Consider the following 72,089-nt stretch of genomic DNA (forward strand, 5'->3'; position numbering starts at 1 on the left):
ATTTAAATATGAAGGATTGGAGTGCAATGGTTTGATCTTCACTCACCGCAACCTCGGCCGATCAGGCTGAAGTGATCCTACCGCCTTACCTTCCCTAGTAACTGGGACAACAAGCGTGTGCCACCAGTCCCAACTAATTTTTCTTTTTCTTTTTTCTTTTTTGTATTTCCAAAAATAAAAACGGGTTTCATCGTGTTGACCAGGCTGGTCTTGAACTCCTGAGCTCAGGTGATCCACCCACCTTGGCCTCCCAAAGTGCTGGGATTATAGGTGTGAACCGCTGTGCCCAGCCAAAAGTTACTTATTTTTAATGTTGTCTTTTTTTATGACTCAATAAATGCTTCCAGTAAAAAGTTTATACAACATTTAGGGAATAAAATTAGGGATCCAGTTGACCTCTGGTTTCTAGTTTAATTCCATAAAAGTTTCGAATATACGGAAGCTGAGAATATCTTTAGAAAGGCATATCCCAAAGGAATCTTGAAAACATTGAAAATCATGATCATGTCCCATTTATTGTACCCTGGATCTGTATATAAGAAGGAAGTTTCAATTAAACATTTTTTTGCTGTTTCCTTTAATAGCAAGATTATGAGTTCTGTTAAGATTTGCTCTAATAACCTATCTTATACTTTTTCTTAAGAAAATATTTTTTTCCTTTATTAAGCCATGCTAATCAGATCTGTTTTACTCCACCTGAGTATACAACAGCAATGTTGCCTTCATTCAGTAAGCTCTGATCTGTAGGGTCTACTTGAATCCCCTTCAAATGAGTCATCAGTTTCCTCTCTTACCATGTCATAGATTTACTAAATGTTTTGTCTTCATATGTGTCATTGGTTTAAGCAACTTCATTTCATTGACTTCTTGTCTGACTTTTCTGTCTTTCGTGAGCTAGTACAGAATGTCTTCCTAGGCTGAGAAACACTGAGAACTTAGTCAACAACAAACAAAGGCTGTGATTAAGCCCTGACTGAGTGGTGTTTTGCATTCATGAACAACATTGCTAGTATCTTGAAGAACATGAGCTCTGAAAAATACTGTATCAGAAATACTGCACCAGAAGTACTGCATTAGAGTCTTCCTTGTATATGCTCTTTAGCTCCTCCCAATTCTCTTTCTTGTTATGATTTTTCTCCCGTAATTTTGCTTGATGTGGTCTAAAATGTTCTTAGAGTTTTGTATGACTAAACTAAGAAATTCATGGACATGCTTGAGCCTTATGATAGATGGAGATGGTTTAGAGGTCACAGGAATTTTTTACTCATTTAGAGAAACAAAAGAGTTCTTTAGACAATGATCCATCAAGTCATGGTGTGATTCTCTTGAAAATCGTTCATGTTAAAGATTTCTTTAGCAGTTACTACATATCAAATGGGTGCTAATAAAATGTCCCCTGTCTAGTGAACAGCTGTTATTATTGGTTAAGCTGATTGAAACAAGAGAGAATTATAGCCAGCTGCAAAACATTCAGGAGTGGTGAGAGAAACTGGCAGCTGTTTTTCCACCTGCTATAAATATTTTTAATTAAAATTTGTCTCCTGGTTTTTAATTTGCGTAATAGCAGGAATTTTTAGTTAGTTACTTCGGCATAAAGGTATGTCTCTCTCTTCAAAAAGAGCTTTTTAATTCTTCCATTAACAATGACTTAACAACAATGGCAGCACCCTGCTGACTGATAGAAAAATGAGCTGCGTGATAAAACTCTCATTCTTTTCTAGAGCCATATTTACCCACTGGCGTTTTGCATTCATGAACAAGATTGCTAGTAGCTTGAGGAATTTTCTCTCTTAAGAAACACCAGAAATACTGCATCAAAGTTATCCTTGTGTATACTCTTTAGCTCCTCCCTACTCCTTTTCCTGTTATGTTTTTGAATTTCAGTATTGTTTACTTTTAATAGTTGCATTTTCATATAAAAGTTTCTGCTATGGATGGTGAATTCTTATAAAGAGTGAAGATAGTAAATAGAATTACCTTCGAAGTATGTAAATGGGACCACCATTAGCAATAAAACACACACACACACACACACACACACACACACACACACACGCACACACGCAGCTCCATACATTTTCATACTGAAATTCTGCCCTTTTGGCTTATAGGACTCTCCTTCCACTCTTGACAGTCCACTTTAATCTCATCATCCATTTGCTCCTCAAGCACAGATGCTATCTAGAGTTTATACTTAACCATGATCTATATATTAATGATGCAAAAAAAAATCTCATTCTCTACTTCTACCTGCTCACCTAAGCACTGTGCTTGTGTATCTTGTTCCCAAATGCACTTAAAACTCATTAATTTCCTCATGTCTGCTTCTCCTTTCATCTTCCTCATCTCAGTTAATTGCACCACGATCCACTACATCACTGAAGCCAGAAGTCTTGGAGTCACCTGAAACTTCTTTTTTCCTATCAAATTCTTTACTAAATGTTATGATCTCTAAGCCCTAATGATTTACTTCCCAAATATTTCTCAGTTATGTTTCCTACATCTCCAATTCTATTGTGACAACCCTTTATCTGTACTGATTCTTCTTAGAATATTAAAATAGCCTCCTAACTAGTATTCCTATCCCTATATTCAACCCTTCAAATTTATCATCCACCTAAAATGATCTGACTATATCATAACTTTCTTGCTTAAAATTCTTTGATGGCTGTCAATCATCTTCCAAATAAAGTTTGAAATTGTTAGCATGGAGTATAAGGCCCTGGCCTCATACTATTTCTTTTGCCGCTCCCTACTTCATAGGCTGAATGATACTGAATTGTGGTAATTTGTCACACATCATCCTTTGGAAATGCAGCTCAAACATCTATCAGAATCTAATATTCTGTTTACATGTTTGTGCAATTCTTTGATCAAGGACAGTTCTTGTTTCCTGTAGCAACTGGCCTGCAGACACTTAAGTGATTCATAATATAAAAGGAATTTTGAATAATAAAATTAGATCAGTATTCTTGGGAGTTTTATTAGACAATTGTGGAAATGAGAATTTTAAAAAGCACCCATTCGTTTTATTTTGATGAGATGGACACTTTGTTAATGAAAGTGGGAGAAGATTTTACCTTTTATTTAAAAATGATATTCAGCCAAAACCATTTATTCTCCTGTAAAATAATGACATGTTGGAATTACTCCTTATTGATTTAATTAATTTCCCTCCAGTGACCTAAGACTTATGCTTTAGATATCTTCATAAAATGAATAGCTATTATTATGCATCATCAGTATGTCTATTGTTACAATTGAAATACTCTTTAAAACACCATTCTTATGAAGAAGCTTGATTTGAGCCTTTCTTAGTTGAGAAACCAGAAACTAGAGATGAATCCAAGGATCTAGATACAGTAATAAGCATGTGGATGAAAATTTGTTTGATTATATAAGTTGACTGAACACTATAGGAAAAATACAAAAAGCTTCCCAAAAAGGAATGTTCCATGTAATCTAAGTTTTTCTGTATTCATGAATTAATCAAACTTCTTAGTTCTGTCAATTATGTGGCCCAACTTACTATGGAACACCTCTTATCACAAATGGGTAGAAATGCTGTATAAAATATAACCTAATACACAGACAAGTCTGGGTGTGTGCACAGCTCTCCCTACACCCACCCCTCACATGTAAATAGCTGATTTAAAAAAATTAAAAGGGAAATCTTAAATAATCATCAGAAGGAAAAACAAAAAACAAAACCCTACTGCCAGTGTAACAGCCTTGTAATCTGATATCTCATTGGATCCTTCATTGGCAGTTAGGACTCCGTAATACCCATGTTATGACAGCAAGTTTGGTTTTGGGTTGTGAACTGAAATACTGTAACTGAGATGCCTGTATACACATATGGAACATTGTTAAGGCTGTGAGATGAATCACAAGAAAGCTTATCTTAGCCTAAGCTGAGTGAAAAAAGTTCCACTGGATAATCTATGTATAGATATGGAATCCGAATGTGTATTACTAGTTTTGTGTAGGATTCCTTAATTGAAAAATAACCAACAGTGTGATTCTGGACATTCTTAAACAATAAGTACTTTTAGGTAACCAGCAGAAACAAATGTAAAAATGCTTTGTACTAATAGTTCAAAAAATAGAATTGCTTTGGAATCCCACACTAGAAAAATAATCTTCAGCTAAAAATTAGCTCACAATTTACAAAAAGTTACTAACTACACAAAGAAAATTTATTAGGTAAAGTTAGTAGAGACAACCATTTGGAGGATTAATACTCTATAAGAGCTTGGCTAATAGAACAATCTGAAAAAGACTATAAAATAAATATATTTAATGTATTAAAGAGATAAAAGAACTAGAAACCAAGAAGAATAAGATCCTGAAAATAGGACAGACAAATGTGAGCAAGAATCAAATAAAACTGATAGAAATGATATAGCTAAAAAGGGAAATAGTAAATTAAAAGAAACCTCTAAGGAAATGGCTTAAAATAAAGCATAAAAACATATAAAAACAGCAAATATTGAAAAATGGTTAAGAGAAATGGAGTACAGAATAAGATAAACAAAACCCTAATGAGAATTTCAAAGGGAGAAAAGAAAGAGTGGGGAAGAGACAATATGTAAGGAGACAACTGATGAAGATTTTCAGTACTAATGGAAATACATGAGTTTACAGACTGAAGACACACAGGTGCTAAGTAGAATAAGGAAAACAAAATCCACATATAGACACATTGTAGCAAAACTACAAAATGTCAAAGACAGAGAACATTTTAAAAGCCACAAGAGGAAAAATCAAAAAGATTACCTACAGAGGAAGAATTATTAAATCAGTAGCCATGTTGTAATCAGCAATGATAAAGGAAGGAAGGCAAGTGAATACTATCCATAGCATGCTGAAAAAATATGAACCTAGAATTTTATACACAAAAAATTTCTTTGAGTGAGAATAAAATAAAAACAAGTATATTTCAGTAGGTAATGATTTGGATCCATAGCGGAAGAGTGGCAGTAGTGAGCAAAGAAATTTACAAACATGTAATTAGAACTAAATAGGCGCTGACATAAAAATAAACAAATATGTATGTATTCATGCATGTGTTTTATTAATTTGTGGATATTTAAAAACAATCATATTTCTTTTTTTTTTTTTTTTTTAAAAGTATCCTTCTGTCACCCAGGCTGGAGTGCAGTGGCGCAATCTTGGCTCACTGCAACCTCCACCTCCTGGGTTCAAGTGATTCTCCTGCCTCTCGAGTAGCTGAGATTACAGACATGTGCCACCATGCCCTGCTAATTGTTTTGTATTTTTAGTATAGACGGGGTTTCACCATGTTATCCAGGATGGTCTTGATCACCTGACCTTGTGATCCACCTGCCTTGGCTTCCCAAAGTGCTGGGATTACAAGCGTGAGCCACCATGCCTGGCCTGATATTTCTATTCAACATTATATTCAGTCTTCAGGACGGCATGACAAGAAAAGGTAATAAAAGGTTAAGGACCTGGAAGAAAGAAAAAACTATAGTGATACAGAAACTCTGTAATTACATAAAAACCTCATGAAAATCTATAGACAAATTAATAAAATTGAATGTCCTGAATGCTTGCTACATATAATATATATATATGTACATATATATGTATGTCAATTACATTCCTAACTACGATAACAGAAAATGTACAATACACACTTAATATAAGAAAAAAGTTGTTAGGGTTCTAGGAGTACATCTATTAATAAAAATGGGCAGAAGTGTATGAAACATAATGGAAAGAAGGCTTAAATAAGTAGAAAGATGACATGTTTATAGATAGAAAAACTCAGTATCATGTCAATTCTTGCCAAATTAATGTTAAATTCACTGTGATCACACAAATCCCAACACCAAATCTCAATCCCAACATCCCAAAGACGTGTGTATATGTGTATAACTTCAGAACTGATTTTAAACATTTAATTAAGAATCAAAGGAGCAAGAATTTCTTATGCAATTTTTAAAAAGACAAGATGTAGAAAATCTCACTACTAGATTTCGGTATGTATTATTTTTAAAAAGCATAGTGTTAGTATGGAAATAGATAAGTAAACCAGTGAAACAGACTAGATAGCCCATATATGGAAACTTAATCTATGACTGAGGAAGCATTGCAAAACCATGGGAAAGGACAATTTAATCAATAGTCCTGATACAATTGTTTTTTTAATTTGGAAATAATACAGTTTGATTCCTACTTTACACCATGCACAAAAATCAGTTTGAAGTGAATTAAGACAAAATGTAAAAATAAAATCTTGATAGCCTTAGGAAAAATAAGAATATTTTATGATCATACTTTGTGAAGAGAAAAAATAATTAAACAAGATACATAAACCTTGAATCATAAAAAAGATATTTACAACTTAGATTTATGAAAATTTTAAATGTCTATTCATCAAAGGAAACTATAAAAAATAAAAACTACATACTAGAAGTTATTTGCAATACAATGTGATACCATTCTGTGATTATCAGATTGATAGAATTCGAAGGCTAAAAACTGAATGTTGGTGAGGATATGGAGAAAAGAGAATACTTATCTACAGCAAAAAATTGACAATGTTTATAAAAGATGAATATTCAACTGTGACCCAGTCACTTAATTTCTAAGTATATTTTCCAGAGAAATTCTTACACATTGCAGAATACATATACAGAAGAGTTCATTGCTTTCATTACAGTAGCAAAAACAATAATTAAAAGTATCTATAACAATACAACATAAGTGTACATTTATATAATGTTAGAAGTTAAATGAGTGAGAGTTGTGTGTACCAAGATGTATAAATTTCAACAATATAAAGTACAAAGCATGTTAAAAAATATGCTCAATATACCACATTTATCAATTAAAACCAACATAAAACAATACTGTATGATATTGGGGGCATGCATATGTAATAAAAGTTTAAAAGTATGCATGGGAAAGATACTCTTCACTCTCAAGATAGTGATAGTAATTTGGCCTGAAAGGTTAGAAATTCTGGAAAAAAAAAATGTTATTGTAGATGCTGGGTACTAAGTGACTTTTGTTTCTATAGTTTTCCATATGCTTAAAATATTTCTTTTTTTTTTTTTTTTTTTTTTGAGACGGAGTTTCACTCATGTTACCCAGGCTGGAGTGCAATGGTGCGATCTCGACTCACTGCAAATCTAAATAGGCATTCAATTTAAAATAAATATATGCATGTGCATATGATTAATTGGAGGATTTTTAAAAACAATGCACGATACCTTCTAGTCAACATTATATTGGATTATTTTTTTTAAGAAAAGAATGGAAAAATTATTCTTAAAAAAAAGCCTTATGCCTTAATCTGGTCACCCAAATGTTAAGACTATACTTGGCAAATAACTTTGATCCCTAGAAGGATGAAACAAATTCTGTTTTCAGCTCTGGCACACACCTGTATCTTTATGTAGTGGTCTCTCTAAAATGATTTGGGTACCAAAGATGAACTGGATAGAACTGAAAATTGGCAGTGGGTAAATCTGGTCACCTAATAAATTGAATTACTGAAAACGTTGAAGAATATAGACGTAACTAATTGATATCAGCAAATTCGGCAAAAAGCCCAGGGCTGTGGATGGCTGAGTGAAATTTATGTTTGGATAGATTTCAGTTTACATTTTTTGTTTTAATGAGAATGCAGAAGAGGACCTAAACAGGGTCAGTGCAGTGATTTTTGTCTCTCTGGGTCACACCTTGGTGCCCTTGTTTGACATTCAGACCAGCAGTGTGAATGCATATGAAAGAGCCTGCCTACTAAACACTGATAGCTTTTCCTATTCATTCCCCTAAGCCAGGTTTAGGAGCTTCTTTTTATGGAGGTGGCAGAACTGCTTCAAGAGTCCTAATGAGGCTGAAATGGTTCTCTGCTATGTAGCACAAGACTCTCAGGCCCTGTAGATCTCCTACTGTGCAGCCCATGTCTCTCTCACACCACCTGGCAAAGAAAGTTCCAAGCCACCTGGTTTTCCTTACTCCCTCCTCTCTTCTCAGGTTTACTTCTGTGATCATACCTACCACCCAGAACATAGTATGTATCTTTGGAGTTCTATATTTATGGATTTGAGGCTCTATTAGGGCAAGAACTATGTCTCCAACAATATGCAGGTGATTTGCACATTGTACACCTACAATGTGTAAACCCAAAAGTATCTGAGACAGGTTTCAATCAATTTAGAAGTTTACTTTGCCAAGGTTAAGGACATACCTGGAAGAATAAAACATGGAATTACAGAAACAATTTGTGGTCTGTGTCTTTCTCCAAAGATGAATTTGAGGGATTCAATATTTAAAGGGGTAAAAGTGGGCTGGAGAGAAATGAGGATATAGTTACCCATATGTTCCAAGAAAATAGGAGCAGGTAGGGGAATAGTCAATTATGTATTCATCTTGTGGCACTTTACATAAGATAAGGTGAACATAGAGGGCCTACCTGTGGAGTTATTTAACCTTTTTTCTGTAGCTGTTTGCTTAGGATCAAAAGGAAAGGCAGCTTCTTGCATGACTGTTTAATATTTCCTTTCAATTTAATTTAATTTAATTTGATTTAATTTTCCTTTTAATTTAATTTTTTCTCTTTGGCATAGTGAATTGAGGTCCTGAGTTTTAATTTTCTTTTCACAAATGTTTGTGGGAAAATGTATCTGCTTCTTGGATACTATTTGGATACACTAACAAAGAAATTTTGGGATTGTTGGCAGCAATGAATTCATACAGGTCTGCAGCAACCTCACTTCTTGCCCCATCAGAAGAAACAATTCGTCTAAGGGGCATAGGCAGAGGGAGAGACTGAGGCAAGCTTTAAAGCAAGTGTGAAAGTTCATTAAAAAGTTTTAGAGCAGGAACGAAAGGAAGTAAAATCCACTTGGAGGAGGGTCAAGCAGGCAACTTGAGAGATTCAAGCGCCCAGTTTTACCTTTGACTTGATGTTTTATAAGTTGGCATTCCACATGTGCAGTGGCCTGCCAGCATTTTGGAGGGGCTGCACGCAGTGTGTTTACTGAAATTGTATGCATGCTCACTTGAGGCATTTTTTTCCTTACCCGTCAAGTGTTCCTAGAGAAAGGTTATATATGAGTTAAACTCTGCCATTTTGCCTCTTACTGTGCATGCTTGAACCCACTTGCCCAGCTTCTGAGATCTTACTGGGAAGCTGCTGACCACCAGCTTTGGGTGTTTTTCATCTCTTGGGAGACTGTCTTTCCCTGGCACCAGGTGTGACCAATTATTATTTTAGACAGTTTAACAACTACCAAACCATCACCTGATGGTCACCTGACATTCCTGGATGGTGAGGGTACCCTTTCCTGCCCTGTCCATGTCTGCCTAACTACCTACCCTAACAGGATTACATATTAAATAGTCTTTGTCAATTCCAATTTCGTGATCCTGGGATGCGCACATGCGCGCGTGCACACACACACACACACACACGCACGTGAACACATTTTTAAACTATTTTTTAAATATATTGATGTTCTATTTGTCTCTAAATCAATGTAGCATTCTATATTGCTTTGTAAAAATATTCTAGGCCAGGTATAGTGGCTCACGCCTGTAATCCCAACACTTTGGGAGGCCAAGGTGGGTGGATCATCTGAGGTCGACAGTTTGAAACTAGCCTGACCAACATGTAGAAACCCCATCTCTACTAAAAATATAAAATTAGCCTGGCATGGTGGTGCATGCCTGTAATCCCAGCTATTCAGGAGGCTGAGGCAGGAGAATCACTTGAACCCGGGAGGCAGAGGTTGCAGTGAGCTGAGATTGTGCCATTGCACTCCAGTCTGGGAAACAAGAGTGAAACTCCAGATCAAAAAAAAAGAAAATCTAAATTGTGATAATGCTTCTTTATTTAAGGGGAAAAATAAATTTTGGAATTAGCTAAGAGTTCATTTTAATCAAAACGTAGCAACACCATCACATGGAATCTCTCAAGTCTGCCAAATTTCTAGTTAAAGTGCACAAGTAGGAGAAGACATTTAAGAATATTTGATATGTTTATACCAATCTAGGATTGCTTATCTCTGGACTACTTTACGTGAAAGAAAATAATCTTCTAGGTAGTTTAAGCTGCAGCTCTTTTAGATTGTTTTGTTATTTGTAACCAGACAAAACTAATGAAATGAATAACAGATATAGTACCTAAGAATGTGTCAAATATCAACAAGGTGGCAGACATCAACTTTTTATCTAACTTGAAGTTTAGAAAATTGCAGTTCAGTGTCTTCAGGAATTTCTTGATTCTACCTGTTCAGTAGTGACAGAACCTGAAATCATTGTTTTATTGTCTCTATTTGCAAGAGTTTCTGTATCCCCAAGCCTGCCTAAGGGAAATCAGGGACATATGTTGAGTTCCCTTCTCTGATGAGTTTACATTTTTATTTATAGTTATGTTTTTGTGTTTAAGGGCAATATATGCCAGTCAACTACAGCTTGTAAGTGCTGTGGAATGGCTATTGTTGATCAAATCACTCTGTAGAAGACAAAAACATTAATCTACTATTAATACAGTGCCTAGATTCTATCTGTGGGGTCTGCAGAAACACAAAACTGGCTTCTTGAGACTTGAAATTTGTTTCTTGTCTGGTTCTGCTTTTCCCTGCTTGAACATGTTAGATTTTAGCACATAGTTCATATGGTTTAAATTTAATTCCCACACCATTGTTATACTACTTGAACAAAACAAACAAAATGAATAACCCACAAAGAGAACCCAGGAAATTGAGGTCTTTTCAAAATGCTAGTTACACTGTAGATAAAAACGAGTTCTAGGAGTTCAGAAGTTAGTATACAGAGACGTTGGGTACTTTATGCTCTGAATATAGCTCTTATATTGGCCCCTAATAAATGTAAAGTAATAAAGAGTTGCCTAAGGGATTTTATTTATCTCCTTTCATAGCATTCGCTTACTTGTTTATTTAACAAATGTTTGTTAAGCACCTATATGTGCCAAACACTGTGCTTGACACTGGACAAAAATATTTCTTGCCTTCAAGGTGCCTCAAGGACTCTAAGAAGTCTAGTAAACTTACATATCATCTGTTAGAATACACTACTGATGACTTTTTATCCATAAAGACCCACATAAGTTAAACACAGGTAAAGAAATGTAATACCAACCAAAAATGAAACATAAACAAACCTTCAAGGTAAAGCTTCTGCCACAAAAATTGTAACCAATAACATTTACTGCAAATAACTGTATCTAATAGATACAGGTTTAGGAGGTAATTCTTGTTATTAGTTCTTTTTACAAAGGAGGAAACTGAACATTACTGAAGTTCCATAACTTGTCAAAATTGTGCTGCCAGTAAGGGTTTAAAAAGTGTAGCCAGTTAGTCTGACTCTAGAGCCTAGAGCGGTGGTATTTTCTGTTTGTTTAATAAGACACGATGAACCTCTCACATTCCAAAAACATTTAAATATTGGAGGAATGTTTTCTTCAGAGTGGGAACTTTTATTTAATATGCTCCATGATAAATAGCTTGAGATAGCCTTGCATTTTTTAAAACAAATATTTTCGTCTTAGACTCTATCCCTCTGAATGAGGTACAGCACCTCACCTTTGAATTCAGAGTGGTCGCAACACTGAGCTTCTCAAAATTAAAAGCATTTTAATTTTGTCAATACAGGTAGGGGCTGGCAGCTTTGTTTCCATTACTTTGAATATTCTAATATTTATTGACCAAAATCTTATGCCTAGGAGATAAAATACTATGAAATAACAAGGATGATCTCATACAACCCAAAGAAGTATGATGACATTCTGATCAATTTTAGGCTACTTCCAAGTACACCAAGATCACCCTGAAGTTTCTGTATATGAGCTTCTTGTATACAATCCGTATTATTACTGCAAGTTGATCAGTTAGAATTAAATTCATTGTGACAAACAAAAACCCAGTAAATATTTAAATATCAGTTTTAATGAAGATTGCTCAAGGCTGAGGCAGCTTCTCTAATAGGTCATCAAAGAACCAAGTTCATTTTCTTTCTGTTCCATGAACTTCACCAATGACTTTCCTCCTCACAGTTTCATGATGGCTGCTATATTCCCAGCCATCACATGCCTGTTCCAAACAGGGAGAATGAGAAAAGCAAAGCAACAGTATGCCCTTTGAGTTCCTAGGGACTTCTGCTACATCTGATAGGCCAGAACGGAGCTATCATGACCTGAAAGAGAGGCTGAGAATTAAGCACTTCCATTTTCTGGCCACAATAGAAGAGGAAAACAAGAAAGGAGTTGGAAAATATATTGAAAGAGCCATACTACAGCATCTACTACAGAAGTCATTTGCATCTTTACTTCAGAAACCATGGAAAACATAGGCAGGTTTCTATTTCTCTGTTTATGTGATTCATCCCCTTATTTTGGTAATGAAAGGCTAACAAGAATCCTTTGGGGTTCTTGTCCATCTACATTATTACTTAAGGGAGAAAACTGAGAGGATACAACATTCTGAGGCAGCACCTTTAGGGCACATGACAGCTCACTGTGAATCAGGAGAGAATAGTACTCCTACCCAGCTTGATACACACACGGAAAAGGAGCCTTTGGGAAATAGACAAAGACTCTATGGGAGGGCCAGGCGGTGGCTCACACCTGTAATCCCAGCACTTTGGGAGGCCAAGGTGGGTGGATCACGAGGTCAAGAGATCGAGACCATCCTGGTCAACATGGCGAAACTCTGTCTCTACTAAAAATACAAAAAATTAGCTAGACATGGTGGCACGTGCCTGTAATCCCAGCTACTCAGGAGGCTGAGGCAGGAGAATTGCCTCAACCCTGGAGGCAGAGGTTGCGGTGAGCCGAGATCGCGCCATTGCACTCCAGCCTGGATAACAAGAGCAAAACTCCATCTCAAAAAAAAAAAAAAAAAAAAAAGACCGTATGGGATTCCACAAGGACTTTCTTCCTAGTGTATTTCCAGTAGAGGTGAGTGAGCATCTCAGGTTCTGAAATCCAGCCTCACTGCTGGCACTCTAGGGATAGTCAAAGACATAGCTATTGTCTGCACTTCGTCATTAACAAGCCATCAAATTATTCTTGCAGAGAACATGCCATTGGAATATGCTTTTAGGATTGGGAAGATTGGAAAGGATTCTAGCCCCTTGTCACTGAAAGGGACTTTGGAACTCATTTATTTCCATTCCTTTTACTTCTATCCAAGGAAACCAAAGCCCTGGAAATTAAGTCATTTGCAGTGGGTTACAAAGATGAGGATCTCTTTGGTGTCCTTTTCTACCAGTTGGAAGAAGTAGGAACATTCCTATAACATGTTTCCGTAGCACTATGTGCTTCCCATATGTAACACTTGACTGCAAACATCTGTTTAGCTCTGCTTTTAGTTTATTGTAGTTTAGTATCTCCCTCCATCTCTATATTGCAAGTTCATATGCAGGTTATGAACAATGTCTGTCTCATTAAATGCAGTATTTGTAGGGCCCAGCACACTTTGGGGAACAGAGAAGGCACTCGATATATTTTTATGGAACAAATAAATAAAAGACTAGATGGCTTAAGAGATGCTAGCCAACATCTGATAGAGATGGTAATTTTTGTTTCAAATTACCAGCATCTCTAAGGCAATTGTTATTTAGGTCATCTGCAGAAATTGGGTGAAGAGCCAATACTACATTCCACTAAGAGAACATTTTTCTACCTGTACTATTCCTGACCCCCTCATTACACACTTTCTGAGGACTAAGAATCATTTAAGCCCCTCCTGTGTGTAAATCTGTGAGTGAAGGGAAATAAAGATATTTTCAGTAACATGTTCCACTATCTGGGAAGACATTGGTTACGTGACATTGATATAAACCCAGTAATTCTAGGTGGGGATTGAACCAAACACATGCTTTTAAGTTGAGAGCTAAAGAAATTGTAACAGTATCTGTCATAATAAATCCCAAGGAATCTTCACTGAGCTGTTTAGAGTGATATGGAATGTGTAACCTGTTCATATTCCCCATTTCGTACCGTATATCCCACCGGAGTTCAATGATAAAAACGCCGTGTTTAATTTTTGGTATATCTTTAGGATCATTGTTTATCTTATGTTTTTTACCAGCTTACTTCTGTGGGATAGTCTCAGTGTTTGTAAGGTTATGGTGATAATGTTCTCTCTAATTTTATTCCAAGCAAAGTTGCTATTTGGATGACCGAGGGCTAGAGAATGCCCTCAGATTGCCTGGTTAGAAGGGCATGCAAGTAGTTGAAAATCTTTCAGTTATTTGTTAGCCAAGGTAAGAATGCATTTTAGAAAGAGGAATCATTTGTTGTCACTATTTATAAATCTATTTACAAACTTTTAGGTTCACTGAAGGATGAGGCACCCTAGAATTAGGACTGATACATATTTTGAAAGATCAGATGGTTATTTTAAGACCTTTTGAGAGCAGATAAAGCTCTCCCTAGAAGTTAAAAAAAAAGAGGTTGAAATCTTCTTAAAGGCTATAATTTCTACCACTTAAAGGGATTATTCTATAAACTGAATATTAGCATTATATTTCCTGTGAAATTATAGTCTAAGCAAATGGCTCTTGATGTTAAGCCGATAGTCCTAACTAAAATACTATCTCATTATCATTCATTTTTAAACACTGGTGCATCCAGCCCCTATGTGTTCTCATCTTGCCAAATAAATGCTATGCTCTAAAATTAATTATAATATCACTCAATTTTGTTTAATTCTGTATCAATAATTTCTCATCTACTTAGTCCACAAATATGTGACCGACATAAAAAATGGCAAAAACTTTTAATTTATATGATTTATTTCCTTTCTCTACCCTATTACCTTTAATTGAAGACAAATTTATTATAAAATTTCTACTGGGGTTCTTTGCAGGCAAGGACATTTAACTTATCTCATTAGTATCATTTGGACTTTTCAATGAGTTTTTCATGAATAGACATTGTAAGAGTAGGTCATCTGGTATTAGACCTTTAGGTTGTAAAATAAGTCAAGTTTGCTGTTTCTTTCCTCTGTCCTTCTGCTGCTTTTCCACTAATAAACTTCAACTACCACATAATTATTTTAAAATTAATATTATTAAGTTTTTAAAGTGGTGGCTTTAGGTAAATTATAATAGATACATAGGCATTGCAAGTTAATGTTGGCCAAATAAGAAATTTGTCTTAGAAGAAAGCAAAGTTTAAAAAGTCAGTATTTAAATAAAAATACATTCAAATTGAATTCTAACAGTAATGATCTTCACTTTTCTCAGATTTTATCTAAAGGCAAATAACCTCTATGAGGAAACGATTACAGTTGCAGGCACAAATATATGTGTGTGTGTGTGTGTGTGTGCGCGCATATGTGTATGTTTGTATACTTGCGTATATATATATATACACACACACACATACACACACGTATATATATACGTGTATATATATATGCTTGTATATATATGTGTATATATATACATATATATATCATCTGTAGGCATACAAATGTATGTATATATGTATATATATATATATGCCTACAAATGATTGAAATTAAAATATATAATACAAATACAACTAATATATACATGTATATATATATAGGCATTACACACACACACACACACACACACAGTGTTGCCAGCATTAACTAGCAATGGCTAAGTGTCTATTCTAATTTATCCAGAGTCCCCATTTTGAAAACTTAATATTCATTTTAAAGTAACAATGTAGTGGTTGAGAGTAATTAAGTAACTTGACCAAGGTCACACTGCTAGTAGGTTGCTGAGCTGGGTTTTGAATGCAGACACTGGTCTCTTTATCTGACATTCACTTATTTAACAAATATTTATTAAGCATGTACTTTGGGCAGGATATTATGTGAGAGGATAAAAAAGCAAAGAAATTAAGACAGAATTTCCTCTTTTTTTTTTTTTTTTACTTTAAGTTCTGGGATACATGTGCAGAATGTACAGGTTTTTTACATAGATATACACGTGCCATGGTGGTTTGCTGCACCCATCAACCCATCATCTCCCCAGCCCTCCACCCCCTGACAAGCCCCAGTGTGTGATGCTCCCCTCCCTGTGTCCATGTGTTCTCATTGTTCAACTCCTACTTATGAGTGAGAACATGTGGTGATTGGTTTTCTGTTCCTGTGTTAGTTTGCTGAGAATGATGGTTTCCAGCTTCATCCATGTCCCTGCAAAAGACATGAACTCATCCTTTTTTATGGCTGCATACTATTTCATGGTGTATATGTGCCACATTTTCTTTACCAGTCTATCACTGATGGGCATTTGGGTTGGTTCCAAGTCTTTGCTATTGTGAATAGTGCTGCAATAAACATACATGTGCAAATTTCTTTATAGTGGAATGATTTATAATCCTCTAAGTATATACCCTCTTTCAAGGAAGTCATTGCTAACTTCAAAAGAATGTGGAAGAGTCTCAACAGAAGATTCATGGGATATCACAGAGAACCATGCTATGTTTGTGAAAGAAGAGTGGTTTTTCCAATTCTCTTATGAAAAATACTCTTTCTTCAGAAGAAAATAAGTAACTGAAGCCTTGCAGAAATACAGGACTGTAAAATATCTAGTTCCTTGATTCTCTCTCTCAATTCAAACTTATTTTCATTTTGAGAAATATTTTCAACTTCTATTTTAAATTCAGGAGCTACATGTACAGGTTTGTTAGATGGATGTATTTTTTGATGCTGAGGTTTGGAATATGATTGATCCCATCACCTAGGTACTGAAAATAGTATCCAGTAGTTAGTTTTTCAACCTCTTTGTCCTTCTAGCAGTCTCGAGTGTCTATTGTTGCCATCTTATGTCCATTAGTACCTAGTGTTTAGCTCCTACTGGTAAGTGAGAACATGTGCTATTTGTTTTTCTTTTCCTTCATTAATTTGCTTGGGATAATGGCCTCCAGCTGCATCTGTGTTGCTGCAAAGGACATAATTTTGTTCTGTTTTATGACTGAGTAGTATTCCATAGCATATATGTACCACATTTTATTATTTAATCTACCTTCGCAACTAAAACAAAAATTGACAAGTAAGACCTGATTAAACTAAAGAGCTCTGTACAGCAAAAGAAACTATTAACAGATTAAACCTACAGAATGGGATAACATATTCACAAACTATTCACAAAGGTCTAATATCCAGAATCTATGAAGAACTTAAACAATTCAACAAGCAAAAACAAAAGAGGCCCCATTCAAAAGAGACCGAAAGACATGAACAGACACTTCTTAAAAGAAGATATGCAAGCGGCCAACAAACATACAAAAAAATGCTCAACATCACTAATCATCAGAGAAATGCAAATCAAGGCCACAATGAGATACCATCTCACACCAGTGAGACTGGCTATTATTAAAAAGTCAATAAACAACTGATGCTGGTGAGGCTGTGGAGAAAAGGGGACACTTATACACTGCTGGTGGGAATGTCAATTAGTTCAGCCACTGTGAAAAGCAGTTTGGCGATTTCTCAAAGGACCTGAAACAGGACTGCCATTTGACCCAGCAATTCCATTACTCAAAGGAAAACAAATTGTCCTACCAAAAAGGCATATGCACTTATATGTGCATCACAGCACTATTCACAATAGTGAAGTCATGGAATCAACCAACATGCCCATCAAACTTATTTTCTTTGAGCACATCAATGGCTCTGTCTTAGGTACTGCATTAATAGACAACCTGTGGGCCAGTAAAGTACCTGTACCTCCAGTGCTAGCTCGTGCCATTTTTACCTCCCTAAAAGCTAATAAGGTAGGAGAAAAAGAACCTGCCCCACCAGATCAGTTTCAGTGTTAACAAAGCTGAGACTCAAAGTAAGACTCAAAATGGGAAAGCCCCGCCCACACCATGAATTGTGTTTACTCAAAGCAAGAAACTGTGAATTAGGTTACAGATAAACTGTATTACAATCTCAGGGTGAGCATTTTCTTTCTTTCTTTTTCTTTTTCTGTTGTTTATTGCTGATGCATTGTGGGGAACCCTTAGAGAGACTCTGATAAAGCTATCACATTACCTTTCCCCAGATTAATTGCATTATCACCAACTGAAATTGTCTTTTTGCTTTGGTTCTTGTTATTTGTCTTCCCAAATTAGGATATAAGCACTATGAGATCAGGGACCTTATCTATCTCATTTAGCCCTACAGATGTTCCTCAAGTTATGATGGGATTGTGTCCTGATAAACCCATCATAAGTCAGAAAATATATTCTCAATTGAAAAAGTACTTAATATACCTAGCCTATGGAATATCAGAACTTAGCCTAGCCTATCTTAAATGTGCTGACACTTCTATTGGCTTGCAGCTGGGAAAAGTCACCTAACACAAAGCCTATATTATAATAAAGTGTTTGATGTCTCATGCAGTTTATTGGCTACTGTACTGGAAGTGAGAAACAGAATGACTCTCCAATTTATGATGGTTAGAATTAAATTTTTTGACTTTCTGCGTACCATCAGAAAATCTAATCATCACAGTTTGGAGATTTTCTATGTATAGTAAGCAATACATTTATTCAAAAAATATTTGCGCATGAATGCATGAGTGAACAAAGAAAGGTTAACTGCTCTATATTAATAGGACTTTTATAAAACTAAAATTTGCATCCTCTGAAAAGGAATTACCCTCTCCATTGTATCAAATTCTTACTGTTTTCCGCTTATTTCCTTTCTCTGAAGAAATGCTCTACTTCATTTAGCAAAGAGAGGAGATCAAGAGATATATGACCCTATTTTAAATGTTGACAGGTGTTTCAAATATCTGTTACTGTATATGAAACATGCCAGAACATAACGGCTTAAAAACAATCTGGACTGAACAGGTCTTTTGCTCCACGTGGTATCTACTGAAGCTGAAATGTGTAAAATTGCTTCTTCACTCACTCATGTCCAGAACCTCAGTTGGGGTGACTGGAATATCCAAGAGCTGGTCAGGCATGTTTCTGTCCCTCTTTTTACATGGCTAGCTTGGGCTGTCTCATAGTGAGATGGGCTCAGAGTATTTGAACTGCTTATCCTGCTGCTTTCTTCCAAGATAGAGGAAGCAGAAGCTGCCAGTCTTTCTAAAAGCTTGACCTAGAATTAGCAGAGTCATAGCCACAGTATTCTATTGATCTAAACAACTCACAGGGCCAGGCCAGATTCAAGGGGGTAGACTCACTCTCCCAGTGTGAGGAGTAACATGCATATCAAGGAAGGAAGCTATCAATGGTGGCTGTCTTTGGAGATTATATGTGATAATAATGAGATGGTTATTCTCAAACTGCCTATCTGTCTTGGAAATGCTGTAACTCTGTCCCAGTCTGTGCCAGGCAGGGATGATTAACAAAGCAGTGTGTGAAGTAAGCTGCTATTGCACCCTTCTTGTGCCTAACTTGATGTGACTGACACATTGACATTACTTTATTGCTTTGGTGTGGCAACAGCTCCAGCTAAGCCACCACTGCCAGACACTTGCCCATCTGTCCTAAAATATGACTAATTATCATTATAATGATTCTTCAGCCTTATTAAACTCCTGTCTTCTGCAAAATCAAATGAGATTGGTGAAGATTTTTTTCATTAATTATCACAGCATCCCTGCTGTGAGCTTAAAAGAGGTAGGTGTATTCTTATTTTAGAAATGAAGAAGGTGCAACAAAATGAAGCTCTAGGAAGGCTAACCAGTATCACACAGCTGGTCCTCTAGAATGAAGAAAAGAGGCTGTGTGAGTGTGTGTGTGTGTGTGTGTGTGTGTGTGTGTGTGTGTGTCAGAGAGAGAAAAAAATATTTCAGGGAATAAAGGAAGGAGAGTCATCAAAATTTTTTATTTTCTCTTCCAATGTTATATGCAATCATTTAAATGTTTCAACATACTAAAGATTTCCAGAAGCAACAAACTTCTGATATAATCAAAGGCTATGAGTTGTCCCCTAAGAAAAATATTGCAAAGAGATTTAACTTCTATCAGAATTAATTTCTTTTTCCCTTCTTTCTAGCTATGTGTCCTTGGACAAGACACTGACCCTCATGCATTGGTAGTCATAAGTTTCAAAGCTTCATTATATAGATTAGGTAAAAAGGCATGTAGCACATATGTATAATAAGTTATTCATAATAGGTACCCAATAAATAGGAATAGTTGTTATAATAAGTTTTGTGGTCTTAGGAATGTTAACATGCTAGTTGAAATGAAAAACATAAAAAAGAGCTTTCTTTATTTGTACCTAGTGACTTTCAGAAATAGCAGCATTAATTAATAGCTGCTTGGCACCATAGGGTGACTAGAGTCAATAATAACTTAATTGTGCATTTTTAAATAACATAAATAGTGTAATTGGATTGTTTGTAACTCAAATGGTAAGTGCTCAAGGGAATGGAAACCCCATTCTCCATGATGTGCTTATTTCACATTGCATGCCTGTATCAAAACATCTCATGTACCCCCATAAATATATACACCTATGTACTCACAAAAATTAAAAAAAATAAAAATAACTAATTTGTATGTTATTAACTGCAGCTGCGTTTGTACGGTAAGACCTAGCCTGTGTGAGCTTGAACAAGTAAGCTAATGCCTATGGGCATTTGTATACTTATCTCAGGCAACAGGGCAAATGTTCTCTAAGAATTTTTGCATCGTTGTAGAGAAATAGAAAAAGCCATCCATCATTTGTGACCATTTGCCCTCTAGTGGCAGGAATCAGAGAAAACTATTCCTACTGAGAAAAAGTTTCCTGTCTATATCCCCACCAAAGCATATATTTTGATAAATGCTTACATTTGTTTCAATATTGTGTTAGTTATGTCTATGTAAAAATTATCCCCCAAATTAGCAACTTAAACATTTGTGCAGTTTCTGAGGGTCAGGAATTTGTGAGCAGCTCAGCTGGGAGATTGCAGCTTGAGGTCTCTCAGGAGGCTGCAAATTAGGTAGGGCTGCAGTCATCAGACAGCTTGACTGAACTACATGAGCTGCTTCCAAACTCTCTCACGTGGCTGTTGACAGGTTTCAGTTCCTTACCACGGGGCTGCTCACAACACGACAGCTGGCTTTCCCCAGAATGAGTGATCCCAGAGGGAGAGAGAGAGAGAGAGAGAGAGAGAGAGAGAGAATGCAACAAAGATGGAAGCTACAATGTCTTTTATAAACTAATTTAAAAAGTTATTTACCATGGATGAATGAACTAGCATTACATGGATTCAAGATGAATATATCTAAAAACAAAATATTCCACATAAAAAGCAAGTTTCATAAGTATATGAAGCATAATATATATAATTTTGTATATATAATATATATGTATTTTATGAATGTTAACTAATATAAAATAGTTATATAATAATTATATACATGTTTATTAATGTATAAGGTACAATATGTCATCTAAAATATGTAAAGCCTACTTTATCTTGTTTAAAGATTGTATGTGTGTATGTGTGTGTGTAGTAGCCATAAAAACAAAAATATGCATGGAGTTGATAAATATCAAACTAAACATAAGTGATCACCTGGGACTTTTGATGTAACTCTTCAGAAAAAGAAACTCTTCTTCTGTTGAGAATGTGTATCCTACAACTGCTGATAAATGCAGAAGGGGGACAGAGAGAGAGAGAGAGAGAGAGAGAGAGAGAGAGAGAGATGTCAGTGACTGAAAGAGAGCATGACTGTCTTTATGACACAATTGAGTTCCTAGATGCAGTATTTAGGTTATAGGACTATAAATCCTCTTTTTTACTTAAGTTACTTTCAGTTTCTGTGACTTGCAGTCAAAGGAGTCTTGAGAAGTATAGTTCCATGCAACTACTTAATCATACTGAAATTGTAACCGCAGAAGAAGGTATATGCATATTTATTGAAGGTAAAGAGTCCTTCCATCCCCTCTGTTTTCCCTGGGGAACTCTAAGAGCAGGGCACTCTGGTGCTTATAACATCAGATTCAGGCTTCTGAGACGCTCCTCTCACGTTGCTTTAAGGAAAGATCCCCTAAACTGGTAGCCTGGTCCTCTAGGGATTCTATGGAAGAGTGCTATTATGTATACACAAAAATGTGCTCTTCTGGGGAAAGAGTCCATATTTCATCACATAGTAAAGGGAATGGTAAACAAAAAGAGGTTAAAATCACTGTTGGATGATGAAGTATTATCTTAAAGCCTGCATTTACATACCTCCCAGTGTCAGGTAGCTAGATCTTTTAATTAGCCTATTTGAAACAATGAAGAAGCAATGCCACCATCTTATTAACATCATGAAATCACTTTTAAAAATATAAATCTATTAAATGTTTAAAATACTTTACTCAAAATGTTCATTTTATTACGGGCCATCTGTAGTTACTGCCATCTAAAAGATGAGAAAGGCGTATAGCTTCAACAAATGACTAAAGATTTGCTTTCCAGAAAAGTTCAGATGTTCTTCCAGTGTTATGTTTACAAATAAAATACTGTAATTTGTTTTTCTATTAGCATAAAATAATAAGTTTCAGCAGTATCAATACATTTCACATGCCACTAATTAAATCCTGAATATTCATGCATGCATTAAAGAGCCTTCTGTTGCTATGGTGGAACCTCATATCATGAAATGTATTTCAGCTTTCCTTTAGGGGGAAGAGTGTTGTAACTGAAAATTATATCAAAGCTAGTCTTTATCAATGAGAATAATCACAAAGAGAAAGAGGGAAGATTGCCTGTAAGTTGTAGGGCAGGCTAGATTCCCAATGAAAATATGAATGTTTTATTGGCTTGGGGCTAGAAGAGACTAATATTCAGGCAGTAATGAGTGTCTTTCGACCCAAAGTGTCCACTCTATGTACAAATCCCAATGTTTGTTCAGGTTATGAGGCAACAGAATTCCACAATGATATGGTGGAGGAAAATGGAGATCTGTCCGCAGAGGAGCCCAGCATAATAATGAACAGCCATCTGGAAACTTTGGCTTTTCATACCAATCTTGTTTTGCCCTAAATAGGCTGAATTTTTTTTAAAGTGGAAAATAACGTTGCTTTCATGGCATGCTTGGTTAAGCACTTACTGGTTCTTTAAAGCAGAATAACAGCCACTCAGAACACCTTTAGGCCAGAGTGTCTCAACCTTGGCACTATTGATACTTTGGGTTTGATGATTCTTTGTTGTTGGGGGGGCTGCAAATTCTCAGGGCCTACTAGACTATCATAAAGTGAGAGTGGGGCCACCTCTCCATGTGATTGTGAGGCTGGTTAAAGTTTGAGGAACAGTAATCTAACCCAACTCTCATTTTACCATAAAAGAAACCAGTTGCTTAAGTCTTATCTAAGATTGAATGTCTGGATAGCAGCCAAAACAGTACATTATATCTTATTCTTCACAGAATTTGCTAAGTGTGGCCTTGGCAAAAGAGGTGGGTATCCTGTAAAGATATTTCATCCAGGCGCTGACTACAGGAAACACCCTGCTGCACAGCAGAAAACATTTCAAGACTTACTCTGAATGTGTCTTAAGTCTGGTCTCTCTCTAGATTCCAAGGGTTCTTGGGTTTCATGAAGAACAATTCACTTTTATCAACAAATTATTTTTCTAAAGATAGGCTAATAATATAATAATTTTATGACTGATTATATATAATTAGTTTACAGCTAGACTACATTATTTGTGTGTGTGTGCTTGACTAGATACCTATTTCATTATGAAATCACTTGGAGTTAGAAGAGGGCTTACTTTTACAGCGACAGGTATTATTACTGTTATTGATGTTGTTAGATATATTAATTTAGAATTTCAAACTTTTCCATGAAGATGTCTGGATAAAAAGCAACTAATGTATATTAGAAAATAAAAATGTGGCTATGTAACCATAAAAAAGAATGAGATTATGATTTTTGAGAGAACATAAACGGAGCTGGAGACTCCATACTCCAGCTCCATCCATTTTCTGTTGCTGCATTAGCAATATTTTTTTTTTCCATAGAAAGGAAAAGAATATTTATTCCAAAAGATGGCAGAAATAAGAAATTCATCCTGAAAATAGAATCTGGTGTGATTCTGTCGAGATGGCTCTTCCCTCTGAACGTGCTCTCCTACTGATCACCCACTGGAGGCTTGTTTGTCTTGCAGCAGTTTCTAAACACTTCACTGACTCCCATGTGAGAAGGCAGGAGCCATCTAATCCCGTTAGCAATCTAATGCAGCAACAGAAAACCAAATACCACATCTTCTCACTTATAAGTGGGAGCTAAATAATGAGAACTCATGAATACAAAGAAGGGAACATCAGACACTGGGGCCTACTTGAGGGTGGAGGGGGAGAGGAGAGGAGCAGGAAAAATAACTATTGGGTACTAGGTTTAGCATCTGGGTGATGAAATAATCTGTACAACAAACCCCCATGACACGCGTTTATCCATATAACAAACTGGCATATGTACCCCTGAACCTAAAATAAAATTTAAAAAAAGAAAATAAAAATGTGTCAACCCTACGTATTTGAAAAATCCTATCTAGATTATTTAAAAAACAAAACAAAGTTTGCAAGAAAGTAGATCACTGTGCAAAATTACTTTTTGTCTGTGATAAGTGAGTGTAGAAATGTTAAAAATAAACCACATTTATTTGCCATTTGCCTGTTTGCTTTAATAAGAGATAATACATTCTCCAAGGACATTGTTAAATCTCATCCGTACTCTTTCTTTCCCCTCTACCCTCTGGTTACTGTGAGAATTAAGGTCTCTAATTCCAAAGGAGAGTTGTGTGAGGCTAATTTGTGCTTTCCACGGGAAAATGAATAAGCAGGCTAAGAACAGGTGGAGCACATTTCCTACAGGAAGATGATGGCTGCATGTGGGTCTAGATTGCTTAAGAGGATAAAGAGGCCAGGTGCAGTGGCTCACGCCTGTAATCCCAGCATTTTGGGAGGCTGAGGCGAGTGGATCATGAGGTCAGGAGTTCAAGACCAGCCTGGTCAAGATGGTGAAACCCCGTCTCTACTAAAAATACAAAAATTAGTGGGCATGGTGGCAGGCGCCTGTAATCCCAGCTACTTGGGAGTCTGAGGCAGAGAATTGCTTGAACTGGGAGGCAGAGATTGCAGTGAGCTGAGATTGTGCCACTGCACTCCAGCCTGGATGACAGAGCAAGACTCTGCCTCCAAAAAAAAAAAAAGGTCAAAATAGGGAGAAGTCACAATCAAAAAGGGCCTAAAAGGGCCTGCCTGTAATCCCAGCACTTTGGAATGCTGAGGTGAGTAGCTCACCTGAGATCAAGAGTTCAAGACCAGCATGGCCAGTATAGCAAAACCTCATCTCTACTAAAAATACAAAAATTAGCTGGGCATGATGGTGGGCACCTGCAGTCCAGCTGCTCGGGAGGCTGAGGCAGGAGAATTGCTTGAACCCGGGATGCAGAGATTGCAGTGAGCTGAGATCACGCCACTGCCCTCCAGCAATGTCAATAGAGCGAGACTCCGTCTTGAAAAATGAAAAATAAAAAATAAAAAAGGGCTGAGACCCAAGGACTTTCCCAATCTAGTCTAGATTTGTGTCAAGAAACCCTTTAGAGATGTCAATTTTTCTTTTCCCTTTTAGTGTTATTTGAGTACATATTCTATTTATTTACATATTTATGTTCAGATTTCCAAAGATGTTAAAGAAAAATGATATATATTGTAATTGACTTACAATCAGTCGTATTGCTATTGAATTGCCATACTTTGAAATGTCTCTGTACTGAAAGGTAACATAACATAGTCAACATTTTGATGACCATCTTTTCATGCAGGCACACACACACACACACACACACACACACACACACACACAGACAGTTTTATGTAAATAGTATCATATTATACATGCTGTTTTATTATGGACATCTTCTTTTGTCTTTTTGCCTAGTTTCATCTTCTTTTCTAATCACTTTCATCTCTAAGTTAGCCAGTCTTAAAAGCTTAACCTGTATCCATCCCAATTCTTGTTCATTGTACAATCACATACAAATTCATATAATCATATATTATGTTCAGCACATAGAATATAACCAAATATTTAGAACAGTGTCTTGAACATTATAGGTGCTCAATAAATATTTATTGAATGAATTGTCTTAGAAAAGTGGAATCATATTATATATATATATATGTGTGTGTGTGTGTGCATATGTGTATATATATGTTTATGTATCTGGCTTTTATTGCTCAATATTCTATGTAATTTTTTATATATATTTTATTAATTATTATAAATGGTTGTATAATAGCTCTTGGTTATGAAGGTAACATCAATTTATTTAAGTATATCCCTAATTGATAGTTAAAATGCTTTTACTTTTTGCCAGAGTAAACAATAATAGCTAACACCTATTGAGTGTTTATCATATGCTAAGTTTTTTTTTTTTTTTTTTTTTTTTTTTTTTTTTTTTTTTTTTTTTTTTTTTTTTTTTTTTTTTTTTTTTTTTTTTTTTTTTTTACTTTACGTGTATTAAACTACTGAAAGATTAGGCTATACTCCCCATTTTAGGAAACTGAGCAGGCATGGGTAAGAAACTTGCCCAAGGCTATACGGCCAGTAGGCGGCAAACTAGTCAGTATGGCTCCAAAGTATATTTCACTGTACTACTTCTATAGAAGGTAGTAATCAACACTATTGTACAAACACTTTAATTGAATGGTCCTTTATTTCTATTCAATAGTTTATCTGGCGTAGAATTACTGCAGAACCACATGTGTATTTATATTGCTAAATTGCTCTGCAAAAACGCAGTAACAGTTTACATTTGCACCAGCTGTGTATGAAAGTGTTCTTTCCTCTAGCAGTCTTATTTTTAAAAATACATATTTATTATTTTCTTTTTTTTTTCAATCTGGTGGGTGAGAAGTGATATTCCATTGTTAGGTCTGTATACTTTGTAGACAGTAGTGAGGTTGAACATTATATGTTTGTTATTCATTTGGATTTGCGCCACTAAAAATTGTTGTATTTGGGCCCTCCAGAAAAGCAAAACCAGTAAGTGTGTGTGTGTGTGTGTGTGTGTGTGTGTGTGTGTGTGTGTTTTATTTTTATTTATTTTAAAAATTGGCTCACACATTTATGGAGGCTGGTACGTACAAAATCTGCAGCGTAGGCTAACAGGCTGGAGACTCAGAGATAGGACAATGCTGCAATTCAAGTCCAAGGGACTTGTGCTGCATAATTCTTCTTTCTCAGGGGAGGTCAGTCTTTTTTTTCTATTCAGGTCTTAAATTGATTGGATGAGGATTACCCACAGCATAGAGGAAAATCTGCCTTACTCAAAGTTCACTGATTTGAATGTTAATCTCATCCAAAAGCACTCCCACAGAAACATCCATAATAATGTTGGACCAAATATCTGGATAACATTACCCAGTGAAGTTGACACTTAAAATTAACCATCACAAATATCTACTATTTTCCTTATTTTTCTACTGAATTGCTTACATCTTTTTATCACCTTGAATATTATTGTAATCAACTCATTAAATGTTTTGTGAATATTTCCCCATCTCTCTTATATCTTTTATTTTTCTCACACTATTTCTCATCATTTTAAATTTTAAATTATAATTTTGAATACTTTATAATCAGTGAGTCACTGAAATTGAGATGAAAATTTGGACACCATCATTTTGATCATCACTTTTGAGTTTCTAGTCTTCTAAGATGATTTTAAGAGATTTTTCAATATTTATTTTCAATATGTATTCAATAAATATAATATTTAGTTATTAGTCAATATTTATTTATTTAAAATCGTTCTTTCAATTCTAATGAATTTTTGGAAGATGTTGAAATTAGATCATCTAGAGCACACAGTTCTCACACGTGGAAACTATTGTTTAGAGGTTTTAAAAGTTTAAACCATTCATATGTAATATTGATTGCAATGTTTAATTCTTAGAAAAACTAGTTGAATTTATTTATTCCATACCATATTTATTTTTAAAAATTTTCTTCGAAATTGCTTAAAACGTAGTCTAAGCAAATTGTTGAAATATTGTTCTCATTTAATTTGACTGTCAATTTTACTTTTTAGTAAGTATATATAGGTACTATTTACTCTTATAAAGCCAACGTATTTTTCACAATAAATAGTAGCTATTCCTGTCACTTCCTGCAGTGAGACCCATATACATCGTATTCTCGTTTTTTTATTTCCTCCCGACATCTAGTGCATATTTGGCCATCATATAATATTCATCGAAAGAATAAACGACATCCATGACAGCCTGGTCGCACTCGGCAGTCCGGTGGTCCAGGTTACAAAGTTAGGCCACGAGGAAACTACGGATTACTATCCAATTTGCCTATACCGCTTGCTAAACTACAATTCCCAGTACGCAAACTCCATGGTTGCAGTGCATCCTGGGAGAAAGTTTCCGGCTCTTCAATTGGCAAAGTAAGAGAAGCTGTGGGTTGGGCAAAAACGCAGGCCTTAGCGCACGTACGCACGGAGACTGCGCAGGTCTTCTCGTCTGAGTTCCGCGGAACTCATTTTGACTGTGGGCATTTCAGCAGGTAGGACTTAAAAGCAGTTACACATCCGGCGCCACCGGAAGCAGCTTGAAAATGGCGTCGTCCTCGCTGGCGCGGCCAGAAAAAGCTGCTGGAAAAAGTGAATTTCGTAACCAGAAGCTGAAGCCGGAAAACCAAGGTGATGTTATGTGGGAACCGAAGCTTGGGGTTTGTGGACCTTGAGTTGCGATGTTTCTTTTGTTGCTTGTTGACTTATAAAACCACCTGGAGCCTGTTCTGTGTAGTTGAGTATCTGAATTGCTGATGATTAATATTGTTGGCCGGGCCCACAGGAACGACAAGCCGATATGGTGCCACCCACGTGTTCCTAACTATGGCTTTTGCTGAAGGGTCCCCCAAGCGAAGCTATTGCGGAATATGTCTTCTGTAAAAGGATGAGGGTTGAGAAAATGCCCAGGGCGCTGCGGAACCTCGTAGCGCGTGGGTGGCAGAAAGTCATTGACGGAATGAGAAATAAGGTGAGGTGGAAATAGGTAGTCATGATATACAGGTGTGGACCCTGATAATGGAGTGAGATGTGGGGAAAGGAGCTGACATGCCCTTACCTTTGGTTTGTCAGTAAAGAAATTTTAAAAGATTTATCAATTATTCCTGTGTCATATTGCTAAAATATTAGACGACACAGTTCTTACTCTTTAGATTGTGCTACCTTTCAATTAACTCTTGCGTTATTGTCTGGTTTCACCCATTTTCTTTAGTATGAGTGACAGAGAAGTCAGAGAAATAGCCCAGGGACCTGAGCAACCAGGCTATAGGAAGTGTTAAAAACATTGAACTCTCAATTTAGATACATTGGGAAAGTAGTAAAGGTTTTTTTGTTGTGGCTCATTAAGTGACTATGTAATGTAAATAGCAGAGGATACAACTTATGTACAGTTTAAATAATAAAAACATGCAAGAACCTAGCATTCAGACTACTAAGTAGAATAGAGCAAGCATTATTATACCCCTCAAACCCTTATGTACACCTCTCAGATCATATTCTCTTTTCCAGAATCAGAAGTAACCACTCTGAATTGTATTATATTCTGTTCCTCTTCTTGTAGTCACGAAGTGGCTTAATTTTGTGTCTTTTTCAATTTTATACATCAAGGTGGACTGTATGCATTTTAATGTGTCTTCTTAGATTTAGCTTTCTGTTTTTCAAACAGGGTGATACCTGTAGGTGTAGTTTTAGTCTTTTCACTGTTATGTGGTGTTTCCTTGAATGAATATACGCCAATTTATTTTTTCATTTTACCGTTGGTGGACATTTGGTTTGTTCACATTGCTTACAATTATAAACAATACTGCTAAAACACCGTGGTACATGTCTTCTGATTAACATGTTCAAGGGTTTCCCTAGGTTATGAACATAGGATTGGAATCACTGAAGTGTAGGGTGTGTGTAAGTAATGCTAACTTTTTCTTCCAAAGGGGTTGTGTCAGTTTTGTCCCCACTAGCAGTGAATGAAATTTCTCATTGCCTTCCATTCGTACAAATATTATCCGAATTTTGAATTTCTGTCATTTTGGTAGGTATGAAATGGTATCTGGTTGTAGTTTTAATTTGCATTTTCTGATCACCTATGAGGTTGCATATCTTTTCACGTGTTTTGAGGCTATTTGTACTTTAACTGTGAAACTCCCTATTTGTCTTTTTTTTTTTTTTCTGATTTTGGAGTGGGGAGTTTAAAAAAACTGATCCATAGCCTTTGAAGATTTTAAATTGGATAGGGACTTGGTCAGGTAAGCATTGTAGGTAACCAGTTGCGATGGCTCATGCCTGTAATCCCAGCACTTTGGAAAACTGAGGTGGGCAGACTGCTTGAGCCCAAGAGACCAGCCTGGGTGGCATGGCAAACCATTTCTCTACAAAAAAAAAATACAAAAATTAGCTGAACATGGAGGCACATGCCTGTAGAAGCAGCTAGTTGTGAGGCTGAGGCAAGAGGATCAGATTGCTTGAGTCCAAGAGGTCCAGGCTGCAGTAAGCTGGGTTGGAGCTACTGTATTCTAGAGTGAGGCCCTGTCTCCAAAATATATATGTGTGTGTGTGTGTGTACACACACACTATATATATATAATCACTTTTGTAGAATGAGTTCTTTAAAGGATATTGGAGAGTGAATGGTATATGAAGACTAGCCAATTGTCTGTGATTTGAACCAGAAATAGCAAAGCAGACGTGAGTATATGCAGAAAGTTAAGCTGTCTGAGGTTAATAACATAGGCTAATGACCTGCTTTTCAGACTTTACTGTGCTTAAGAGTCTCCTGTTGAGCATGGTAAAACAGACTTCTGTCCCTCATCCCAGAGATTCTGATTCAGTAGGTTTGGGGTGGGGCCCAAGAATTGCATTTCTAACAGACTTAGAGTTTATTATGATACTGCAAGTCTATAGATCATACCTTTGAGTATAACTGAATTAGAGTATAGCTGTTAAATTTCAGGGGTTCTTAAAATTCAGGACCAGGAGTTTTTAAAATAAATGATTCAGGAGATAATTTATGACCCTTAGGAGGCATTTTCTTTTAGTGAAAGGAGTCCCAGGCTGAGTCAGCTTTGTGTCCACTTAGGCAATTAGCCTTTTCAGACCATCTTCTATAAAATGGTAATAATAATACAGATTCGTTCTAACTTCTATAGTTATGATGAAAGGCATATGGAAATAAGGCACTGAAAACACTTAGGAAAACCTAGAATTACCAGTGATTATTAACCGAAAGTATAAACTAGAATCCATTTTCAGAAGTCTTACACAAACACACACACCCAGGTTCCATCCACTCCAGGAAAGTCAAAAGATTAATTGTATTTAAAATAATAGACAAAATGGCATTCAAATCTTCATGATGAAGTATATGTGTCTTGAGTACTATCTGCCTGGCATATGTCAACTAGAGTGAGGAGGGTTTCTGTTTTTAAAAGACTTTGTCTTCTGAGGCAACTGAAATGTGTACAGGTAATTTTAATATAATGAGTTGATGATAATGACAGAGGAATGTTCTTTGACTCTTAAGTAATATAAAAAGCAGCAGGGGAAGAGGAAATGTAAGGAGTATTAGAAGACCTGTGAATATGTGCATAGAGTGTTCATAAAGTGTCCAAAAGACAGTTAAAATGTGATGTGTAACTTTTTTCCTTTCTATAGATGAATCAGAACTCCTTACTGTTCCTGATGGTTGGAAGGAACCACCTTTTTCCAAAGAGGACAATCCTAGAGGACTCTTGGAGGAGAGCAGTTTTGCAACTTTGTTCCCCAAATACAGAGAAGCTTACTTGAAAGAGTGTTGGCCATTGGTGCAGAAAGCCTTAAATGAACATGTATGTGTATATTAATACATTTATTTTAGACTTTGCTTTGCTTATGCCTTTACTTTTAAGTAAGTGTATGTGTGCTGATGTATTTTTTTTAATGGTGCTAACATAGCTGGTTCCTTTGGTATTTTAAATAATGTAGGTAAGTCTTCTTTCTACCTAATGATCATTTGTTTTTATGTTGAAATATTTTTGAGATGCTCACAAGTGAGAAAACAGCATTTTAATTTGCTTCATTGAAATGTTTTTTTCTGATTGAAAGTTAATGCTTAAGTTTTCTAATCATTGTTTTTTTCTGAACCTATGAGAATTTGCTTTAAATTTGTATTTAGTCTGATAAGGTTTGAAAGGGAAAGTCAATTCTTACTAATAGAGCAGATGGTAGACTGGAGCTGGGTCCAGAATAGGGAAGCTGTACAGCTTTACATTTTTACTTTAGTCAGATTTTAAGTATGGCCTCATTTGTTGATTTATAATTTTAAAATTAGAGGCAATCAATATTCCAATGCTTACAAAGTATTCTAAAACCAAGTGTAAATGGTTTCAATTGCCCCTGTTTCTTATAGTCCGTAAAGTATGAAAGCAATTGAGTATTCATTATTTATGCTTATCTAGCTTCTTCAAGGAAGTAATTGATAGAAATTGAGAGGTGACAGAAATTAATAGGTTGGTTAGGATAGGCTTTATGATTATCTAAAAATAAACTGATTTTTAGACAACTGCGTGTTTGTTCTTCCTTCTTTTTGTAGCATGTTAATGCAACCCTGGACCTGATTGAGGGCAGTATGACTGTTTGTACTACAAAGAAGACTTTTGATCCATATATCATCATCAGAGCCAGAGATCTGATAAGACTGTTAGCAAGGAGTGTTTCGTATGAACAGGTAAATGTAGAATTAGAGACTTTGCTTTATTTGCATTAGCGTAAACCTGTAGCATCCCATCTTTTCCTCCCTCCCTTCCACTATCAAATTTTCATGTTTGTGCTTAGATAATGTTAGTGTGGGCTTGGAAAATAAATGTGATTGTAAAAAATGTTGACTTTTTTTTCAAAAGGCAGTACGAATTCTTCAGGATGATGTTGCATGTGACATCATTAAAATAGGTTCTTTAGTAAGAAATAAAGAAAGATTTGTAAAAAGAAGACAACGGCTTATTGGTCCCAAAGGATCTACATTGAAGGTACTTGTTACTAGTGGAACACTTGAGTCTTTTCCTTATTAATTTTTCAGAGTAATTTATTTTAACTTGTTCTTTTGATACAGGCATTGGAACTCTTAACTAACTGTTATATTATGGTTCAGGGAAACACAGTTTCAGCCATTGGACCTTTTAGTGGCTTAAAAGAGGTGAGAACCTATGCATTATCTTCAATTCATTTTCAGCAGAGAACAAATGATTTGGTTATTATATAGTTTATTGGATAATATATTGCTTTATAATTTTTTTAGAATATACTTTGATTTGCCATTAGTAAATACTTTTTATGTTATGTGATTCAAGGGAATCAATTCTGGACCCTAACATGTTATGGCCAATCTTTGGCAACTGTGGAGACATCCGTTTCTGAATTAGAAGATCTGCATACCATCACTCCTCCCACCATAAAATTTAAATGGGCATGTAAGATCTTCAGTCGGTAGCACGTATGAAAAACATGATGTAGTCACATGTGCTCAAATGATGGGAAAACTGAGCAAAAATCGTTATTTGCAGTAGTGTATGCAGCCAGTAGAGGGCACACTCTGAAAACTTGATTCTTCAAGATATATTTTCTTATGTTTGAATTTCAGTATAGTGGTTAATAACTTGTCACGAACATTTAACTTTTCAAATTAAATGTGGTGAGAAAATCTGTGGAGCAAATGCTATTTCTGTTGACTCCTTTTCGTACTATTACTGTCTAGATCTGGCTTGTGAGGTTGTGCTTCCTTTCCAGGGCCTTTAATAGTAAACCTGTTGGCCTCGTTTCTCACAAGTTATCTGCTTTTTTCTCATGGAGCAGTAATTAAGTCTATTGAATAATTTTATAAAGTCTTTATATTATTTCTTACATTAGAGTCTTGACGTTTATGGTTTTATCTTCATATCACAAATGGAGCTGGAACAGGAAAGTGACTTTCCTGTAAGTAGTGGCAGTTCTCGTATTCCAGCCCTCCTCAATCACATTGTTCTAGAGTGTTGTGTTAGTTCTCTGTGCTACATTTTAGCAGTAATTGAGAAACTATATTGTATTCAAGGGAAATTGCCTTTATGAAAGATCTAGAAGCCACTCAAAGCAGTTAAAGGAACTACCGTGTTTAATTTGGTACCCATTACCTGATTGGATATTTTGCATTATTAATCCTCTTCTCTTTAGCTCATTAAAATCCTGTGACTAATTTGTTTTTCTTTGCAAATTTCAGGTTAGAAAAGTAGTCCTAGATACTATGAAGAATATTCATCCAATTTATAACATTAAAGTGAGTATAACTGTACCAGTGGTTGTCATAATTCTTTTAGCTACAGAAACCTTTTTGAAATTAAATGTGTTATGAAATTCTAAAGCACAACCAGATAAAGCAGAGCTATTTTGGGTAAATTAGGGGTAGAATTCAGCTGACTTAACTGTACCCAAGTTTTGTAGGTACTTCCTTGGAAGCTTGGCTCTCTATGGAGCACAGTGTGAAAACCACTGAAGGGGATAGTGTTGTAATGTGTTATATAATTCTAATCAATGTAAATAAGCTTCACAGAATTTGTTGTAGCTCATATCAATCCAGTTTTCTTAGATTATGAACCCATGTATTTAAAGATACAATCTTTCAGAATTCTGCCTTTTTCTAGTAAATAAAATCTAGAACATCTTGCATTAGATTTGCATTAAAACTTTTTTAAATTTAATACTCAAATTGTAGCCCCTTTGAGAGAAATCTGTTATATCACTGTGCACAGAGTTCGATTATGCTTAGAAATGTAACCGTGGCATAAAGAACTATTTTATGATGGCTTTGTTGAGCAATCCACTTAAATTTGATGAACTTGTTAGAAAGTCACTGTTAGGGTGAAAGTGATTTTGAGTTACATTGGGACATTGCAGATAAAAACAAAGCTATGTGTCTGATTCTCAGTTTGCATTCTCTGATGTTCCAAGGTCTGAAATTTAAATGGAATAGGGAAATCTGAGAATATTGGTTTTCTGTAATCATGAGAAAGTGTACTTCTTTTTCTATATTTCACTTGCTACTGAAAACTTCCTTTCAAGGAACAGCTAATTAAGAACCCTCCCTGCTTTTATCAGTTGAATTTTAAACGTTTTCATGAAATAAGGGTTGAAAAGTTAAGTCAGTTTTATTTTCATCTCATTTTTAACAATTCTACATTTTGTAATTAAATTTCTAAGTTTTCTAATACTTGGTTAGTTTTACATGTTTGAGATGACCTTTTTGCTTATGTAATTGATTTAATCTCACTAAAAGTAGGAGCTGTTCTTTTTATTTATAAGAGCAATATTTATGTCTTAATTTGACAAATGTGTGACTTTTGAACATTAAAATTTTTACTTTGTTGCATGACTAAAGAGCTTAATGATTAAAAGAGAGTTGGCAAAAGATTCTGAATTACGATCACAAAGTTGGGAGAGATTTTTGCCACAGTTCAAACATAAAAATGTGAATAAACGCAAGGAACCAAAGAAGAAAACTGTTAAGAAAGAATATACACCATTCCCCCCACCACAGCCAGAAAGTCAGGTTAGTACTAAATGTTGAACTTTATATGAAGGAGAATCTATTTTAATCTATTTGGTCAGAAAATTTATTGAAGGTATTTCAGGTGGAGTGTATATTCTGCATGAGAGGTGTAATAAACCGAGGGCAAGTGTAAATAGGCATATTTTGAGCTGTAGGGGTGGGGAGTGTGGCCTTCACATTGACTGTAAACTGCGTCCAGGTGGTTTGTGTCTGTTGCGCCCTGTAGCCACTGTGAATGTTCAGTGGATAAAAGTTCAGTGGTTTAGCCTGCAGTACTCTTTACTCTGCTTTGGCAACAGTCTTGTGACTGTGTGCTCTATGATTGTTCTAGTTCCTAAACCTTAAATTGTAACACCCACCCTTTTTCTAAGTTATGATTCCCTTCCATTTTGTCAGCTGTCCTCTGCTTCATTTCCTTTCCCAATGTGACCAAAGCTTTTTTCATTCTTGCCCATCTTTGTTTTCATTCATGCCCCTTTTTACTTCTGTCACACCTTCTCAGGAAAACTCTAAAACTTGGATCAGTCTAAAAACTTGACCTCTTCCCTGTAACATGGCTACCAAACTAAGTTAGAGAAAGTTTTATCTTTGGATTAAATTCATTCAAAATCCATGTTTCCTCTAAATTCTGTCAGGGCCCTCCCAGGTTTAGCAGATGACATTGCATTTTATTGAAATATTTCGAGACCACCAGATAAGAACCCCTGTTTCCTCTTCTCTTACGTATGGTTTTCTTCCATCTGCATCAACCTTTTGTATGTGTTCTTTGAATTCCATCTTCAACTGTCTCCTGGTGGCTCCTGCTTCATTATTCCGTCCCTTGGCTCTATCCTAAAGCCTTCCCTTTCTACATCTCTTTTTCTCCACAACCGTGTTAGGAGCCTTTCAGGGAAGGTTTGATGATCATAGTGAAAAAACAATGAAAGTGTTGGATCATGGAGGAAATTGATAGCAATTGGGGGAAGTGGAGTGATGCAGTCATTAAATCATGCTTCCATTACACCACCCTTATTTCTTATGGCCCTTTCTTGGAGTTAGTATCTTTCTAATCTAGCTGTATAAGCTAGATTAGAAACAGTGATGTCTCAGTTGACTTGTTCTTACATGTATTCATTATGTGATTATGTGACTGGGTAAGTTGTTTATCCCATTCATACTTAAGTTTCTTAAATGAGTGAGCAATTGTAAAGAGCTTAGAACAGTGCCTTAGATATAATAATGCTATATAAGTGGGAGATGGGTCAGTTATACACATTTTACATGTTGGCTGTATATTGAATGAACAAGCTGTTGCTTTCTCTAGTCACCAATTCCTGACAGTTATTGCTTTAATTCTGCATGTCACTACCTTTATTCCAGGCTCTCATCTATTCTTCATTCCTCTCCATTAAAATTATGCTTTGGTCTTTTCAGTCTTCTCAGAAACCTACAGTCATTTCTAAATCTAATTCCCTCTCCTTTGCCTAGCATTCAACTTTCCCCAAAACACTCCCTGTGGTTTCTTCACACACTATTCTGAAACCTTCCATACCACCTGAACTACTCTGGGTTGTATTCCATGGAGGTGCTTTCCTACCTGCATACTTTTGTGTATGTATTCCCCTCAGCTTAGACTCTATATCCTTTATGTCACTACCATTTTTATTAATAAAATGACCTCATCAGTTTTACCCTAAAGATATTGTGACTTGCTCACCACATGACTTCCCCACAACGTTATTTCTAATGTAATTTAAGTGTAAATACCGTTTTCAACAGATTGATAAAGAATTGGCTAGTGGTGAATACTTTTTGAAGGCAAATCAGAAGAAGCGGCAGAAAATGGAAGCAATAAAGGTAAGACATTTTATGCGTAGCTCACAACTTTCATAGGTACTTGAATTATTTAACTAAATATGTTTAACTAATGTATTTATTATTAATGTAGGCTAAACAAGCAGAAGCCGTCAGTAAGAGACAAGAGGAAAGAAACAAAGCATTTATTCCACCTAAAGAAAAACCTGTTGTGAAACCTAAGAAAGGTAATGCTTTCTATGTTGTAAAAGTCTTTATTAACCATGAAAAGTAAACCCATAGTGAATTTGTCTGAGTCTCTTTAAGTGTTGAGTAAAGAAATAACTATCTTTTCGTCATTTCTCTAATTACTAATCTTTTTTTTTTTTTTTTTGAGACGGAGTTTTTCTTCTTGTTACCCAGGCTGGAGTGCAATGGCGCGATCTCGGCTCACCGCAACCTCCGCCTCCTGGGTTCAGGCAATTCCCCTGCCTCAGCCTCCTGAGTAGCTGGGATTACAGGCACGCGCCACCATGCCCAGCTAATTTTTTGTAGTTTTTAGTAGAGACGGGGTTTCACCATGTTGACCAGGATGGTCTCGATCTCTTGACCTCGTGATCCACCCGCCTTGGCCTCCCAAAGTGCTGGGATTACAGGCGTGAGCCACCGCGCCTGGCCTCTAATTACTAATCTTAAGGACCAGGGATGACTGAGATAATTTCTAATTTAGAGGCAGCTAGTGCCTATTTCAGTGCAAACTGGATTGACAGTCCTCCCCTGACCTCTGTTCTGTGCTTGGGAAAGACCCTTTGTTCTGAAAGATACAAACCCAGAGCAGCCAGTGCATCTTTTGTAAAAATAAAAGTAATGGAAGCAAGAAGATCCCTGAGCACTGCTGTCATGCCTCTCATAGAGGGATTGTGATGTTGGCTTAAAGTTTGGTTTCTATATTAACATGGATTTCTCATCACCTTGGATTAAAGGATGCCGACAGGCCTTATCTAGGAGCTATTAGTGTGGAAGCGACTGCAGTTTTTGCCATTTAAAAACCATAGTCACTTTCATACTAACCTAGCACTTAAAAGACACTAAGAGAAAACACTCCATGCCTTTTCTTCATTTCTAGTCTCACTCTGATGCATCCTCTTCTGCATTTACTTTCCCTGTGGTAACACTTGTCTTCTTCCTAAAGTAACCCTTCAAAGTGAACAGTGATACACTGAGGGGAGAGGGCTCACCAGCAATATTGTACATAGACTTGGTCAGAAACAGATACAACATATTATTTTAATATCTTATATTGCTTAATACTTGCAAATACTGTCTTCTGTCCTAGATTATTGATTATATAAAAGATAAAAATGTCATAAGTATTATAATTTCTAATCTGTACAACCTGTCAGTTGAGTGCTTTGAAAGGTACGCAGTAGCTACTTAATCTTTATCTATAATGATTAAGAATATAGTTTCTCCACAAAGTGGAAGCTTTAAATCTCTATACTTCTCAGGTTGCTGGGTAGTTTGTACATTATGACGTCTTGTCTTACTTTTTTTATACTGTGATACTGTACTTTAAATGGTAAGAAAAACTTGCATTCTTTTTCACTGCTTCCTTTCTGTATTTTGTTCACACTTTTAGCATTAGATACTTAGATTCTATAAGCGGGACCTCCAAATACTCCCAAATTATTGTCTTCATTAACAAAATCTTGTTAAATAAAATACGACTATCAGGTATTCATTGAATTAATATTTGGAAAACAGAGAAAGTAGATTTTGACCTCTAGGTTATGGTTAGCTGATTAAAATTACATGTTGCCTTTCTAGTTTCAATAAGTTTAATGTGCAAGATGGAAAATAATTAGGACTCAAAAGTTCTAAAATATGGAAAAGAATGTAAGTAAAATTTAGTCTCAAGTAGGATTTAAGGAAATAGTCTTAATAATTGAATCTAGTAATTGGTCCCAACATGCCATTTTTATGTGTACTTGTACTAATGTATATTGTATATTTAAAGTATTTTATGATTTGTTTTCTCTTAACTCCTTTAGGCAGGTGTTTTTATATTTCTTTCACTTATAAGAGTACTCTGAAGTTACTGCCTTAAACATACATTTTTTTACTTCGTAAAATAGAAGTATTACATGTATTGTGATTTTACTTTGTTTAGCTTCTACTGAAACTAAAATTGATGTGGCCAGCATCAAGGAAAAGGTTAAGAAAGCAAAGAATAAGAAACTGGGCGCTCTTACTGCTGAAGAAATTGCACTTAAGATGGAAGCAGATGAAAAGAAAAGAAAAAAAAAGTAACATACACAAAACTCCTTGACTAGAACTATCTCCTTTTGTAAAGGATTTTGAGATACCAGGCATTAATTAGTTGCCTTATTTGTGAGAAATTTTCTGAGTTTTGTTCATAAGTTATTGTAATTTTTTTTGAAAATTTTATACTATAACGTGGTATGTATGTCTTTGTATACATTATGACCATTGTGATTATCCATTAAATCCAGTGACAGATGCCATTGATCAAATATAATGATGTCTCAGTATTTGGTGCTCCCTCTCTAATGATAACAAGTAAACATATAGGTTTATCCCTTTTGCAAACAATCTGCAAGCTGAAAATTAAGCCCTCTGAAATTAGATCTCCTAGATACTCCTGTTTTCTCAATCTGGGGAAGTGGTAAATCAGAGACACATCAGATTGCAGGAAAACCAGACATTTAGAGTCGAAGCAGCATGTAAACGATAATAATTTTTTTAACTAATGAAGGATACTGGAGTTACTAAGAATCACCTAAAAAAGTGCTACTGTACCTTGCTCATTTTGTAGATTTGGAAGTTGAAACATGGGTTAGGTTACTTACTGGAAGTCCACATGTGGCAACCTGCAAACAATACTTATTTATAGAGTTAGGAAGTTTCTTCTTTTGAGTAAGAGTATTGCTGCAACATATTTTTTTTTTTTCTGAAATGTTTTAAAATAGAAATACACCTAATTGTTATTGGTTAAAAAATAAGCCATATGTGAATAAGGTTGGTTTTTTTTTGTTTTTTTTTTTTAAACCTAGATCATATTAGTCCAAAAGAACTAAATTAGGATACTTGTGCTGTATCAAAATGGTAATTATAACAGACAGCAACAGAATTACTGAATTAACAATGAGAAAGAGAGAAGTATATCTATTACGTGGATAAATGGGCCAGCCTGGATACACAACAGAGTAGTAACCTGTGGAAAAAAACATAGAATATCCTCTTAGACACAGTTCCTCAAAGTGCACTGACAGAATTCACATAGCTCTTTATAAACAAGATTGATGTACATACGTTTGACGTTGTCTCGCTGTTGATTAACTGTAAGGTTAGGGAGAAGAAAAAAAATTGAAAGGGTAGGTATAAGTGAGGGTTTATTTTAAAAAGCTAAGTCTTTAATTATAACCATTAACTTGCAACTAACTTGGTACTTTTAAGTTGATTTTTTATATAAAATTTTATAAAAGAAACTATACCATTACTATAAATGGAAAATCATATTATACATCATAACCAGCAGGTAATAAAATTTTAAAAATATTAGAAATCATGTGAGAAATTTATTAAAATATATTTCTAAAACTAAGTTCCCTCTTGAGAAGAAATACTGTTTATGATGAGTCCACAGTGAAAAGACAGTAACATCTCTCTCATCCAGTCTAGTATATCGTGAAATCATCATTATGTTGTTTGGCTATCAAAAGTTATTAGTTACTCCCCTCCTTTCACTGAGCTTTATTCAGATTTTGACATTCAGAGCACTGGGAAGAAATAAATTCCAAACTGCCTTTAGCCTTCTGGATATTTTCTTTTATGAAATAGAAACCTTTTCCACACCAGTTCTGCAGCAGTCATTGTTCTACTCGTGGTAGAAGCCATCAAGAATCTGGTCCTCTGGGGACTTGTGAGCCTTCCTGGTCTGTATACCTGGGAGTGGCTTTGTCTGTGGTGAATTACTGTAAAGATGCTACCCTCATTTTCTTGGCAATTATGTCCATGAAATCAAGAGTGTGATGTTCTACTTATTTTTTCTTATTTTTTAAATGTTCAACATTCAACTATTGAAACAAACATGCATCTGTGCACTAGCTAAAATCATCTTAGGTACCACAAGCATGCCCAGCACATTTTGTAAAGGAGTCCTGATTTGGCCTCCAGGGGTATTTATTGAGCTACCAGCAATATCTAGGAGACCACAAAGGAATTTATATTCCTGTGCTTGCCATAATTTGTCAGAGGTGGAATCTGTTAAATAAAAGCTTTTACCCTCTAAACTTGACCTTCATCAGACCTTACAAAAGGTGAAATGGTTATTCGTAGTTTTTTTAGTCACAAGTCTTATTCAATATTAGTGCTGAGTAGAATACTTTCAAATAAGTCTACACTTACATGAAAACAAATTACATAAATCTAGCTTTGGCCAGGTGCGGTGGCTCACACCTGTAATTCCAGCACTTTTGAGAGGCCGAGGCGGGCAGATCATAAGGTCAGAATTTCAAGACCAGCCTAGCCAATATGATAAAACCCTGTCTTTCCTAAAAATACAAAAATTAGCTGGGTGTGGTGGCGTGCACCTGTAGTCCCAGTTATTTGGGAGGCTGAGACAGGAGAATCAATTGAACCCGGGAGCAGAGGTTGCAGTGAGCCGAGATCATACCACTGTACTCCAGCCTGGGCAACAGAGTGAAACTCTGTCTCAAAAAAAATAAAATCTAGCTTTGAGAATGGAAAATTAGTGACAAGATCAATCTGTAGGATGTTGAGCTCTTATCTGAAGTAAATGGGTAATGAGTTTCACATCTTATAAATACCATGCAAGTTAGCATGTGTTTTCTCAAGAGTCCAAGGGTATTCATTACTGGACTACAGCTTTAATCTTACGTGTTATTCCCCAAGATTAGAGATCATCTCAAGTTAGATTGCCAAAGATCAAAAGCTAAGACCAGCGGTATTTTTGTCACTGTGGTAGTGGTGGTGGTAGTAGTATTACTAATTACATAGATTTTTAAAGGGAAAATTATTTTCTTCATTGGATTGTTTTGTTGAAAAAATGGCAGAAACTTGCCCAGTCACAGTGGTAGAACTGGAAATTGCACTGAAACTTGGCATACTGGTTTTAAAACCCATGGTTTTAACTCTTATGTATACTGCTTAACTTGGAAGAAATATGTATGTTTTAAAGTGCTACAGCACTGTAAAAGGAAGAATTCCGTGAATATGTTGATACCTTGATATTAGCTGAATTGTGGCTACATGTTACTGAGTTTTCTTCACAAGAGTCCTGTGAGTGAAATAAAGCGTGACTGGACTGAGAGACAAATGGCTCAACAAACTTTGAAAAAGTCTATTATATGTAAAATAAGTATTCAACATTAAATGGGAAGGAGGAGAACAAGCAGTTTAATATGTAGAATTTTAGGCCTGGAAAGGACCTTAAAAAACATGTGAGCAATGGAACACTTTTTTTCAAACAAAATTTGATGCAGTGAAATTTGGCCCACTCTGTCCTTCCTCAATTCTAAGCACCCTACTCTAGCACAGCTGCTGTGAGTTCAGTTTGTTACAGATGTGGACATAAAAGTACCACAGGATTTGCACAGCTGTAGTAGCTTACTTGAAGTTTTCCTTTTACACTATGGTAAAAATAAAAACATACTAGGATAGAGGAGCTTGTGTCTGGAACAAGAACCAGAAATAAAATTTTGGTCAATTACTAATATTTCAAAATCACAAAGCAGAATTTTGCTTGGATTTTTAGTAAAACATCCTTGGAAATTTACCTGCATGCAGCTTCTACACTTTTTCATTAAATGCTGTCTGGCTAATAAAAGTGCCATGTTGCAGCTTTATTTATTCTATTTTTATTTCTTTTAGACAGAGTCTCACTCTGTCGCCCAGGCTGGAGTGCAGTGGCACAATCTCTGCTCACTGCAACCTCCGCCTCCCTGGCTCAATCAATTCTCCTGCCTCAGCCTCCTGAGTAGCTGGGAATACAGGCACCCACCACCACACCCAGCTAATTTTTGTGTTAGTAGAGATGGGGTTTTACCCATGTTGGCCAGGCTGGTTTTGAACTCCTGACCTCAAATGATTCACCTGCCTTGGCCTCCCAAAGTTCTGGGATTACAGGCGTGAGCCACCGTGCATGGCCTGTTGCAGCTTTAATTCATTTGTTTAGTTCTACAGATGAAGATTCAAACCCTGAGCGCCTTGGGCAGGTAGGACTACAGAATGCAGAATCTGTTTGGATGACCTGTTATACTTATTTTTGATCTTGCTGAAATAAGCAAGTCTTAGGAACATTAGTCTATAGCATACTTTTTCTTTGACCAATTAGAACTAAATAAAAAGAATGTGATTTTCACATTTAAGTTTATCTTACACATATTCCTAGAACAGTAGGCCATTAGTTTAATTGCTACTTGATGCCAATTTCCTTGAAGGCAGTCATTAGGATAAAACAAATGGTTTCATTTTTAATTCTGTAGAAAGTTACAGGTTACTATTAAGTTATTCTATTGGTAGACTCTTCCTTTTACTCACCACAGAGATTGTCCAAACACTTGTCATTATTGGGGCAGGCACTGCAGGTGGCTCCTTTCTTATATGGCCAAGTTGGGTAATTGCCTCTGTAAAGTAGAAGGAGGATGTCCATTAGGAGTTTTTAGGTTTTTTAATATTGCAATTTACTATGAATCCTTAACTAAATCCAGAAGAATAGTAGAATGAAGTACAAAGGTTCAGAGAGTTGGTGATAGAAGTGAAGACAGGAAAGCAGAAATGGAAGGCTGCTAATATTTGCAGAGTTCATTCTATGTACCTATGTCTACAAACCTGTTTTAATCTGCATTCCATTTAACTGTGACAACTCTGGGAGGAAGTTATTGTTTGTTTTACAGATAAGGAGACAAAAGATGTAAGAAATTAGTAACTTGTCTTTAATCACAATTTATACATTTCAGAGTCAGAGGAAACCTAGCTTTCATTCCAGAGCTGTGCTCCCTCCTTCTCTTTACCTACCCTCTGGCTTATATGATTACTGCCATTCAAAAAACCGTCCGTCTTAGAAAAGCTATGTTGACCCACATTCAATCTTGTCAGTTGGTCAGTCCTCCATAGTTTTCACTGGATAGGAGCCATTTGGCTGGAGTAAGTACCTTCCAAAAAGAATAATAAATAATGGCATGGGGGAATTTCTAAAGTGAAAATTGTTTTCACATACAAGATGTGATATGACTAATAGCTACTAGCTAGTGAGCACTCATTATGTGCTTGTCTTTGTTCTAAACACCCTTGAATGAAACAATCTTCACAAAAACCCTATGGAGAAGTTAGTATTATCTATTTATCCCCATTGTATAGCTAGAGGTTGAGGCACAGAGTATAAGTAATTGACCAAGGTCACAGACTAGAAGTGAAGTAATACCCAAGCACTTTAAATCCTCATAAATATCCTCATAGTAGTAAGAATCGTCAGAGGCTGCACATTTATCTCAATGAACATGCCATTGCACTAATCTTTTTTGGAACCCTGCTTTTGGAAAAAGTTCTAAACTTTGTGTAATTGTACCCTTTAGCAGCCTGGTGAAGACCATGGGCTCTTTCTCAACATAGTTTGTTATTAAATGCATAAAATACATAGGATTATAAAGGAAACCAATTAAATTGAAATAGTTATCAAACTGTTTAAAACTAGACTTGTGTTACAATAATATGTGTTTCCCTATTAAGGTCTAGAAAGGGGCTATTAGTTTCAAAGTAGTGATGAACATAAACTATATTTTGAGATCTCTGCAGCAACTGGAATATGGTATGAAAATATCTGATATTTACAAAGATGATACTGGTAACTCAAAGTCACATTTATTGCTAATATGATGGTGGAGTGTTATCTTCATTCATAATGAAAGGAAATGTTATTTTTAATAGAGGTTAGTGAAAAGAAAGATAAAATGTTTTTTCTAATCAAAGTTTATGGTCCTCCTCTCCTCAGTACTCTACAATTACCTCCAAAGTTGAGAACTCTCACCTTAGATACACAACTTTATGACACCTTATTTCCAACCCCAAATATATGTTTTTATCTCATTTTGCTCCAGATTTTAAGTTGCTTCAGAAATTTGTCTTGTGCTTACTCTACACCATGGATAAAAAGGTAATATAGTAGAAATTCTGTTAGCAATTTAAAATATGTCCAAAACAGTCATTAATCATTGGAATGTCTTTCATTGTTAATAAGCACAGTATTTACTAGGTGGTTTAAGTTCTAGAATGGTTTTAATAAAATCATTTATGATACTTAGTTGTGCATTCCAAACTGTAAAGGAAAGGGTAAAAAATGCTACTTAAAAATAAGCTAAAAACCAAGACAGTTGTGAGGTCTATGGAAATGGTTGAATTCATCTTGTGAAAAACATGCTGCTGGCAAGGCTTGGATTTGTCTAGAAAGGAGTATTAAGACAGTGGGACCTGAAGTATTCAGCCCAATAAAGCGGCAAGACATTTCAATGATTTCCCGGATAGCTTGAGAGAGAAGAGGGTTGGTTGTGGGACCTTGGAGAATAAAGAAGACAGATTTTTGAAGAAAAAGATAAGGGTCGGGTGTGGTGGCTCACACCTGTAATCCCAGCACTTTGGGAGGCTACGGTGGGTAAATCATGAGGTCAGGAGTTCGAGACCAGCCTGGCCAACATGGTGAAATGCTGTCTCTACTAAAATTACAAAATTTAGCCAGGCATGGTGGTAGGTGCCTGTAGTCCCAGCTACAGCTACTCAGGAGGCTACGGTAGGAGAATCACTTGAACCTGGGAGGCAGAGGTTGCAGTTGGCCAAACCACGCCACTGACTCCAGCCAGGGTGACAGAGCGAGACTCTCTCTCAAAAAAAGAAAAATATAAATATGAGTAAGGGTCCCTAAGGCAGTGACGGCCTAAGCACACTGATACTATCTTGAGGTCAAAGTTTTTTCCTCTTTTGTGCTATAATCCTCTCCTCTGTGAATTCACTCTGAGTAAAGATCGGTTACACACCATACCCTTGTTGAGTGGTGCCCAGGGGAAATTAAGAGTGTGTTACAGGCAACTGGAGGATTAAGCATCCCAGACCCCATTCTGCGGTATCCTCAGAAACACTGGGGAGGATACTGGACCTCCTAAGGTTATGTGAAATGGGGGCCTACAACTTTTTCTTTGTATCTAGAAAGAAAATAACACCTCAGAAGGCAGAGGGAAAGGAGGACCATCCTAAGTGGTCTCTTGTGTTTTGTGTTTTATGTTTTATGCTCCTCTAATCCATTTTCCATCCTGACTGATCTCCAAATTTAAAGGTCTCATCACTCCCCTGCTTAATATACTTGGATGGCTTCTTATGTAAACTTTGCCATGATCTAAACGTTCCTGCTAGATTGGCACTGCCTTCCTCCCCACCATTTCATCTGTTCAATGGATGCAGGGCGCAGATCTCTGTGGTTTAAACTTGCCAAACTTTTCTTCACAGAGTCTTGCTGTTCTTTTCTCTGGAACAGACAGCTGTTCCAGAAGTTCTTATGTCTGATTCCTTCTCATTCTTCGTGCCTAAGCTTAAATACATCACAGGAAGCTCTTCCCTGATTAAATAGGGGCTTTGCCTATTGATAGTTTCTATTACAGTATTATTTATATTTTCTTAATTTCCCTTATAATGATGCAGTTATTTCACTTGTATTTTTATTATCTGTTTGCCCCATAAATATTACTCTCATAAAGGCAGAGACTGCCTTGTTCTCCTTTGGAGCTCAGTAAACAAATATTTGTTGAATAAATGAATATTTGAAGTTACTCAATCTTTATGGAAGGATTTTAACTTTGGTTATAAGTTTTACAATTTAATATTGTTTATAACTCTGAAGATAAGTGAGTCTAAAGCAGGGAAATTCACATTTGCACTTTAATATAGTGAACAAAAATCATGAATACTTATAAAACATTCACCATTGCCAGGCATTACATATGCCTGGTATTTTACAAAGCTTTCTCTTGTAACTTTCATAGCTACTCTAAGTGGTAGGTACCGTTATCCTGGTCTATTGGAGATTAAACTGAGATTCAGAGTTAACTAACTTGTCCAGGGTCACACAGTACATTAACTGTATCTTAACCATTAAAAATGTCATATGAGGTCAGGTGTGGTGGCTCATGCCTATAATCCCAACACTCTGGGAGGCTGAGGCAGGTGGATCACTTGAGCCCAGGAGTTGGATACCAGCCTGGGCAATGTGGCAAAACCCTGTCTCTACAAAAAATTAGCTGGACATAGTGGTATGTGCCTGTAGTCTCAGGTACTAGGAAGGCTGAGTTGGGAGGATCGCTTAAGCCTGGGAGGTTAAGGCTGCAGTGAATCATAAGCGAGCTACTGTACTCTAGCCTGAGTGACAGAGCTAGAGACCCTGCCTCAAAAAAAAAATCCTTGTAGCAAAAAAAAAAAAAAAAAAAAAAAAAAAAACGAAGTCATAAAAAGTTACCACTGACTGAACCATGGCTTTGTCTGCTTTTTTCTGGGTTTTATTTTCCGACTCTAGGATATTAAGTCAAAGCTGTCATCTTCTGAATGACACTTGGTTTGTCTCCTCCTTCATACCTACAACACTCAATCAGAATATTATCAAGCATGTCTTCTGCACATGGGTTTCTTTCAACCAATCTCCAGTAATCCAAACAAAATTCAAAAGCAACAAATTAAAGATCATCATATATAGCAAAGGGTTAAAAAGCTTTAAAATGTAAACAACTATTATAAATAAGAAAATCATTCTAGTAGAAAAATGTGCAGCCCCCATGATTCACAGAAAAAGGAATATAAATATGTAAAGAAATGTATAATTACTAGTAATCAGATATGCAAAAGAAAACAAATGAAATGCCATTTCCATCAAATTAGAAAATACTAGGAAATTATAATCCCTAAATACAAACTGATGTAATGGTGCAATGTAATTTAGTAATATGTATTTAAAAATAAAACAAAAGTGGTCATACTCTTTACAGGCTAGTATCATCTCAAGGAATTGTGGGGAAATAGAAGTGACTGCAGATATATACACAAGGTTATTCATCATATATTAAAAGAAAATATACTGAACAATCAATTCTTCAACAGGATAAACTGTTGTGCTACCATCAAGAGCATGGATTCTGGAGCCAGACAGCCAGATCAAAGTCCAGCAATGATATTCACTAACTGTAGGACTGGGCAGGTTATTCACCCTGCTCATGGCTTGCTGTTCTCATTTGCCACACAGGGGTAGTAATAGGGCCCCTCTCATAAGCTTTTAATGAAGATTAAGTTAATACATGAAGCACGTTAACAGTGCTGTGTTCATTGTAAGCATTATATAAACATAATTTATCATTGTTTTTATGATTAAAATCACTTAAAATTTTGATAAGGGGAAAAATGTTCATAGCATAGTTTTAAGTGAAAAATAGAAAATATGCATTTTCAGGATGATCAGTTTTCTAAACATGGGTATGACCCAAGCACACATATGTAAGTTACAAGAAAGGAGGAGGAAGGTGTTTTCCCTGTTCCCAAAGTGGGAACTGTATCTGTTTTAAAAACAACTGTCAAAAGTAAATGAAATAGGTTATATAAGTTGAGGAATTGAATTGTTTTGTTTTGAAAATTGCATAAAATTGCTAAGTTTTTAACCAATAAACATAACATCCGTTCTTCCACTTCATTGTATTACTATCATATACAATCTGTGTCCCTGACAAACATTTTAGTCTTACCACTCTTTCTTACCACACTTTTTTTTTTGAGACAGAGTCTCACTCCGTCACCAGGCGCCAGGCTGGAGTGCAGTGGCGCGACCTCGGCTCACTGCAGCCCTCCTAGGTTCAAGCAATTCTCCTGCCTCAGCCTCCCTAGTCTTACCACTCTTAAAAATATGTGCATATGTATTTATGTAGTATATATAAAGGATGTATGTACACACACACACACACACTCTCTCTCTCTCTCTCTCTCTCTCTCAATCCAAGAAAAATGTACAAGAATGTTAATGAAGTATATCTCTCGGCAGAAGAATTAAGGGTTATGTTACTTTTTTCTTTATACTTTATTATCCAGATTTTCTATAATGAAGAGGAATACTTCTAAAATAATATTTTTGTTGTTCTGCGGGATGAGAGGATTCTCAGCACTTACCCTGGTCCATAGTTGCATATAAAATGTGCTCCATTGGAAAGACTCTCAAAGCCGGAAACTCTAGGGCAAAATTGAACTGCACAACCAACTTTGTAACTATCTGCCCAAACCACCTGAAAAGAAATAAGGATTTTTAACAGAGAGAAACAATAAGATAAATATTTGGGTATGATTAGTTCTTCATAAACATGGTGAGGTGTATCCACTCCAGTTAGAGTGCTTAAAACTCAGGAAGTTTTAGATGCTCAGAAATCAGCTGGATAGACCTGCAGTTACTATTATTGTTGTTTGTGTATGAAATAAACATAAGCAATAAGATAATTTTTGACAGTACAATGAAGAAATAAAACAGGATAATGCAATACAGAGTGATTGCTGTTGAGGTGGTGCTGATTTTACTTGGGTGCTCAGGGAAGACATCTCTGAATAGGAAGCATTTGAACTGAGAATTGGACGATGAGGATGCAGCACTTGGGACAAACATTCAGGAAACTTAACCAATGGAGGAAGAGCATTCCAAGCAGAGAGAATACCAGGGAGAAAGGCCCTGAGATGGAATTTGCTTGGCATGCTAGCGTGGCAGGAAGAAAGCAAGCAAAGCTGAGATCTGATGAGCTGGGGAAGAGTTGTAAGCAATGAAGTCAAAGGCAGAGAAACAGACTGCGGAGATTCTTGTGAGTGGTATGTTCTTTTTCGTGTCTTGGAAAGATGACTTTGGTGGTTATGAAGTAAACGGACTGAGAAGAGCAAGGGAAACAGAAAGGAGGTAATTTTGGAGGCTGTTTCAATGGTACAAGAATGAGAAGATAGTGACTCACACTTGGATAATGCCAGTGGTGTTCCTGAGAATCAGGTTCATGACTCAGCTTAGAGGTAAAGCTAAAGGATTTGCTTTTATTTTGAGTGCAGGGTAAGAGGGGAAAAATACAGTTTTGGGTTGGGGCCTGAGCAACATTTACTGAGATGCAAAAAACGAGGGAAGGAGAAGGGTAGGTGGGAGCATGGGCAGGGGGTTCAGGACATGTTAATTTTGAGATGCCTGTTAAACATCAAGTGAAAATTGACTTGGCTGCTGCAGTCCAGAGGACGGGGTAATGCTAGAGATGTCAATCTGGAAGACATGGGACAAGATTAGATTACACCGGCAAATATAATAAAGTAAATGAGAACCTGGGATAATGCAAGCAAATACAAAACCAGCCAGCAAAACAGACTGAAAGGAGTGGTCAGTGATGTAGGGGGAAACCAAGAACAGAGCGACCTGCCCTGTTACATGGGATCCTTCACTCAAAAGAGCTCCATGCTTGGTTTAGATCAGTGCTGTCATATATCTTTTCCCTTGCTTTCCGAACAAAAGGTTCCACATTTTCATTTTGCACTGGGCTCCACAAATTCAACTATATAGCTCATCTTGACCAAGAGTATTTGGTGTCACAAAAGGCTAAAGAAGAATAATTTAAAGATGGACACAACCAGCAATTAAATGTACTCCTTTTTACAGCAATATCAAATTGTATTTTAAATTATTTTTTTTACTCATAAGTTTTTGAGCAATTTTGTAGAACTGTGCTAAACACAGGGGACACAAAAATGAATGAGGTAGAACCACTGGGAACCTTCACAAAACTTAGAAAAAAGCAGTCATGAAACTCATCAGGCGAGGGTTTTGACGATCGTAAAGGGGAAGTGGAGGGTGCTAAGGGCATGGATGGCTCGGGGTCCTTCTCTGAAGAAATGAGGTGAAGCTGGAGCCGGGATGAGCTGGTTTGGAGTCTTCCAGCAGAGGGCAACATCCTATGTGAACCCAGGGTGGGGTTGACCCATGACCCATTCACCCAACTGAAAGAAAAGCCAGTGTGGCGGCAGAAAATGAAGAAATGAAATTTACTTTAAAAATAAATGAAATTCATTCCCTGTATTTTTTTTTTTTTTTTCCAAGATGGAGTTTTGCTCTTGTTGCCCAGGCTGGAGTGCAATGGTGTGATCTTGGCTCGCTACAACCTCCACCTCCCAGGTTCAAGCAATTCTCCTGCTTCAGGCTCCCAAGTAGCTGGGATTATAGGCATGAGCAGCATGAGCACCATGCCCAGCTAATCTTAGAATTTTAGTAGAGATGAGGTTTCACCATGTTGGTGAGGCTGATCTTAAACTCCTGACCTCAGGTGATGGGCCTGCCTCGGCCTCCCAAAGTGCTGGAACTACAGGCATGAGTCACCATGCCCAGCCCTAGGAACTCGAAACTTGAATAGCATCTTGAATAGGGGCTGAGTAAAATGGGGCCGAGACCTACTGGTCTGCATTCCCAGATGGTTAGATATTCTAAGTCACAGGGGATGTAGGAGGTCAGCACAAGATACAGGTCAAAGACCTTGCTGATATAACAGGTTGCAGTAAGGAAGCCAGCTAAAACCCACCAAAACCAAGATGGTGATGAGTACGACCTCTGTGTCCTCACTGCTACACTCCCACCAGTGCCATGACAGTTTACAAATGCCGTGACATCAGGAGATTACCCTCTATGGTCTAAAAAGGGGAGGCATGAATAATCTACCCCTTATTTAGCATTTGATAAAGAAATAACCATAAAGTTGGGCCATCAGCAGCCCTCAGGACTGCTCTATGGCTACTCCATATCTTTTATCTACTCCATGGAGTAGCCATAGAGCAGTCCTGAGGGCTGCTGGTGGCCCAATTTTATGGTTATATTCCTTTATACTTTTTTTTTTTTTTTTGAGACGGAGTTTTGCTCTTGTTGCCCAGGCTGGAGTACAATTCACCACAACCTCCACCTCCCAGTTTCAAGTAATTCTCCTGCGTCAGCCTTAGGAGTAGCTGGAATTACAAGCATGCACCACCATGCCCAGCTAATTTTTGTATTTTTAGTAGAAATGAAGTTTCTCCATGTTGGCCAGGCTGGTCTCGAACTCCTGACCTCAGGTGATCTGCCGGCCTCGACCTCCCAAAGTGTTGGGATTATAGGCATGAGCCCCTGTCCCTGGCCTATTCCTTTACTTTCTTAAGAAACTTACCTTCACTTTACGGATTCACCCTGAATTATTTCTTGCGTGAGATTTAAGAACCCTCTCTTGGGGTTTGGATCCCAACCCCTTTCCTGTAACACCCGGAGGGAGAGTAGGAAGTGAGGGAAGAGGGGAGCTGAGGTTGGAGTCTCAGCTTCTCCAAGATTTAAAGGTGTGGTAGAGGTGGGGACATGACTAGGGAGACGGTGGGCAGAGTGTGGGCTGCCTTCTTCTTGGTTTGGCAACTGGAGAGGGTACCCTCCTTGGGCAAGAGAGAGTGTACTTCCCTACTCCATGCGCTAAAAGGGGTACTCCCTAGAAACATTTCTTTATCCCCAGGAATCTTCTGCAGGGAACTCCAGCCCGGAACTCCAGCTGGGATAGGCAATGAAGCAGCTTAGGCCTCTGTCTCACTGAGAAAACACAGCTTTATAAGGGCTGTTAATCCTCAGGTCTGATCCTTAAACTGCTGCTTTCTATTCAGTTTTATTTTTAAAATTTCTTAATTTTATTCACGTATCTCAAAGTGATTTTACCTGGGGTGCTCTGTTTAAAGTGCAGATTGTGGGCTCATCTCAGACCCCCTGAATGCCATTCACTGGAGTTGCTTTTGGAATCTGCATTCTCACAAGTTCCTCAGGTGATTCCTATGCATGCTAACTGTGTTCAGTGGTCTCTTTTTTTACTATCACCTTGGCTCATTTTATATTTTTATCCTTTGGTCTTTGAGCACTTTCTTCCTTAGTGTTGTTGTATCAAAAGTATTCTTAATATTTAGATCTCTTCCACATTTTAATACTTTTTCCCCAGAAGAGTACAGATGTTAGTTACCATTCATTTTGTGTTTCAGTTGGCTTCTTTTTTAAAAGTCAGGTTTATTAGGGTATAATAAACATACAGTAACATTTATGATTTTTAGTTGTACCTTTCTACAAATTTTGACAAAAGAATATAGTTGTGTAGCCACTAACACATTCAAGATATAGAATATTTTTACTGCCCCAGAAAATTCCCCTTGTACCCCTTTGTGCTCAACCCCCATCCCCAGACCCCAGCAATCATTAATCTGTTTCTGTAGTTTTGCCTTTTCCAGAAGGTTACACAAATGGAACCAGTCTAAATACAGCTTTTGAATTTGGCTTCTTTCACTTGGTATAAACATGTGTTGTATTCATTAGTAGTCATTGCCTTTTATTGATGAGTAATATTTATTGCATGGATGTACCATAGTTTTATCTATCTATCCAAGTTGATCTCTGCTAAAAGTTTCATGGGCACTCAGGTTTTGGGTTAAACTTGTGGGCTTTGGAGCCACAAAGGGTTGAGCTCATATTCAAGCTTTGCCACTTACAGTGTGACATTGGCCTTAGGTTTCTTATCTATTAAATGAGGATAATAACAATACTAACTCCACAGGCCTTTTTTGAAGTTTTAAATGAGCTTCTAGAACATAACAAGCACTCAGCAAACATTCTTGTTTCATTCCTTTACCACTATGTTTCTTCTCTTAAAAATTCTTAACACATTAATTTTTCTTTATCAGGCAGGTTTCTGTTGTATGTTTTTTCTTTTACTATAGTAAACAAAAAACCGTAATTATAATAGGAGCTACTCATTATTGAGAACTTAGGTGTATCATTAAGCATTTTACAAGTGACATCATGCTTAATCCTTATAAAAACTCAATAAATGTTGTTGCACTTATTTTTATAGATAAAAGATTGGAACGTAATTCTGCTTGACCATGAAGTACTGTGAGGACAGTCCATAGCCTCAGCAAGATGCTTTCAGAGTGTTTTCTCTTTTAGCAAGCTCTCCAGAACTGGGAACCACTCTCTATATCTTTCTTACAAAATCGCTGCATCTGGGGAACCCAGAGGGAAGGAAGGTGTCTCCCTTATAGACCCACAACCCCTTCCCACCACCTTTCCCTTTCAATGCTTTGTATGAGCTCATCTGTTTCACTACCAGGAGTATGGTAACACTGTAACATATATGAAACCTGCTACAGAAATTTTGAAACATGTCACATTTCCATGGTTCTATCAGAGTATAAAAATAAAAATATCAAGAGGGTGGGAGGAGGCAGGGAGAGAAAAACTAAAATAAAATCAGTAGTGCCATCTAGTGGGAAGTCTTGGCACTATCAAACCCAAGTAATCTGCTACCCTGCCTATTTTATTCAAACTAATTCCAAACTTTGTAAAGCTGAACTGTCACAGCAACAGAATGTCAAGTTGGAATAATCTTCCATTTTATACACCAGAATTTTCCCTCAATGCCAGTCTATCTCTAGTGAAGACAAAGCTAAAGTGTTGAATGAACACATCAAGAAATATCATACATTTTGTGAGGAGACAATGGGTCTGAATCTATTTTCTTTATTCTGTACAACCTCCCATGATCCGCCAAAATCTGTGAATAGCTTGATTTTTGATGAGAAGATGAGTATAAGTAGGAGGTTATAATATCCACTTCAAGTAACTGTCCAGGATGAATTTAACACAGCAATGGAGAAGTTTTGAGTCCCCCAGGAAGATTTCTTGTCAGGATGAAAATGGAGTTTTTTACCTAGCTATCAGATCCCTCTTCCATTATAAGTGCTGGAAAACCAGCTGATTTAAGGGATCTACCCTTCGTTCAATGCCTACTAAATATTAGCATTTTATTAGCTAATTTACACACATTTTATTATTTAAGCCTTCCAATAGAACTAATATCTGAATCTCAACTCTTCCTCGTACTAGCTAAATGAAATCAGGGAAACAACTTATTAACCCCCCCCCAAGTCTGTTTATTCACCTGTGGGTAATAACATCTCCTTAATAGATTTGTGGTGATAATCGAATGAGGTCTTCAATGTAGAGAGCTCAACACTATGCCCATTAAAAAAGTGGTTGCTCTGCTGTATTTTCCCAGTCCAGAGGGTTCTTAGACTTTCTCCCCATGATGAATGTCCCTCTTCTAAAGTGGGGGTAGAATGCAGTGGTCTCTTAAAGAGGATCACTTCTGGGCGGAGGTTGCAGTGAGCTGAGATCGCGCCACTGCACTCCACCTGGCGACAGAGCGAGACTCTGTCTCAAAATAAAAAAGAGGATCACTCCTGTTAGGATCACTCAGCTTGGGTTTTAATGTCTGTATGTATGGGACTGGGTTTTGGAAAATGAGTTTTCTCATGACCAAAATATTAGCCCTTCTTTTCTCCCTTAGACGTAAGGGGAAATTTTGCAAGTAAGCTCAGTTAATTTTGGAATGGCCATCTGCGAAATCTCAGGTACATATGATATAAGCTGAAGTTTTCTCTTCTTTCAATTTCCTAGAATGATGAACATGGAGTGTTTTAACTTGTGTACCGAGCATGGTTTAGGAGTCTGTTGTCAGTTTTACAGTCTTTTGACCTCTTTGTATTTGGCATGCTGAGCTGCCTGCTATTCATCGAAACTACCAGGCTCATTCATACACGTAGCATACCTTCCACACCTTGCTGAGAATTCTCTTCCCTTTCCCTTTCATCTGACAAACTCCCACTCAGTTCTCTAGTACCAGCTCATGTGTCTCCCGCTGTGTGAAGCTTTACGCTTCCCTTTGGCTGGGTGAGTTGCTCTGTCCTCCTTGTTCACATGGTGCTTCGTCAGCTTCTCTAAATTGCACCAGCCAAACACTGTCATAATCCATTTACACGTAAGTCTCTTCCCAAAGGTCAATTCCTGAGGGTCAAGGACCATTTCCAGCTGTATTTCTCCTCCTTCCTTGGATCATTCCTTATTTCTCCTCACTTCCACTTCTCTAAGATTGTACCCCAGTAAAATGTTAGCTCATACACGATTGTCTCAGGCTCTGTTTTCCAAGAATCTGGACTAAGCAAACCACCAGTGCCTGGTATAGGTAGAAGCTTAAACACTGACTAATAAATGGAAGTGGCACCCTCAAAATGACAATTATTTCTGAGTATTTAAATACCACAATGCATAATGGTACCAAGTACCACTTGTAGGGAACCTAGATTTAGCTTTCTTCTCCCCTAGGTCTTGTTGGAATCTAAGGAAACTTACTTTCTGGTTAAATTTATTTGTAAATGTACACCAAAACTGTTGGTTTATGAGATAAATTTAGGAGAAATTTTATTCGTATTTCCAAAAAAGAAATCGATCCTAGAGATGATTTGATAGCTCACCTTTGCTTGCAACAATCTTGAGATGAAAATTCACTCACATCAGTCAACTTTACTCTTACAATACTGATCTTTTGTAACTGCGCCAAACTTGGTTCATCCGTGACACCATAAATGAGATCACAGGCTTTGTAAGGCTGAGCTGGAGTGAGAGAGTTTTTCTAACAACATGTTGCTCTTTAAAACCACCTAATATTTCAATGTAACTGCCTTGATAGAAACGTTTTTGCCTTCATACCTCATTTCAACAGATTTTTGTGCCCCCAAAAACACAGTCAGTTACAGGTTAAGTATGGTAAGTTATCAGTTTGACAAGGATGGCCAGGAAATGAAAGTAAATAAACAAAATGTGGCCAGGAGAGGAAGGCAGCACCGGAAGATGATTATGACAGATGCTACCTAGGGAGTTGTTTCCATCACGCCGCAAACGTGAAGGAGGGTTAGGGAGCCAGACTCAGCTTGAGTAAAAATAAAAATAAAAGTAAAACTCAATGGGTGGCTCTGACTGTGGCTACGGGGACTACTAATGTGGATTCTGGGGGCAGAATACCCTTAGAACGGTTCATATAAGTTTACACATTGGTGTCTCTGTTGGGCTGGAACTGACTTTTTCTGCTTCCTTGGGTGGCAAAGTACACGGCGCTCAGTGGGTGGCACATAGGTTTTCAGTCAATGCTTGAGAGAATGAGAGGTTGTGGTGCATCAGTTCTTACTGCTGTTTCTGTCTGAGAGGCTTGTTTCTTTCAATTTTATAGTCCCCCCAAAATTGCTTCAAATTCCATTTAAAACTTGTGCCAGATGGAACCTGAAAATCCATTCACTCATAAGGTTCTTTGATTTCTCAAAAATAAAGTCGTATGGGAGAACAGCTGCCATAGGAATCCTTCAAAGCTTGTCCACGTTGGTGGGCGTCACATATTACCTATTATGTGTTTAGTTTGCACAACTAAACTTTTCAAGTACTATTTTCTCTGTTATTGGAGTCTGTTCTATTTATTATTTCTAAAGTAAGTTTGTAACTCCCTTATATTTACAGACCTACGAGCATACTATGTATTTCTGAACCACATAGTACAATTTTCTCCTCACTGGAAAAGACAGTTTCAAGAAAATATAGGGCAGACACTTACCTGAGTGTAGTGGCCACAGACCTTTGTGCATTTCCGAGTCTTGAAGTCATAGTCCTGGATTTCGTCATACCAGTCTGTGATAGCGGAAGACACAGAAAACAGGGACAGAGACCCAGTCCAAATGTTTTCTCCCAGTGAAGTGAAGTTTGGGTGCAGCTTGTGGGGTGGTTTCAGCTGTGTATTATGTGAAAACTGGCAATTTCTGGCCCATGCTTTTGCTATTTGGGCTAGTGCTGGATCCCAAGTCTGCAAAAAGAAACATTAATTAATAGGGGGTCAGAAATTAAACAATAGGGGGCTCATCTAAAATGTAACTGGGATGAGTACAGTGGGAATCTGAATGGAAAATGAGGTGAGATAAGAAAAGAGAAGATACCGCTGCATGTAAGTCCTCTGCAAAATACGGTCTTCAAGCACGGAGTAGGGCTGGTAGGAAACATGATGATTTAGTTTCATGGAATTTAGAATCTAAGTGAGGAAAACTGACATTTCACGGAAGGCCAGTTATGGGCAAAATAGTGTGTGCTGTGTTTCACAGCATTAGTTAATAACCACCATAGCCCACATCCTAAGAAGTTCAGAAAGGTTAAAAACCAGCTTAAAGTCACAGATCTGAAATTCAATCACAAGTCTTACTGAATCAAAATCCCATCCTTTCCCCCGGTGCCATGCTGCCTTCCTGAGCAACTCAGTACATTGTCAGCAACACAAACAGTAAATTTAGAGGCAAAACCCCCAAAAGAAACAAAATCACAAAAATTAACAGGGAAGAAAATAACAAAAAGAGAAGTAAACTCTATTGAAAACCAGAGAACAGGAAGTGTCCAAAAAAAACAGAAGTGAAATGTGCTGTGGCACTTGCTTATGACAACAGCTGAGAAGAGAGCTAAACTGGATTCGCTATGATCACAGATTGTGAATTTACTGCATACATTAATCACAATGCAAAAAAATCATTCAGGATTACCAAGGCATTAACACCAAAGTCAATACACATTAGTTGTTCCTGACCGACTTATGTCATGAATAATGATATTTTCCTTACCATGTATAGCATATCACTGGCTGTTGGTTTCACCTCTGAACGGAACTTGTTATGAATTCGAACGCAGTCTCTGATGAAATCTTCATCTTCGATATCTGGCAAAATGTGTGCTGTGTGTGAATAACTGGAGACAAAAGAAACCATCCAGGCTACTGCAGCCAGCGTGACGCGCATGCTTTGTCTGGCATGGAGCCTTCGGAGGCTGCAGTCCGGAGCCGCCACCGTTTCTGAGTGTGATTGCCTTTCTGAGTGCTCAGCCCGCAGCTTTACAAAGCTAGCTGACTTCAGCTTTGAGAAAACAGAAGGAGCATGAGTTCATCACTAGTTTTAAGAAACGGGTTTCTCCATATATGGTTTGCAGCTCACTTTGTGTTCTTAACCCTGTCTTTTCGGTGGTTTTCAGTGACACAGCATCTATTGCAACATAGATTTTTATGAGGCTGCGTCAGACTTCCTTTTGAATTGCAGGATATTTCCAAAGAAAATTCTGAAGTCTCCAGGAATAATAGCTTCCAATTTTTAATGGAGGTTGTGGTGATAAAATGGAAACATATCTCTTACTTCTATAAATGCCTTGCAAAATGCTTTCAGAAATCTTTTTCTTTTTAGAGTCATATCAACACATAGTGGTTGGAATATCTGGTTAACATCATAAACTTGACCTAGAATTCATTCACAATGGTCGAAACATGTAAAAGTGTGTGTGTGTGTGTGTGTGTGTGTGTGTGTGTGTTCAGGCAAAGAGAAAGCTGGAATAGAGGTGGGGAGAGAGAGACACACACACAGAGAGAGAGAGAGAGAGAGAGAGAGAGAGAGAGAGAGAGAATACAGATCTCAATTTCAGATTTTAGTTTATGTTCCTAACTAGCTGTAAGACCTTGGACAAGATACTAAGCTCTCTAAACCTCAGCTACCTATTGAATGAGGAGGCTATGGGGTCTTTTCTACTTCCTTAATTATAGAGGTTTGGCAGAATCAAATGAACTAGCTAATATTAAATTCTTGCCTTGTATATTCACCTTAGTAATACACAAAAATACAGTCACTGGCCCCAAGGAGCTCACTGTGGTAAGAGCTGTGATATGGTGGTGACAAGAGTGGTTACAACAGGGACTGCTGGAGATCTAGATATAAGAAAGCACAGGGAGATATGGACACACAAGACAGCATACTTAACCCCTTCTGGAAAGGTCAGAGATAGCCTCCTACATAGAGCAGGTGAGGCCTTTGCTGAGGCTAGAATCAGCTAGGTGCTGATCAAGTAAAAAAGGGCTGAAGAAGGGAATTGGAGGAATAGGAACTATTATATATCTAGTTGTGAAGTTGAAAACATGGTGTTATGGCAAGTAAATATGGTCTTCAAGTACTGATGCTGACTGGTAGGAAACATGATACCTGGTCTCATAGAATACAGAATCCAAATGATGCTTTCATGCCTCTCAGGGGAGGGAAGTAAGAGTCAGATCAGGAAGGATTTCTCAATTCTGTTAATGATTTTTGATTTTATCACCAAAGTAATGGAAGTTATTGGAGGATTTTAGCTGTGTGTGGGGTTTAGACCTGGTTTTAGAAAACACCCGTATTTTAGAAAATTAAGAGATACGGAAAATGGAATGGGTTGGGGAAATATTTCTAATGCAAACAAAAAGTAAAGAAACATTTCAGGCACAACTGTAGCCCCAGTGACTCAGAAAGTTGAGGTGGGAGGATAGCTTGATCCCCAAAATTTGAGGCGAGGCTATGGAGAACTATAGTTATGTCTCTGTAATCCAGCCTGGGTGACAGAGCGAAACCTCATCATTAAAAACAAATAAAAAGAAACCATTATAGAACCATAAGGCAGAATTACTATTGACACACACACACCCTTAAAATACTCATATATAATTTCAAATTTTGTCCGTGCTGCCTAATTTCTACTGGCATCTCTTTACATTATAGCAACCTGAGATAAGCAGTTTCTTATCCAGGTCTCATAGGCAACTTTTTGATCAATGTAGTAACAATAAACAAAGAGACCTTTCTCCAGTGTGCAGTGGTAACCACGTCCAAGGTCTGCTTCTCAATTTCTTCTGGGTCTCTGTGAGTTGAACTGAGTTTTGAACACAACAACAAGAAATATGAGACCCCACAAGCAAGCAAATTCAGTGGTGTTCTGCGGTTGCTTGTGTAATTCCTGTTATACAACTCCCAAGAATAACCAATGTTATCTTGGTGTTGAAATGATTTAATATTTTTTTTCTCTAACTTCCTGACAACAATCAGCAAAAGGGTAAGTCTACCATCACAGAAATGATTTCTGTGTTACTGGGCAGACCAGGTTAGCTCCTTAGAGCCACACCTCTAAAACTTTTCAATTCACACTATCTGTTTGCAACAAAAGCCCGTAGAAGTGGTTTGCCACAGAACAGGAACTTTTACCTGGAAGCAAATGTAAGCCTTCACTTCTTAGAAGGCTTCTAACTTTGCTGTGAGTTTTTGCCATGATCTCTTTGATAATTATGCATGTGTGTTAAGAGAGAGAGATTGGTTTTTAGTGCTTATCACTGCATAGTAGCATTCTAAAAGATTTTTTAACTTTTTTATTCTTTTCTGTATCATTTAACTCTTTTTTTTCTTTTTTTTACAGTGAGAATAGACTATCTTTCACAGTCATAAAATAAACTACAACTATTTTGGAGAGTCATGGGATCTTTAAAATCATGCACAAATTCACACATATATATAGCCTGATAAACTCATGCATAGATGAAAGACTAAAGGAATTTCAGCAATTTCAGTATTGTGGGTAACACTGCATGATAGACTATGTCTCTCTATCCCAGCATGTTTTACTGAAGTGTCTTATAAAAAGCAACAGTGTGTGTAGCTGGATATAATCATTTACATTATGTGGAAAAATCTCAACCTTGCCATACTGTTCTAAATATATTCATTTACATACATGATGAGTTTTATTCCTAGGGGAGAAATGATACAGAATTTTTTATAATCCCTTACTTTCCAATTGGATTTCGTAAACATTTAGGCTCCAAAACCTCTAACCTCTATTTTATTGGGGCTATGTGTTGGATGTGGGGATGAACAAAGATAAAGGATTCAGAAAGAGAAAGGGACTATGATATTTATTAAGCAAACACATCACTGTTATATTATTGTGTGATAATACTTTAATTTGGTATAAACTAGTTTTACATATGTGACAATGTATAAGTTAACTATAATCCATGTGATAGAAGCAGTTAAATAGAGCTGAAGTACTCTAATCAGGAATTCACAGTCCAAAGGTGATCTTAACACTTCAGATATGGTTATGCCTGTAGTTGTTGAAAGCACAAGTTTATTAGCCTGTCTGGGTTCAAATCAAATACTCTATGAATAGGCATTTTTTCTTTCTGTTCCTTAGTTTCCTTATCGGTAAAACAGGAATAGTAGTATTTCCTTCACCGGATTGATAAATTTAAATAAGAAGTTATTTGTAAGAACAGACTAGGGAGTACCTGACGCAGAGTAAGTACTATATGTACTATTATTATTTTCCTTTTATTACTCTACTTTTATACTCTAGGTATGCATAAGTACATTCCATACTGATATGGCTTGGCTGTGTCCCCACCCAAATCTCATCTTGAATTGTAGCTCCCATAATTCCCATGTGTTGTGGGAGGGACCCTGTGAGAGATAATTGAATCATGGGGGCAGTTTCCCCCATACTGTTGTCATGGTAGTGAATAAGTCTCATGAGATCTGATGGTTTTATAAGGGTTTTGCCTTCTCTCTTGGCTCTCATTCTCTTGCCTGCTGCCACATAAGATGTGCCTTTCACCTTCTGCCATGATTGTGAGGCCTCCCCAGCCATGCAGAACTGGGAGTTCATGAAACCTCTTTTTCTTTATAAATTACCCAGTCTCGGGTATGTCTTTATCAGCAGCATGAAAATGGACTAATACACATATATACAGTTGAGGCTATGTTTAACCTAGAACACTTTCATATTTATAGCATTACATTTTGATAAGAGAATAAGATCAAGTTAGGAAAAAATGTATCTAGACACTATAAATATTACTGCTGTAGTTCAATAATGAGTTTTGATATCAATTATTCACAATGGTGTCAAATTTGTTTCTTGATGGGTTCTTTATCTTCTGACTTTCCATACACTGCATTTGGTATTCATTTGGATAGTCTAAATAAATAACTTATTTTCCTATTAGAAACAGATGTACTGAATGACCCATAATGATGTTTTATAATTAGTTTTTAGACATTTTTAGATATTTAGATGAAAAATGTTGGGCAAACGCCACTTCTTATTCAAAGAGAATTATACAATGACACTGGAGCAGAGCAAAGCTCCTACTAAATATACCAATTTCTTCTAAAATAATGTACAAAACAGTAATGTTGGCTTTTTTAGTTATTAGAATGCAACAATTTTATGTTGCATGTTTGGACATTTTTAGCTTTGTTATGTATTCCCTTTCTCTACTCAACAAATGATCATTTTCAAAAATAATTGCCTTTTAAAAATACATAGCTTTGTAAAGTTAATTTTTACTTTAATTCTTTTGCCTAGCTTGGATGATTTTGGATTGTATGCTGTTCTCAGGACTAGGTTAATTATATTTGTGTATTCAAGCATAAATATAGCTAAACTGAATTCTCTTGTTGCTAAGGATTCTGCTATATATTTCCTTTCGATTTCTCAGACTTAAGAGAAGAAATCATCTATTCATTTGTACTCTTACTACTTTCCTTTTCTCAATTCCTTCCATTAGTGATAATATGTACTATAACCAGAGCTTTCTTCCCCAAGTGGAGCCAATTGTGCCAGATTAGGATGGTAACACATATCTCATTGATTTTGCCCACAACTGCCTAACATAGGAAGGACCTCAATGCCTTGTAAAATCACCCACAAAAGGTTGTCTTAGGGTTTCTTTTACATTAACTGGTGAAGAAGTCCATTTCCACCAAGAGCTTATGCTACTTCTCCAGACACTGGTCTTTTCTTTTTTGTGGCCATTGTTCCATGGGTTTCTATTAGAGGTACATCAAGAAGCCAGGCCACAGGGTCAGTCTCAAAGCAGTGCTCCATGCTCAGACGCCCTTTCATTTTTGCTTACATCTTCCCTGATTGCCTATCTACAGAATTTGGATTAGGAGATAAATTCAAGTGATGGTATCTATGCTGTTCAGAATCTTCCTTCTCTGTCAAGGGCTAAAGAATTTTCTGTAGAGTCAATTTCAGCAGTTTTCTTCCTAGGAGGCTCCTTCATTTATATGAAAATAGGATTTTGATCAGGCAAGCCCAGATATACCCAGAATTGTACTCAACAAACAGGAAATCCCCGCTTACTATCCTAGTAGGTACCAGATCTTATGCAAGGCATTTTCCATATTTCTATCTCTAGCCTTGAGCTCACCTCAAGTACATAACTGGTACCCGTCACGTTGCCCAAGGGCTTCCTCATCTCAGTACACTATTACCCAAATAGCTTTCAAATTCTCAAGTCGAAATCTTGGGATCATTCCTGAATTTTCTTTCTCTTACTCCTCACACGTAGGCAATTAGTAAATCCCACAATGTCTATATTTGAAATTTATTTAGAATTTGGCTATTTCTCACCACTCCACCTTCTACTAGCCTAGATTTACTTATTGCCTGGATTTTTACAATGGTTTCTAAGTACTCTCCTTGCTTCCTTCCTTGCCTTTATATATATTCTCCTTCTGGCAGTCAGAATTATCCTTTTTACCATATAAGTCAGCTGTGTCACTCCTATGCTCAGAGTTAAGACTTTGATCTGGAGACGAGCAATATGAAGAAACAGCCTCTGCATATTTTTGATAGATGGGTAGCAACAGACACGTACAGCTTTTGGGGGTTGTAGTTTAAGAGGTGGTAGTTTTGTAGAAGAGCAGGATAGCCAGAAGTTTTAAACAAGTTCAGTTGCTGGTATTTATTACTCAGTAGCAGCAATGGTGATGATTTTTACAGCAGACTTGGACATTGCCCTAGAAAGCTTAGCCTAGGGACTGTTCTCAGCCCCCTTAATCATTCTGTCAGCTACCTTATTTCTTTTAATAAATATCACTTCCACTTTACTTTGCTAGAGTGGCTTCTTTTGTTTGCAACTAAGAATCCTGACTTTTTGAGGATAAAGGAAAAAACATCAATACATCTAAGAAGATGCCCTCTCAACATTTTCATGTGCCTCTATCAATCTTTTATATATATATTCATATATATTTAAAATATATAATACACATATAGATATTTTGTTAATCAAGGGCATAATTTCACGCAATTTTATATCTTGCTTTCTGTATTATTTCGTAAGCATGTTTTTGGTCATTACAATTTTTCATAAACATTTTGAGGGCTATACAATGTTTTTGCAAATGAATGCATAATTTACATATCACATTGTTGAATATTTAGATTTAATTATTCTTTATTATAATGCTGTGGATATCTTTAGATATTCTATATTTAGTAAGATTGAGTCCTAGAAATAGAATTAGTGACTAATAGGAGTGTTTTAAAGATTTCAAATATAGAGTATCCAATTACTCTCTTGGAACTTGTATTAATTTACACTTTCATCATCAGCATATGGGCATTGAAACCACGTATTCTATCTTAAACATTGGAACTATGTGTATACATGTATCTTGGTTGTACTTATTATTAAAGAGAACCAAAGCCAGATACTAAAGTGGTAAAGATAGCTTTTATTTTAAAAAAATTGCAATAAGGAAAAAAAGACCTTAGTATAGAATTGGGCTCAATTCTGAGTACAATAAAGACACCTGGGGATTTATTTGCCAAGGAAGAGAGTCTGGATGGAAAATCAATAAGACGAGACATCAAGGATGAGGAGATTCTTGTTAAATTGATCTAACAGGATTCTTGCTGTGGTCCAGCCAGGATGATCAGAAAGGAATGGGAAATATTTCCTCCAAATTGACTTAACAGGATTCCTGCTAAAACCAGGCTATGCAGGTCGGGGAAGGACGAGGGCCAAGATAAGGGCCCAGTGGAGAAGAGGGCTTAAAGGAGCCTGACTGAAGTCTGGTCAAAGGACGCATGTTGTTAATTCATATATTTAAGTACTCCCTGTTTTCTACCCCTTTGTAGGCTACATTTTACTTTATCACTTCCTAACTGTAGCTGCCCTTGAGTCATTTTCACCCAAGAGGAAGCTTCGGTGGAACTTCTGCTTTTTTCTTTGACTGGTATGGTATAAAAACAGAGAGGGCCACCACGCCAAATTCACAAGCACTGCTGGGATCTATGTTGCTCATACTTAACAGAGAAGTCACTTTTAAAATTATAGATTTAAAGATAATGTTGAGAATTGAGTAATATGAACTTCTAAACTCTTAAACATTGCTATACTTGTCTTTAAATACTTTTCAAAACTTTCTTTAGTATAGATATGTCATAGAGAAAAACATTTACTGACATTTCAAATCCTCTTAGTTTGATAAGAGTGCTTTGAGGTTGAAATATGAGTTAATTTCAGCATAAACATCTGTCTAGGCTCCTTTTTTTTTTTTTTCTATAAGAGGTAATGCTGTTCTAATTTGCGTTATGTCAAGAGAAAAGTTCTCACTGTGTATTCCATCAAATTTCTTCAGAGCCTCTCTTCTGGGTAACCTCAGCAAATGATTCATATCCTTCAGCAGTTAGCCTACCAGCCTCTCAGCAGCTGAGCAAAGATGAGGTACAAACTGCCAATGGGGTGCAGGAAAACCTGCTCTTGAGTGGAGAGGCCCAGACAGCTGGTATGCAGTTCCATAGCAATGAGCTTTCATCTTCTGCCCTTTAGCTTAGACCCTGCCCAAGATTGGGGAAGTCTAATAGTTATATACTGGACTATTCCAATTACAGAGAACAGCTATCTTCTGCCAGTTCACTGCGGCCTGTGACCACCAGCTGGATACTTTTGATGGCATAGTATAATCTGGCATGCTCTCAGTTAAAGTTTACTTCATTTTGATCCTGAAATATATGTATGATATAGCTACATGTTTGATGAGGAAGCTGAGGCCAGAGTTAAGTAATTTGCTCAAGTTTACACCATTAGTAAGTGAAAGAAGTGACTTAAACCCAGGTTGTCTCTCTTCTTTATATCAATGGCTCTCTTGGTGTGCATTTGAATGTCCATACCATAACAACCAATCGGTGCTTTTAGCCAGCTCTTCCCAGCGTTTCCCGGACACAGTCAAAGTTTGAGAGCCACTAGTTTGTGCCATGCTGCTTCTCTCTGCCCTTCTGACATCCGAACCCTGGTAAAGTGCTTGGCTAAAAGCATTCATTCATTCTCATTCACTGTATCTTGGGATGTTGGTGTCAGGCCTCTAAGTCCAAGCCTGGCTATTAAGGCCTTGGTAACCCACATGTACACCTCTGGATGGTTCCCAGAAGCCAGAAAGTCAGAAGTAGCCACAAGTAATCACATGGCCACAGAAAGAAGTGAAACAACTTGTTTCTGCCTCAACTAATTGCTCTTCCCCTGCAACCATTGTTCCTGCTCGGCCTTGTGGAATTTCCCCCCTGGACATTGGGTTTCTCAAGACCCCCACTCCTCTAACTATGTAATTTACCACACCCTCCCCTCTGCTTGCAACCGATACTCCTCACCCTTATGATCATGCTTGTTTGTAACAGATGACCCCTACCCTTGTGAACATGCATCCCATGATGCACCTCCCCTTCCTAAAATAGATTACCACCTTTAACTGACCACTTGCCCCAACCTATAAAACCAACTCCTATCCCACCACCCTCTGCTGACTCTCTTTTTGGACTCAGCCCACCCACACCAGAGTGAATAAACAGCTATGTTGCTCACACAAAGCCTTCCTGGTGGTCTCTTTACGCAAGTAACATGCCTAACAGGTGGGACCAAAATTTTCCCAGCTTTCTAACTTGCCATTGGTATACAGCCTTTCCTCAGTAACATTTGAGATGTCTGACATTCATTTATACCCATTCAACTCATACCATTCTCATCCTCAGACCTCCTCTACAACCCCTGAGGACTAGGGCCTTGGCCTGTGGTCTTCATCTCCATTTGAATGTCTAACACTCTGCCCACAAACTTCTTTAACCAATTCTATTCCACCTATTTTAACAAATCTTTCCTGGGCCTTACCAACTAGAATTGCTCTCTCCCCGAGTTCCTACCCCTTGGCCACAACAGTCTCCCTTCTACCTCTTAAGCTCTTCACTGTCCCTGTGGCTAAATATTTTCTCCATATTTACAATGACTTGCAGGCTTTTCATTATCTTATTCTCTCAACCCAACATCTCCAGTCCCAACCTGCCTTTATATCTTTATCTAACCTGGAAGCCAATAATAATCAATCACAAGCATGTTCATGCAAGGATCTCCAGTACTCTTACTCTTAGGATCTTCCTATGAGCTAACTTAGCCAATCCTTGTTCAAAGAATATTTATTTTAGTTTAAGTAAAACTACAGAAAATGGAAAAACTATTCTGTGGGTGTCAGTGGTTTGTTGTTGCTCAGCAACATTTTAAATCAGATCCTCTTATTTTGAGCGGTGGTTGATACAAACACTTTACAATCCTCACGCCACCTACCCACCCTAGAGACCCTGTTTCTTGTAGTTCAGCTTCATTTAACTTCTCATCAGACACCAAATGCTAGGTTCTTCTGTTACTCAGGGTTTCTGTTCCTTTTGACTGGAATGTCATTTGATTACTTATTTCTCTATCAAATTCCTGCTTATCCTTCACAGCCCAACTCAAATGTTACCTTTTCTATGTTGTATTTTCCGACTCTCATAAGAATCGCCTTTCCTCCTTCTTCCCTTATTTTCTTTTCACACACGTCTTTCTTTTCTACCAAATTGTGAGGCAGTGGTAGTTGTCATTATTATATTACATTTCTATTGTCTTTCCCTCTGTCTTAGTAGACTGGGTGGTTTAAACAACATAATTTATTTCTGACTATTTTGGAGGCTGGGAAGTCCCATACAACCATCTGGGTGATGGCCAGTTCAGTTCCTAATGGGGGCCCTCTTCCTGGCTTGTAGATGGCCAACTTCTTGATGTGTACTTACATGGCAGAGAGAGTGAGCTCTAGTCTCTTCCTCTTCTTATAAGGACACTAATACCAAACAGGGGCTCCACCCTCATGATCTCATCTGAACCTAATTACCTCTCAAAGGCCCCACCTTAGGGATTAAAGTTTTAACATATGAATTTTAGAAAGACACAAACACTGAGTTCATAACACCCTCTACTACAGAATCCCTACCTCAAATCTTATTAAGAAAAGTACTTGAGTATTAAATAAGATGTGCTCTAGAGATGAGCTACTTGTAAGAGCTCAATCCTTAAATCTGTGCTATTAGGGCTGGGCATGGTGGCTCATTCCTGTAATCCCAGCACTTTGGGAGGCCAAGGTGAGAGAATCTCTTGAGCCCAGGAGTCTGAGATCTGCCTAGGCAATATAGTAAGAACTCATCTCTACAAAAAAAAAAATTTTTTTTAGACCAAGTCTCACTCTGTAGCCCAGGCTGGAGTGTAGTGGCATGGTCTCAGGTCACTGCAACCTCCACCTCCTGAGTCCCGGTTCAAGCAGTTCTCCTGCTTTAGCCTCCCAAATAGCTGGGATTACAGTCACACGCCACCGTGCCCAGCTAATTTTTGTATTTTTAGTAGAGACGGGATTTCACCACGTTGGCCAGGCTGGTCTTGAACTTCTGACCTTGTGATCTACCCGCCTCGGCCTCCCAAAGTGCTGGAATTACAGGTGTCAGGCACTCGCCCTGCCAAAACAAAGTTTTTTAATTAGCTGGGCGTGGTGGCATATGCCTGTAGTCCCAGATACTTGGAAGGCTGAGGTGGGAGTTTTAGTTCAAGAGACAGGTTGCACTGAGCTGAGATCACACCACAGCACTCCAGCCTGGGTAACACAGCAAGATCCTGTCTCTAAATAAATAAATAAACAAATCTGTATTATCTCATACTATAGCTACTTTCTGAGCACTTGAAATGTGGCTAGTCTAAATTGAGATGCGCTCTGCATGCAAAATATGCATCAGATTTTAAAGACTTGGTATGAAACAAAGAACGTAAAATATCTCCTTAATAGTTTTTATATTGATTACAATTTGAAATAATATTTTGGATATATTAGATTAAATAAAATTAGAATTAACTTTACCTGCTTCCTTTTACCTTTTTAATGTAGCTAAAAGAAAATGTGAAAATGTGTGCCTTATATTTCTATGAGACAGCACTGTTTTAAATAAAAAATCCATAATGTTCAGTATAGATATAGTGCTTAACACAGATATTTAGGCTAAAAGAGCTTAGGTATATTTCTAACTGGGAACGTAGTGTATAAATTTGTATTAAGAATCTTCTGTATTTATAATTCTTCAGACTGTCTGCTAAATTCAAGTTTCTTGTCAATATAAGATTATAATTAAAAAGTAGGTGATATAGGAACAGAAAGCCAAACACTGCACTTTCTCACTCTAAGTGGGAGTTGAACAATGAGAACACATGGACACAGGGAGGGGAGCATCACATACCAGGGCCTGTCAGAGGGTGGGAGGCAAAGAGAGGGAGAGCATTAGGGCAAATACCTAATGCATGCAGGGCTTAAAACCTAGAATTTGATGGGTTGATAGGTGCAGCGAACCACCATGGCATATGTATACCTATGTAATAAACCTGCACATTCTGAACGTTTATCCCAGAACTTAAGTAAAACAAAAAGAAAAAAAGTAGGTGATAATGCCACCATGCCCCATTATCAGAAAACTCTATAGAATTCTGCACTAACATATAATTTTATAACAATTAAAATATAGGCACCCTCATTTTCCAAGTATTCACATTCAAGTCACTACAGTAACAAGGTGACATAGGGCAGCAAAAGTAGTCATAACACACACATGCACACACAAATTTACTAACCAACTTATACAATTACATGCTATATAATTACAAGTAATCCTCGTAGGAAGAGTCAACGTCTTTGTAGGTTTCTTATTGATTGTACAGTGCTGTTAACATCCAACAATACAAGGCAAATGCAATATATAGATCAATTGCAAAATGACATCACAATTCTTGCAAGAGATTCAGGATTTTAGGAATTAATTAAAAATCCTGTTGATAAACAGCTGACTAGAATTAAACCAACTAACATTTCAAGGAGAACAAACAAAATAATAACTCCATTAGTCCTTAAAAAGAGAATAATTTAAATGTCAAATGATGGTAAAAGTTCTTTGGAAAATTGATGAAGATCTCTAGTACATACTTTTTTTTGTTTTTTGTTTTTTTTTGAGATGGAGTTTTACTCTTGTTGCTAAGGCTGGAGTGCAATGGTGGAATCTTGGCTCACCACAACCTCTGCCTCCAAGTGATTCTCCTGCCTCAGTTTCCCGAGTAGCTGGGATTACAGGTATGTGCCACCATGCTCAGCTATTTTTGTATTTTTAGTAGAGATAGGGTCTCTCCATGTTGGTCAGGCTGGTCTTGAACTCCTAACCTCAGGTGATCTGCCTGCCTTGGCCTCCCAAAGTGCTGGTATTACAGCTGTGAGCCACTATGCCTGGCCTGATACATACTTTTTAATGACTCTGTTTACTTTGAAAATCAAATGTGAACTGAAAAATGCAGCTCTGTGTTACCATATAACTTTGCTAAAAATATGCTAACCTCCTCAATCAACACTCATTTTACCTTTTTTTCCTAAAATTTAGTCCATAGATACAAATCTTAGTTAAGCATTTGTTAAATATGAGAAAATAATAAACTCAGTTTCTAAATTTTTATTTTCATTTCTTGCAGAGACATTGTCTCACTTTGTTGCTCACACTAGTCTTGAACTCCTAGGCTCCAGCAATCCTCCCACCTCAGCCTCCCAAAGTGTTGGGATCACGGGTATGAGTCATCATGTCCAGCCATTTTTAGTTTAAAAAAAAAAATTTAAATAATTTTTCCCACATTTTATTTCTTGTCCCGTTTAAAGTATATTGACTTTGCTAATCTTGCTAGTAGTCTACCAATCTTGCTTATCCTTTCAGGGAGTCAACTTTTGGTATCATTGATTCTTTGTATGGATTTTGAGGTCTTAAGTTTTTACTTCTTTTCTTCTGCTAGTTTTGGGGTTAGCTCTTATT

At 36.9% G+C, this 72,089-nt stretch overlaps 2 protein-coding genes across 2 annotated transcripts; one reads left to right on the plus strand and one right to left on the minus strand.

The window, feature by feature from the left end:
* Positions 1–28,438: 28,438 nt before the first annotated feature.
* KRR1 (KRR1 small subunit processome component homolog) lies at positions 28,439–41,625 on the plus strand. Its single transcript, XM_017530632.2, has 10 exons — positions 28,439–28,626; positions 31,642–31,814; positions 32,558–32,692; positions 32,865–32,990; positions 33,074–33,157; positions 34,214–34,270; positions 35,369–35,539; positions 37,298–37,375; positions 37,467–37,560; positions 39,483–41,625. The coding sequence occupies exons 1-10, from the start codon at positions 28,542–28,544 to the stop codon at positions 39,620–39,622; spliced, it is 1,143 nt and encodes a 380-aa protein (XP_017386121.1). The 5' UTR covers positions 28,439–28,541; the 3' UTR covers positions 39,623–41,625.
* GLIPR1 (GLI pathogenesis related 1) lies at positions 40,259–59,274 on the minus strand. The gene is made up of 6 exons (XM_017530635.2): positions 58,904–59,274; positions 57,859–58,104; positions 49,538–49,650; positions 43,895–43,980; positions 40,646–40,672; positions 40,259–40,547 (listed from the first exon to the last, which is right to left on the minus strand). Exons 1-6 carry the CDS (start codon positions 59,075–59,077, stop codon positions 40,393–40,395), a joined length of 801 nt encoding a protein of 266 aa, XP_017386124.1. The 5' UTR covers positions 59,078–59,274; the 3' UTR covers positions 40,259–40,392.
* Between the last annotated feature and the right edge of the window lie 12,815 nt (positions 59,275–72,089).

The sequence above is a fragment of the Cebus imitator genome, unplaced genomic scaffold, assembly GCF_001604975.1.
Source record: "Cebus imitator isolate Cc_AM_T3 unplaced genomic scaffold, Cebus_imitator-1.0 Scaffold67, whole genome shotgun sequence".
In the NCBI taxonomy this organism is placed as follows: Eukaryota; Metazoa; Chordata; class Mammalia; order Primates; family Cebidae; genus Cebus; species Cebus imitator.

Excerpts from the sequence above, each read along its gene's own strand:
- KRR1 (XM_017530632.2), top strand. The coding sequence starts at position 28,542 with ATGGCGTCGTCCTCGCTGGCGCGGCCAGAAAAAGCTGCTGGAAAAAGT. Across the intron at positions 34,271-35,368 it reads ATCCAATTTATAACATTAAA|AGCTTAATGATTAAAAGAGA; the intron begins GTGAGTATAACT and ends GCATGACTAAAG. Across the intron at positions 37,561-39,482 it reads TGTTGTGAAACCTAAGAAAG|CTTCTACTGAAACTAAAATT; the intron begins GTAATGCTTTCT and ends TACTTTGTTTAG.
- GLIPR1 (XM_017530635.2), bottom strand. The coding sequence starts at position 59,077 with ATGCGCGTCACGCTGGCTGCAGTAGCCTGGATGGTTTCTTTTGTCTCC. Across the intron at positions 43,981-49,537 it reads ATATGCAACTATGGACCAGG|AGGCAATTACCCAACTTGGC; the intron begins GTAAGTGCTGAG and ends TCTACTTTACAG. Across the intron at positions 40,548-40,645 it reads ACAGCGAGACAACGTCAAAC|GTTACTACTCTGTTGTGTAT; the intron begins GTATGTACATCA and ends TTTTTTCCACAG.